This window comes from Daucus carota, chromosome 9, assembly GCF_001625215.2.
Source record: "Daucus carota subsp. sativus chromosome 9, DH1 v3.0, whole genome shotgun sequence".
NCBI lineage: Eukaryota > Viridiplantae > Streptophyta > Magnoliopsida > Apiales > Apiaceae > Daucus > Daucus carota.
The window spans coordinates 1,269,647-1,337,351 of record NC_030389.2 but is presented as its reverse complement, the minus strand read 5'-3'; the positions used below and the strand labels follow the sequence as shown (position 1 = coordinate 1,337,351).

The 67,705-nt window shown below is 37.6% G+C and overlaps 5 protein-coding genes across 5 annotated transcripts in view; 1 reads left to right on the top strand and 4 right to left on the bottom strand.

Annotated features, from left to right (window-relative positions):
- Positions 1–13,237: 13,237 nt before the first annotated feature.
- Positions 13,238–16,323, bottom strand: LOC135149266 (uncharacterized). The gene is made up of 8 exons (XM_064084477.1): positions 15,595–16,323; positions 15,372–15,491; positions 15,112–15,277; positions 14,784–15,028; positions 14,488–14,691; positions 14,300–14,392; positions 14,030–14,194; positions 13,238–13,822 (listed from the first exon to the last, which is right to left on the bottom strand). The coding sequence occupies exons 1-8, from the start codon at positions 16,321–16,323 to the stop codon at positions 13,469–13,471; spliced, it is 2,076 nt and encodes a 691-aa protein (XP_063940547.1). The 3' UTR covers positions 13,238–13,468.
- A 10,574-nt stretch (positions 16,324–26,897) lies between these two features.
- Positions 26,898–29,110, top strand: LOC108202267 (uncharacterized). The gene is made up of 3 exons (XM_017370659.2): positions 26,898–27,449; positions 27,956–28,155; positions 28,561–29,110. Exons 1-3 carry the CDS (start codon positions 27,254–27,256, stop codon positions 29,014–29,016), a joined length of 852 nt encoding a protein of 283 aa, XP_017226148.1. The 5' UTR covers positions 26,898–27,253; the 3' UTR covers positions 29,017–29,110.
- Positions 29,111–31,656: 2,546 nt separating this feature from the next.
- On the bottom strand, positions 31,657–38,152 carry LOC108201002 (histone-lysine N-methyltransferase ATX2-like). The gene is made up of 15 exons (XM_017369291.2): positions 38,019–38,152; positions 37,480–37,617; positions 37,076–37,123; positions 36,582–36,699; positions 36,418–36,483; positions 36,276–36,337; positions 35,935–35,991; positions 35,744–35,812; positions 35,355–35,547; positions 34,175–34,405; positions 33,358–33,419; positions 33,203–33,280; positions 32,656–32,751; positions 32,338–32,441; positions 31,657–32,271 (listed from the first exon to the last, which is right to left on the bottom strand). The coding sequence occupies exons 1-15, from the start codon at positions 38,058–38,060 to the stop codon at positions 32,157–32,159; spliced, it is 1,479 nt and encodes a 492-aa protein (XP_017224780.2). The 5' UTR covers positions 38,061–38,152; the 3' UTR covers positions 31,657–32,156.
- Positions 38,153–38,858: 706 nt separating this feature from the next.
- Positions 38,859–46,337, bottom strand: LOC108201001 (protein CHROMATIN REMODELING 25-like). The gene is made up of 21 exons (XM_017369290.2): positions 46,054–46,337; positions 45,000–45,377; positions 44,395–44,481; positions 44,052–44,292; positions 43,849–43,974; positions 43,696–43,752; positions 43,504–43,590; positions 43,109–43,204; positions 42,980–43,030; positions 42,221–42,295; positions 42,021–42,107; positions 41,817–41,908; positions 41,586–41,718; positions 40,975–41,094; positions 40,790–40,903; positions 40,588–40,671; positions 40,412–40,486; positions 40,270–40,328; positions 39,811–40,006; positions 39,614–39,712; positions 38,859–39,385 (listed from the first exon to the last, which is right to left on the bottom strand). Exons 1-21 carry the CDS (start codon positions 46,299–46,301, stop codon positions 39,023–39,025), a joined length of 2,868 nt encoding a protein of 955 aa, XP_017224779.1. The 5' UTR covers positions 46,302–46,337; the 3' UTR covers positions 38,859–39,022.
- Positions 46,338–63,320: 16,983 nt separating this feature from the next.
- LOC135149265 (uncharacterized) overlaps positions 63,321–67,705 on the bottom strand; it is a 6,495-nt gene continuing 2,110 nt past the window's right edge. The window contains exon 1 of the mRNA XM_064084476.1: positions 63,321–67,705. This exon is cut by the window's right edge and continues 2,110 nt beyond it. Coding sequence (XP_063940546.1) covers positions 63,321–67,705 — 4,385 coding nt within the window.

Here is a 67,705-nt window from a genome sequence, read left to right as displayed (position 1 = left end):
AATTTTGATCGGTCGGTACACAGGTTTTTATACGGACTTTTATAATTAGCAGACTACAAACAAAATTAGTGGGCTACAAAATAAAATATAAACAAATCAAAACATAAAACAAATATAAGATCAAAACTTAGAACAAATATAAGACCTATTTGACTAGACCAAAAACTAAAGTCAGACCTTAAAAAATATATACGCATATATGTATACTATAATATATCTATCTATCTATATCATTAAAACCGAAACATTAAAAATTTGGTCGGTCGGTACTTGAGCCAAAATACATGCTATCCGTATAATCAATTATTCTAGGCCTATCTATATAACCAATTATTCTTTTTAATTTATTTTCAAAAAAAAAAAAAAAATTATTCTTTTTAATTTGGGCCAAAGTACAAGCCTATCTATATAACCAATTAATCCTTTTAAAACCGAGGCTTATCTATATAACCAACTATTCTGAGCCTATCTATATAACTATTTTTTTTTTTAATTTGGGCAAAAGTACGGGCCTATCGATATAACCAATTAATCATTTTAAAGTCGAAACATTAAAGTTTGGTAGGTCGTTACTTGGGCCAAAATATGGACCTATCTATATAACCAATTATTCTGGACCTATCTATATAAGCAAATATTCTTTTTAATTTAGACCAAATTACGGGCCTATCTATATAACCAGTTAATCCTTTTAATTGAAATATATTACCTTTTTTATATTTCTGACTAAAAAACTCAATCTTCTAAAATAACATTGAAAAACATGGTAATTACATTTTTAACTAAAATATATTATCTTTTTATTATTTTCTAACTAAAAAGTGAATTGTAACATATTTATAAGTAAAGATGTGTGCCAAAAGTCTAAACGTCAAATAATAAAAAATAGAGGAAGTATTATTATATTGGTCGGGTGGTCGGTACTTGGGCCCAAGTATGGGCTATATATATATATAACTAATTATTCTTTTTAACTAAAATAAATTACCTTCTATATATTTTTTAGCTAAAAAAACTCAATATTCCAAAATAATATCGAGCAATATAGTAATTGCCTTTTTAATCCAAACGCATTATATTTTTCAGATTAAATATAATTATTATTAAATAACATGTGATATTATTCAACCAAAATACATTAATAGCATTATTTTTAAATACTCTAATGATCTCACATTAAAAGAAATATTACAAATCTATCATATACTATAGATTATTACACTATTAAAGCCGAAAATAAAAAGTTCAGTTGGTTGGGTCAGTTAGTTGAGTTTGATGAATCGGTTGGTATTCAACCCACGGAGCACTTGAGTTTATAACATGTTATACTATATTTTTTTTATTATCTATTTAACCAAAACATTAAATTTACGTTAGTATGATGGGTCGGTATTTGGTTTCATGCGTCTTTTTAAATTATAATATGTTTTATATCATATTATTAGTTATTAATAACGAAATATTAAAATCTTGATTGGTTTATATCTGAGTTTATAGGCCTCCTTAAATTATAACATGTAAAAAAAAGGCCATTTGACGGACTTAATTATGAAGAATTTATCCAACTGTCAAATAAAATATTTATTTAACCTCATTATTCTATCATGATTTTATTTTTACAATAAAATTAGGTAAATTTATAATATATACGATAAAATAACAAATATGTTAATCGTCCGTGCATTGCACGGGTTATAAGCTAGTGATGACTAAATTGTGCTTTAGCATAATTTAAATTGGTGAAGAGGCGGCAATGGAGAGACAACCAGTTGCAAATACAGGTTTGCAGCGACTGTCAGGACTTCAGAACTTTCAGTCCTAGCATGTTTCCGTGCTACAAAAACTCGGGCAGAGAAACAGAAAATAGCACCCCCCCGAATAAAAATATTGGAGTTTTGTAAAGATTAAAAATATCGTAATTTCAATGGGAGTTAATAGAGTTCAAAAATAAGAATTTTTATTTTCAAAATTCAGTTGTTACGTAAGATAGTTTTTATATTCTTTATTTTAAATCAAAATTTTAAAAATATTATCTATATTCACGGAGTTCAGTAACCTAACGTAACACTCTCCTCTTTTCAGCGTTGCCTCGTACCCGTTTGATAAAATCTTAAAATAAGTGACTTATGACTTAAATTGAATAAGTTCTAATAAGTGATAAATTGGTAAATACTTATAAATAAGTGTTTGGATAAATTTACTTATAGGTCAAAGTTTATTTTACTTAAATGAATTAAAATAAATAATTACCCCCTCCGTCCCCTTTTACATGTCCATTTTGGGGAAAAAAACACATACCAAAGAATAATTGTTTGTATAATTTTTTTAATATCTCTAATTAATACAGTATCTTGAAAATGGTGGAATACTCCTACTTTATGTCTTGAAAACATGAATTCAACCAAGTTTTAAATAAGTCAAGTCTTGAAAATTGAAATGTGGATATATTTGAAAAACTATCATTAAATTAGTTTTGAAACTATAAATGGACATGTAAATAGGGAAAAAAAAATATTTTGAAAATAAACATGTAAAAGGAGACGGAGGTCTTAATGTATGAATTTAGATTAGAAAAGCATTTCAAAACTTATGTTTAAAATCGAAATTTAAAAAAAACTAAAAACTAAAAATAAGTGGAAAAATGTACGTGTTAACTTATAAATTGAAAATTCAATTCATAAGTTGGATCGCCAAACACTTGTCAATAAGGGATTTATAAGTCAGAAGCAGCTTATCAATTAGCAGCCAAACAGACCCTTATTCAATTTATGCTATTAAAACTAGATTGAGAAAAGGATATAGTACCTATAAGTTGGCAGTTAGTCCTGTCAAGATTGGACAAGACCCGATAACCTAATACGAACACAACACGAATTTTACAGGTTGGGGTTGTTCGGGTCGGGTGTCAAAAACAGGTCGGACACGAAATTGACCCGTATAAAATAGACGGGTTATGGGTCCACTCATTTAATCCGAACCCGACCCGCGTAACCTGTAAAATTATATTTTTTACAAAAAATATTTATCAATATATATATAATATACTAATATGATTGATCATTTTACTAAAAAATTATTATTATATATATATATATATAATTCAAATTAATTAGTATGCCTTAATTAATTTTCTTACACAAAATTAATAGTTTTAAACTTAAAAATAGATTTTGTTCATTATACTACACAAACTAAAAAAATAATGAAGTGTAATGATTTGATAAATATAATAGATTTTGTTCATTATACTACACAAACTAATAATGAAGTTCATAATTCATACATGCTATTTAATTGGGTGGTTCATAATCACTATTTGGTTCTATTAATTAGTATTCACTATAATATAAATTTCTTGTTCTACGAACATACTTCATCCGTTCCGCTCTACATGTTTGTTTTTGGACAAAATACATATTAAGAAAAAAAATTTGTTGGATAACTATTTCAACAAAAATATCCTCATTCGGTGTATCGAAAAATGACAATAGTGTATAACTTTAAAAGGTCAAATCATAGAAATACTAAATACAAGTATAATTTCAAAAAATTATTCTTAATTTTGCATCGAAAGAAGAGAAAGATGAATAATTTGAATTAGTGTTTTTCAAAAAGAAACGTTTATAATAGGATATAACAATACTCATCTATTTTAAGTTTTCAAAAAAAATACTCATATATTTTAACAAATTTTTCGAACCCGCACTTCATCCACCTTTTTGTTACTTGGAAGTTGGACAATACTCGTCCGTCCCACAATACATGTCACTTTAACCTTTTCACGTAATTTGAGGTGCAAATAAAATATATGTCTATATATTATTTTTAAATTTTTTTTTCTGAATAAAAATATGGATGTTATACTTTTATTCAGAAAAAAAATTGAAAAATAATGTATAGAATTATGTTTTATCTGCACATCAAATTACGTGCAAAAAGTCAAAGTGGCATGTATTTTGGGACGGTGAGAGTAGTACATATTATATGGGCAGAAATACGAGAAACAAAAGACTTGGAGAAGACAGATTATCTCAATTTTACCAGTATAAAATGAAAAGAGGAGTCAAGGTAGGAATTAACGACTGAAAAAGTAAGTATAAAGTTGTCAGAGTTGATCAGTTCCCCCTCTTCGAAGGACTAATAATTTTCACTTCCTCTAATTTCTATCAGCAGAGTAAACATCTTCAATCAAAAATGTTGGCGTTACGCTAATGGCCCACAGGCCACGGACAGACACAGTTCATGTATCGATTTTAATGATCCATTTATAGGTAAAAATCGAATGGAATAAAAAAAATTACTCCCTCCGTCCCAACAGATTCTTTACAGTTTCCTTTTAGGATGTCCCATCCAATTCTTTACATTCCAAAACTTACCAAAAATAGTCAATGGGTCCCACCACTTCCCAACTTTTCTTTCCTTTTCACACTACTTTTTCTTCCTTTTCACACTACTTTTACTCCACTATCTCTCTTTTATAATTTAAAAATTAATGGGTCCCACCACTTCATCCACTTTTGTTTCTCCTTTCCACTACTTTATACATATTTCTTAACCTCCGTGCCCAAACCAAACGTAAAGAAATGACCGGGACGGAGGGAGTACTAATTAGAGGCGGACTTGACTGATGAAAACTGCCAAATAATGAATCATGTCCAAAATATAGAAGTTGTGTTTGGAGGGACAAGGTTTAACGTCCGAGGCTCCGTTGCATTATTCTAACTGCTCTGAATAAAATCTTTTCAAAACTAATTATCTTTTTGTTGGAGCCAAGATTCTGCCGGATGCCGAAGCCTGAAAGTGACCTGAAAAGGAGAAGAATGCGAGGGATTGTTCCCCCGATTCACCTCCGGCGTGAGAATAAATTAGTGGTTCAAGAAAGGGTTTAGCGAACTGCAAGCGTAAGTGAATGTGTATATGTATGAATGTGAATCATTTACCTTTGTTTTACTAGTTATTTATATAGGGGGGGTTGAGAATCCCTGTGTGTAACTGTTTCGCCCGATACGGAAGGAAGTAATGGACTCTTAAGTGCAGCGCGATCCTAGCTCCTAAACGTTACAATGATAACGTCTAAGTGATTCAAATGATGGGCTGGATCTCTTTTTGGGCCTCTCGGAGTTGGGCCTAAGGGCCTACCCTCTAACACTTTTTTTATTTTTTCAAAATTAACCACTCTAATTTATTCACCCTCGGACGGATACAGCTGCAAAAAATTTTGTTTTGACCGCCACAACCCCGGGCGGACACATCAATTTTTTAATTAAAGAAAAGCAGGTTTGCAGGCATAAAAATATATATGAATAATTCAATTGATGTGTCCGACCAAACACAGGGCAGACACATTTGTAATACATGCACACAAGAACAGTTGCTGCAAATTGCCAGGATGTGACCATACGTATCCAATGCTACACACCTTTCAAAAAATTTTTTTATTACATATTGATAATATTAAATACTCAATTATTACTTAAAAATAAGATTTATTTTTCCATAAATAAAATATTTTAAATGAAATGTATACAAAATAACATACTGAAATATTAGTTTTTCATATCCAAATTTCCGCTTAATATTATAAAATATGATAATAATAATAGCTTATCGAAACAAAACAAATTGAAAAAAAAACTATTATGTCCGTCCCTAGTCCCTACAAGGGTCGTACAGAAGTGCCAAATATATGGCCATTCTGTCCGCCCCTACAAGAGTCGGACAATTGTTTTTGAAAAGGGCTGTCCCCCCGGGGTTGTGGCGGCCTGGGCAAAAAAAGTATTCCAAAACTTGTTTTATATGAATTTCTATATTTGTGAAAAGGTTTTAGTGATATTAGATTGCTGTATTCAGGGGGAGTATTATTGCTTTTCCTAAATATAGTGTAATCATCAAAAAGGGGGAGATTGATACTCTCAAAGTTTTGATAATCACACTGCCAGCAAGCTAATAGCATAAAACTGGTGCTTGTTAGCGAGCTATCAAAGGATTATATACATGTGCTAACAGTTTGCAAGTTTTCAGTATTTTATCTGTCTGTCAGCAAGCTTACAGGAAATACTCCAGTTCTATCAGCAAGCTCACAGCGTGAACAGAAAAGCTATCGGATAAAAATTGAAGACTAAAATTGTGGAGATTTGTTAGGAATCGGTTTGTAAGGATTTTAATATTTGTATATGGCTTATATAAATATTTGAGCTCCATTTTAAACAAAAACGATTTCCTAAAAGATAGGAGTTTTTCTCTCAAGTCGTTCGTATCTTTAACTACTCCTATTTGATTTCAAAAAGGTTGTTTTAATATAAATGTTTATTGAGATACCTTCACAACGTTTTTCATGCTTTACTCAATAAAATATACGTTGTTCAAACGATCATCTTTCAAGCAAATAAAACGTGAGATTTGTTGAATCAAGAACGTTGGAGATTAGTTGAATTATGACCGTTTGGAATAATGGTGTAAATACTTGAGTGTGGTTGCTGTTTTCAAAAACAAGAATACACACCTCAAGTTTCTGAAATACAACATATTTTCATTGCAAAATTCGTTTTGAGCTCTAGTACTTATATTTGATTATATATTTATATTGAGTTCATAGTTTCGGTTGTATTACACACTTACATTGTATTGTTCAAGGTGTAAAGTTTTGTTACTGCGTATCCAGCTAGAGAAGAGTATACTTGGGAACTATAGGTCTTGGAGATCTTTTGGTTTGTGGTTCAGGGGTTTCAGCAAGCTGATAACAGGAACAAGGGTTGAACGGAGTTATATTATTGAATCTTGTAATTGTTAACATTTTAGTGATTAATAATATAATCTTTTACCAGTTGGTAGGGGACCAGGACGTAGACCAATAGGGTTAAGGGTCGAATCTGGCTAAAATTCTCTGTGTTGCTAGCTTACTGTTTATATCTGTTTTGCATTGCATCTGCACTGTTAGCTAGCTGACTGTTTACTCTGAAATTAACAGTAAGCTGTCTGTGACAGTTTAACTATTCGGTAACAATTAAAAATCGGGTATATTAGCCATAACACCTATTCACCCTTCTCTAGGTGTATAATTTCATTTTCTCTCATGTTCGGCACGTATTATAAAATTATATAAAATGTAATTTCATAATTTATTCTAAATTTTTTAATAACAAATAATTATTATTTTTTATTTAAAAAACTAAAATAATATAAAAAAATTAATTTTCATAAAAATTTAAAATACATGACGATCCCTCGTCTCTCCATGTAAAGAATGTGATAGGATCGGGAAAATATAGAGATGGTTACGTGTTTTCAGTATTATCACAAATCAAGCGAGTCATCTATACTATACTATTAAAGCCGAAACATTAAAAGTTTGGTCGGTCGGTACGCGGGCTTTTATACAGACTTTTATTTAGCGGACTTTAAACAAAGTTAGTGGGTTTCCAACAAAATATAAACAAATCAAAATATAAAACAAATATACGATCGAAATATAAAACAAATATAAAACCTATTTGATTATACCAAAACTAAACTCAAACCTTAAAAATTACTATACTATTAAAGCTGAAACATTAAAATTTTGATCGGTCGGTACACAGGTTTTTATACGGACTTTTATAATTATTAGCAGACTACAAACAAAATTAGTGGGCTACAAAATAAAATATAAACAAATCAAAACATAAAACAAATATAAGATCAAAACTTAGAACAAATATAAGACCTATTTGACTAGACCAAAAACTAAAGTCAGACCTTAAAAAATATATACGCATATATGTATACTATAATATATCTATCTATCTATATCATTAAAACCGAAACATTAAAAATTTGGTCGGTCGGTACTTGAGCCAAAATACATGCTATCCGTATAATCAATTATTCTAGGCCTATCTATATAACCAATTATTCTTTTTAATTTATTTTCAAAAAAAAAAAAAATTATTCTTTTTAATTTGGGCCAAAGTACAAGCCTATCTATATAACCAATTAATCCTTTTAAAACCGAGGCTTATCTATATAACCAACTATTCTGAGCCTATCTATATAACTATTTTTTTTTTAATTTGGGCAAAAGTACGGGCCTATCGATATAACCAATTAATCATTTTAAAGTCGAAACATTAAAGTTTGGTAGGTCGTTACTTGGGCCAAAATATGGACCTATCTATATAACCAATTATTCTGGACCTATCTATATAAGCAAATATTCTTTTTAATTTAGACCAAATTACGGGCCTATCTATATAACCAGTTAATCCTTTTAATTGAAATATATTACCTTTTTTATATTTCTGACTAAAAAACTCAATCTTCTAAAATAACATTGAAAAACATGGTAATTACATTTTTAACTAAAATATATTATCTTTTTATTATTTTCTAACTAAAAAGTGAATTGTAACATATTTATAAGTAAAGATGTGTGCCAAAAGTCTAAACGTCAAATAATAAAAAATAGAGGAAGTATTATTATATTGGTCGGGTGGTCGGTACTTGGGCCCAAGTATGGGCTATATATATATATATAACTAATTATTCTTTTTAACTAAAATAAATTACCTTCTATATATTTTTTAGCTAAAAAAACTCAATATTCCAAAATAATATCGAGCAATATAGTAATTGCCTTTTTAATCCAAACGCATTATATTTTTCAGATTAAATATAATTATTATTAAATAACATGTGATATTATTCAACCAAAATACATTAATAGCATTATTTTTAAATACTCTAATGATCTCACATTAAAAGAAATATTACAAATCTATCATATACTATATATTATTACACTATTAAAGCCGAAAATAAAAAGTTCAGTTGGTTGGTTGGTCAGTTAGTTGAGTTTGATGAATCGGTTGGTATTCAACCCACGGAGCACTTGAGTTTATAACATGTTATACTATATTTTTTTTATTATCTATTTAACCAAAACATTAAATTTACGTTAGTATGATGGGTCGGTATTTGGTTTCATGCGTCTTTTTAAATTATAATATGTTTTATATCATATTATTAGTTATTAATAACGAAATATTAAAATCTTGATTGGTTTATATCTGAGTTTATAGGCCTCCTTAAATTATAACATGTAAAAAAAAGGCCATTTGACGGACTTAATTATGAAGAATTTATCCAACTGTCAAATAAAATATTTATTTAACCTCATTATTCTATCATGATTTTATTTTTACAATAAAATTAGGTAAATTTATAATATATACGATAAAATAACAAATATGTTAATCGTCCGTGCATTGCACGGGTTATAAGCTAGTGATGACTAAATTGTGCTTTAGCATAATTTAAATTGGTGAAGAGGCGGCAATGGAGAGACAACCAGTTGCAAATACAGGTTTGCAGCGACTGTCAGGACTTCAGAACTTTCAGTCCTAGCATGTTTCCGTGCTACAAAAACTCGGGCAGAGAAACAGAAAATAGCACCCCCCCGAATAAAAATATTGGAGTTTTGTAAAGATTAAAAATATCGTAATTTCAATGGGAGTTAATAGAGTTCAAAAATAAGAATTTTTATTTTCAAAATTCAGTTGTTACGTAAGATAGTTTTTATATTCTTTATTTTAAATCAAAATTTTAAAAATATTATCTATATTCACGGAGTTCAGTAACCTAACGTAACACTCTCCTCTTTTCAGCGTTGCCTCGTACCCGTTTGATAAAATCTTAAAATAAGTGACTTATGACTTAAATTGAATAAGTTCTAATAAGTGATAAATTGGTAAATACTTATAAATAAGTGTTTGGATAAATTTACTTATAGGTCAAAGTTTATTTTACTTAAATGAATTAAAATAAATAATTACCCCCTCCGTCCCCTTTTACATGTCCATTTTGGGGAAAAAAACACATACCAAAGAATAATTGTTTGTATAATTTTTTTAATATCTCTAATTAATACAGTATCTTGAAAATGGTGGAATACTCCTACTTTATGTCTTGAAAACATGAATTCAACCAAGTTTTAAATAAGTCAAGTCTTGAAAATTGAAATGTGGATATATTTGAAAAACTATCATTAAATTAGTTTTGAAACTATAAATGGACATGTAAATAGGGAAAAAAAAATATTTTGAAAATAAACATGTAAAAGGAGACGGAGGTCTTAATGTATGAATTTAGATTAGAAAAGCATTTCAAAACTTATGTTTAAAATCGAAATTTAAAAAAAACTAAAAAATAAAAATAAGTGGAAAAATGTACGTGTTAACTTATAAATTGAAAATTCAATTCATAAGTTGGATCGCCAAACACTTGTCAATAAGGGATTTATAAGTCAGAAGCAGCTTATCAATTAGCAGCCAAACAGACCCTTATTCAATTTATGCTATTAAAACTAGATTGAGAAAAGGATATAGTACCTATAAGTTGGCAGTTAGTCCTGTCAAGATTGGACAAGACCCGATAACCTAATACGAACACAACACGAATTTTACAGGTTGGGGTTGTTCGGGTCGGGTGTCAAAAACAGGTCGGACACGAAATTGACCCGTATAAAATAGACGGGTTATGGGTCCACTCATTTAATCCGAACCCGACCCGCGTAACCTGTAAAATTATATTTTTTACAAAAAATATTTATCAATATATATATAATATACTAATATGATTGATCATTTTACTAAAAAATTATTATTATTATATATATATATAATTCAAATTAATTAGTATGCCTTAATTAATTTTCTTACACAAAATTAATAGTTTTAAACTTAAAAATAGATTTTGTTCATTATACTACACAAACTAAAAAAATAATGAAGTGTAATGATTTGATAAATATAATAGATTTTGTTCATTATACTACACAAACTAATAATGAAGTTCATAATTCATACATGCTATTTAATTGGGTGGTTCATAATCACTATTTGGTTCTATTAATTAGTATTCACTATAATATAAATTTCTTGTTCTACGAACATACTTCATCCGTTCCGCTCTACATGTTTGTTTTTGGACAAAATACATATTAAGAAAAAAAATTTGTTGGATAACTATTTCAACAAAAATATCCTCATTCGGTGTATCGAAAAATGACAATAGTGTATAACTTTAAAAGGTCAAATCATAGAAATACTAAATACAAGTATAATTTCAAAAAATTATTCTTAATTTTGCATCGAAAGAAGAGAAAGATGAATAATTTGAATTAGTGTTTTTCAAAAAGAAACGTTTATAATAGGATATAACAATACTCATCTATTTTAAGTTTTCAAAAAAAATACTCATATATTTTAACAAATTTTTCGAACCCGCACTTCATCCACCTTTTTGTTACTTGGAAGTTGGACAATACTCGTCCGTCCCACAATACATGTCACTTTAACCTTTTCACGTAATTTGAGGTGCAAATAAAATATATGTCTATATATTATTTTTAAATTTTTTTTTCTGAATAAAAATATGGATGTTATACTTTTATTCAGAAAAAAAATTGAAAAATAATGTATAGAATTATGTTTTATCTGCACATCAAATTACGTGCAAAAAGTCAAAGTGGCATGTATTTTGGGACGGTGAGAGTAGTACATATTATATGGGCAGAAATACGAGAAACAAAAGACTTGGAGAAGACAGATTATCTCAATTTTACCAGTATAAAATGAAAAGAGGAGTCAAGGTAGGAATTAACGACTGAAAAAGTAAGTATAAAGTTGTCAGAGTTGATCAGTTCCCCCTCTTCGAAGGACTAATAATTTTCACTTCCTCTAATTTCTATCAGCAGAGTAAACATCTTCAATCAAAAATGTTGGCGTTACGCTAATGGCCCACAGGCCACGGACAGACACAGTTCATGTATCGATTTTAATGATCCATTTATAGGTAAAAATCGAATGGAATAAAAAAAATTACTCCCTCCGTCCCAACAGATTCTTTACAGTTTCCTTTTTAGGATGTCCCATCCAATTCTTTACATTCCAAAACTTACCAAAAATAGTCAATGGGTCCCACCACTTCCCAACTTTTCTTTCCTTTTCACACTACTTTTTCTTCCTTTTCACACTACTTTTACTCCACTATCTCTCTTTTATAATTTAAAAATTAATGGGTCCCACCACTTCATCCACTTTTGTTTCTCCTTTCCACTACTTTATACATATTTCTTAACCTCCGTGCCCAAACCAAACGTAAAGAAATGACCGGGACGGAGGGAGTACTAATTAGAGGCGGACTTGACTGATGAAAACTGCCAAATAATGAATCATGTCCAAAATATAGAAGTTGTGTTTGGAGGGACAAGGTTTAACGTCCGAGGCTCCGTTGCATTATTCTAACTGCTCTGAATAAAATCTTTTCAAAACTAATTATCTTTTTGTTGGAGCCAAGATTCTGCCGGATGCCGAAGCCTGAAAGTGACCTGAAAAGGAGAAGAATGCGAGGGATTGTTCCCCCGATTCACCTCCGGCGTGAGAATAAATTAGTGGTTCAAGAAAGGGTTTAGCGAACTGCAAGCGTAAGTGAATGTGTATATGTATGAATGTGAATCATTTACCCTTGTTTTACTAGCTATTTATATAGGGGGGGGGGTTGAGAATCCCTGTGTGTAACTGTTTCGCCCGATACGGAAGGAAGTAATGGACTCTTAAGTGCAGCGCGATCCTAGTTCCTAAACGTTACAATGATAACGTCTAAGTGATTCAAATGATGGGCTGGATCTCTTTTTGGGCCTCTCGGAGTTGGGCCTAAGGGCCTGCCCTCTAACACTTTTTTTATTTTTTCAAAATTAACCACTCTACACTACACCATAAGTGGCCTATTGTAACAGCCAAAAAAGTGTGAATAAAGGCCAGAAAGTGTTGCTGAAAGTGCAAAAAAGGGCTATGGTAACACTTTTTCACAAAATAGGATCGTAACTAAAATCGGTGCTACCATAGGGGTCTAAGGTAACACATTGTCATTTTTTGGTTACACCACAAAAAGTGTAACCATACACCTCTATGCCTACACTTTTATTTGTTTTGGTAACACTAAATGAAATGTAACTATAGGTCTATGGTAACACCATTTGTGCTACTGTAACATTAAACTTTGAAAAACTAAGTTATCAATGGCAACACCTTGTTGGTTATGGTTACATTTTTATATAAAACTTTCCACCTTTACCTACATTTTTTATATCATTACCAACATTTTTTGATATTTAGCAACAGTGAAATATGATCCATTTATAACAATAGCTACACTTTACAAGACTCTTTGCCAACACTTTATAGAAAAAAAAAAAGGCAATATAACATTTGAAAATAGCACTTCCCCATTTCAAATTTACCAACCAATATCCAACAACAAAGATAATTCCAATAAGTACCAAAACAAAGGTCCAAGCCTAGCTATACCAACCATCAACCACACCAAAACAAGTACTGGCGCTTAAAACTAAATACATCATAAACATGATTTAATTACTAGAGTTAACCGAGTTAATTTTAACCAAAAGAGAGTAGAATTGCGACAAGCAAAACTACTCATGATCAGTCCCAACAGACTCAGCTTCTACTTCTGCTTCTGTCGACTTGTCGGAGTCATCGAGGTTGATCTTCAAACCCGGATTCTGCTCTGCCAATTTTTTCACCATGTCTTGAAACTTCTGTTCAAGTTTTTCATCCAGCTCTTTCTCAATATCAGCCCGGATTTTGGCATATTCATGTCCTGGAACCGATAATGTACGTGTTGTTCCTAAAGCAGCCTTTTGTTTCTTTTCCTCTTTCTTGCGAATAAGCCTTCCAATCAGGTAAGACGGTTTGTGTTCTTTGTCATGAACCAACTTATTAGCAGCCTCAGCACCATCGGTCTTTAGAGTTTGTTCGACATTTTTCTAGGAAGAAAGCAAAATCAGAGGACATAACATTTGCAAATAAGTCAAAAAAAATACACCATATGTGGGAAAAATTAGAGCACATAACATATGCAAATAAAGGAAAGAGCATATGCAAATAAGTCAAAAAACTAATGAACTTGAACTATGGACTAATGGACTGACTTTGAAATGAAAGTGAACTTGAATTCCAGAAAGAGAACTTACAAATCTTTTGTCAAGCGCTTCAGCTTCTTCCTTTGTTGCCTTGTACTCGCGGGCCTTATCTCGTTTACGTGTCTTCAAATAGACATCAGCATCAGAAATTTTTAAAAGCTCTTCCGCTTCATCATCCTCGATACCAATGGGCAATTTATCAAGTCTTTCGAGTTGCTGAATTCCATTAAATAAAAACATAAGTCAGTGTAGTCATAATTCTAAACAATTATTCAGGATGATTAGAATTAAACCATGTTAATTAGTGATTATATTTTTTACCATGTTGTATATAACTTGCGCGAAAGTCCTGGGCCCAGTGGTATGTGGCTCTTTCACTTTTTGACGTGCAATGATATTCTTTCTTGCTGTGTCCTATTGGAACAAACACGATCAAATATTAATATATTAATTAGTGACAATGGGCACATAATAAGGGAATATAGAATTAAGTAATTAACACTTTGTACCTTAATTTTTTCGTCACTCCAATAAGCTAAGAGAATCTTCCAGTCTTCAAGAGAAACGTCCCTCGGCCTATTCTCCAACCTCTCCTCATCCGTTGCATACTTGGTGTAATAATTTCGCTTAATTCGGCTTTTGTGGCTCCTAAACTGATCACTCATGGTTGTAAAAACCCATGATTTAGCCTCTTCCGGAATAATATACTTGTCCTGCAAAAAGTCATTTAAACTACATAAATAAAGAAAAACACAGAAAATAGGAGCACCAAATAAAAAAAACAATGAAATTAAAACTAATTAACCTTGACATACTCCCACAGCAGGTCCTTTTCGGGAACTGCATGCCAACTAGCACAAGTAAGAGGCACAAATTGCCTAAGAGTTGTCCCCAAAAAGTTGCTCAATTCAGCAATTGAATTGTTCCCTCCACACGACACAGGTTGAAATTTATCATTGAGGGTGACAATTTTTTTTTCATTGCTGTTATGAACATGGTTCATTTTGGTCTTGCCCCTCTTTCTTTTCGAAGCTTCACCAGGGGTATCTCCTAATACTTGTCATTATCAATTAGTCATGATACAGTTAACATGATTGAAATGAGCCAACTGTAATAATTGAAAAAAAAATTACCTGATTCAGCCATCATTTGCTGCGTTCCAGACTCTCCCTCCGGGATCTCCTTCTCAATTTGTGATTTCTCACGTTCTCTTAATTGATTATAAGCAAGCATGGAACCAGGACCAGATTTTAAAGCTTGTAGCTTTTCTTTTGCAGTAAGCACAGGTGCATCATTTTTCTATAAAAATGAAATTAAAAAAAGTTACAACTTTCTCAAATTATAATCTATATAATAGTAACTTTTTATTTGATGTTTTAATTTAAAAGTATACCTCTGTGGGAAGCGGCTCCGAAGCTGCTTCCTTATTCACCAATTTAGCAGCTTGGCCACGAGTTCTTGGGCCCCCTGTACTGCTCTGAACTACTTTCTGCCTCTTGGTCCTTTTAATTTTCTACAAGTATTAAAACTGTTACTATAAGTGCCTTAAAACTAATTAAAACTAATTTTTTTGGTAATTAGCACAAGCATTAAAACTAATTAAAACTAATTAGCACAAGTATACCGGACTGTGATAGTATATTAAAACTATGCCTTATAACTATGCCTTTCCACCTTGAAACACCAGAGGTCTTGCAAGAATCTTTATTTTTATTCTCCCCCCAATACAAGATGCAGTCATTCGGACATGCATGTATTTTCTTGTAGTCAAGACCTAGATCCTTTATCATATTTTTAGCTGAATTAAAAGAGGCAGGCACATTAATATTGGGAACAGCCTCTTTTAACAACTGTAGAATCTCTCCGAATGCAGACTCAGTTACTCCGTTTAGACACTTCCAATGGTACAGCCTAACTAAAAAACTTAATCGCGAGAAATTCTTGCAACCAGGGTAGAGGGGCTGTTTTCCATCATCAACAAGTCGATAAAATTTTCTAGCATTGGCATTTGGTTCCATATTGCCGTGTGTCATATTTAACATCTCGTCAAGATTATCTCCGAATCCGGTATTTGGTTCAAAATCCTTATTATCTATTTTGTCTGCCAATAACGTAACATCATAAATCCACTTAACGAACGACAAAGATGGTCCACTGCAGATCAGATGACTCTCAACATCGTCGGCAGACCACCACAAGCGATTTTCACACTTACGACAAGGACACTTTATTTCTGTTCCAGTAGCGAAATTGGCCATCGCTTTCTTCACAAACAATTTGACTCCATCGATGTAATCGTTGGTATACTTGGGAAGATTCAACCAAGAATGACCTTTTTCTGTCATAACTACCAACTGTAAACATGTATACAATTAGTCACAGTAGCCTACGTGTTTGGTTTACGTGTTTACCAATTAGTTTTGGCTGTTAACGAAGCCCTGTTTTATGTATTTTTAACTCTATTAGCAGGCCTAATTATTTAGTCATATATTTACTCCTTAGCAGGCCTAATTAACATATAATTAGCAGGCCTAATTAACATATATTTACTCCTTAGTAACCTATTCAAATACCACATCACATAATCCAGATAAATCATATCATGATATTATCAAGATTAATCACAGTTGAGGCAGTATATAAAATTCGGTGACTAGAATTAAACTAGTACAAGATCCTCAAGCTTCTCCACCACACTTAATCCAATGAATTAACATATTCAGATATGTCCTAAAGAATGCAGTATATACATATTCTTGTTGTGCGAAGGAAACATAATCTGAATTACATCAATGACAGACTTCTGCCATTCAGATTTGTCCTAAAGAATGGAAAGTTACCCTTTATCAAGTCCAGAAAAACATGTTCAATGCATTAATTTCTCCTAACGAGAATAAAGTTCCAAATCAGATTTCTCCGGTACATTCCCACAAATGAAACTAAAAGACCAAAGAGTAGCAGACCAGTTATCAGGGGAAAAAATATAATAATAAATAAAATCCACCATATATTTAAAGAAAAAATGACCTGAATCCAATAATTTAGAAGTATAATTCAAATAGTAACCACAATACAGAACACATATACACAGATTCTATAATTCAAATAGTAACCACAATACAGAACACAGGCCCAAAGACCAGATTCGATACGCATCAACATACCACATTGTGCTCCTTAATACACATTTCACATATGCATATCACCAAGTTGGTATACACAATACTCTATATTGTTCTGATAATCAAAACATTTAGTTTTGTAGCAACATTTTCCCACTGAGTTTGATTACATGCCACCCAAACTATCCAACAATCACTACTCACAAAACCATCTTAAACTTATGTTTGACCAAAATCTCAACAGGACATAAATTATATAAATACAACCCTGAGCTTGTTTCTTTTCTCCCAACACTATTTAATTTCCTTTTTTATTGTTATGAATCTATAAACATACAAAGAAAACATAAAAAACAGAACATAAATATGGGAGCTTAAAAAATATAAAAAATTAAAAAATTAAAAAAACAAAGAGAAACCCCAGAGAATATCTTACAAACACAAAGAGAAAACAGAATATACATATCATAATATAAAAAATTGAACATTAAAATCAGAATATATAAACATAAAGAGAAAACCTAGAGAAAATCTTACAAATCAGAACATGCAAATAAAAAACACAGAGGAAACATAAAAAAACACATTGAAGAGCTAATGAAGAGAGAGAATCATACCTGTAGAAGACCCGATTGAAAATCCTAATTTAAGTCCAATTGAAAACCCGAACCTAAGACTCGACTGAAGACCAAATTGCTACTCGATTGAGAGTAAAGATCCAGCTGAGAGTGTAGACCCGATTGCAAACCCGATTCCAGACCCGATTGCAGACCCTACTCGGCGAGTGACTGGTGAGTGAGTGTGGAGTGAGTGGGTGGGTGAGCGAGTGGGGAGCTGAGAGTAGAGAACTAGCGAGTGGGTGGGATTGATTTTCCGAGAGGTGAGAGGTGCGGGGGTTGAGTGTTCAAGAGGGTGGGAGGTGTTTTGTTTTAGTTTTAGGACAAGGCAACTGTGGTGTTTTGTTTTAGGACAAGGCAATTTCCCCCCTTTCTGTTTTTTATTAATTTCAAGCTCTCCCGCCCATGTTTCATTTCAGCCGCCCAAAACAATTTAGGAATTAGTTACACATATTTTAAAACCAATGGTAACACCAAATAAAATGTTACCGTAGATGTCTCATTACATCTACGATTACACTAGAGTTTACCTATGGTTACACTAAAAAACGGTGTAGGCATATGTAGATAAAATTCATTTTAAGGCACTTATGGTAACATTTTATCTTGTAACACCAAAATTATTTGTTACAATAGGCCACTTATGGTGTAGTGCTAATTTATTCACCCTCGGACGGATACAGCTGCAAAAAATTTTGTTTTGACCGCCACAACCCCGGGCGGACACATCAATTTTTTAATTAAAGAAAAGCAGGTTTGCAGGCATAAAAATATATATGAATAATTCAATTGATGTGTCCGACCAAACACAGGGCAGACACATTTGTAATACATGCACACAAGAACAGTTGCTGCAAATTGCCAGGATGTGACCATACGTATCCAATGCTACACACCTTTCAAAAATTTTTTTTATTACATATTGATCATATTAAATACTCAATTATTACTTAAAAATAAGATTTATTTTTCCATAAATAAAATATTTTAGATGAAATGTATACAAAATAACATACTGAAATATTAGTTTTTCATATCCAAATTTCCGCTTAATATTATAAAATATGATAATAATAATAGCTTATCGAAACAAAACAAATTGAAAAAAAAACTATTATGTCCGTCCCTAGTCCCTACAAGGGTCGTACAGAAGTGCCAAATATATGGCCATTCTGTCCGCCCCTACAAGAGTCGGACAATTGTTTTTGAAAAGGGCTGTCCCCCCGGGGTTGTGGCGGCCTGGGCAAAAAAAGTATTCCAAAACTTGTTTTATATGAATTTCTATATTTGTGAAAAGGTTTTAGTGATATTAGATTGCGGTATTCAGGGGGAGTATTATTGCTTTTCCTAAATATAGTGTAATCATCAAAAAAGGGGGGATTGATACTCTCAAAATTTTGATAATCACACTGCCAGCAAGCTAATAGCATAAAACTGATGCTTGTTAGCGAGCTATCAAAGGATTATATACATGTGCTAACAGTTTGCAAGTTTTCAGTATTTTATCTGTCTGTCAGCAAGCTTACAGGAAATACTCCAGTTCTATCAGCAAGCTCACAGCGTGAACAGAAAAGCTATCGGATAAAAATTGAAGACTAAAATTGTGGAGATTTGTTAGGAATCGGTTTGTAAGGATTTTAATATTTGTATATGGCTTATATAAATATTTGAGCTCCATTTTAAACAAAAACGATTTCCTAAAAGATAGGAGTTTTTCTCTCAAGTCGTTCGTATCTTTAACTACTCCTATTTGATTTCAAAAAGGTTGTTTTAATATAAATGTTTATTGAGATACCTTCACAACGTTTTTCATGCTTTACTCAATAAAATATACGTTGTTCAAACGATCATCTTTCAAGCAAATAAAACGTGAGATTTGTTGAATCAAGAACGTTGGAGATTAGTTGAATTATGACCGTTTGGAATAATGGTGTAAATACTTGAGTGTGGTTGCTGTTTTCAAAAATAAGAATACACACCTCAAGCTTCTGAAATACAACATATTTTCATTGCAAAATTCGTTTTGAGCTCTAGTACTTATATTTGATTATATATTTATATTGAGTTCATAGTTTCGGTTGTATTACACACTTACATTGTATTGTTCAAGGTGTAAAGTTTTGTTACTGCGTATCCAGCTAGAGAAGAGTATACTTGGGAACTATAGGTCTTGGAGATCTTTTGGTTTGTGGTTCAGGGGTTTCAGCTAGCTGATAACAGGAACAAGGGTTGAACGGAGTTATATTATTGAATCTTGTAATTGTTAACATTTTAGTGATTAATAATATAATCTTTTACCAGTTGGTAGGGGACCAGGACGTAGACCAATAGGGTTAGGGGTCGAATCTGGCTAAAATTCTCTGTGTTGCTAGCTTACTGTTTATATCTGTTTTGCATTGCATCTGCACTGTTAGCTAGCTGACTGTTTACTCTGAAATTAACAGTAAGCTGTCTGTGACAGTTTAACTATTCGGTAACAATTAAAAATCGGGTATATTAGCCATAACACCTATTCACCCTTCTCTAGGTGTATAATTTCATTTTCTCTCATGTTCGGCACGTATTATAAAATTATATAAAATGTAATTTCATAATTTATTCTAAATTTTTTAATAACAAATAATTATTATTTTTTATTTAAAAAACTAAAATAATATAAAAAAATTAATTTTCATATAAATTTAAAATACATGACGATCCCTCGTCTCTCCATGTAAAGAATGTGATAGGATCGGGAAAATATAGAGATGGTTACGTGTTTTCAGTATTATCACAAATCAAGCGAGTCATGATGACTAAATTGTGCTTTAGCAGAATTTAAATTGGTGAAGAGGCGGCAATGGAGAGACAACCAGTTGCAAATACAGGTTTGCAGCGACTGTCAGGACTTCAGAACTTTCAGTCCTAGCATGTTTCCGTGCTGCAAAAACTCGGGCAGAGAAACAGAAAATAGCCCCCCCCCCCCCCCCCCCCAAAAATAAAAATATTAGAGTTTTGTAAAGATTAAAAATATCGTAATTTCAATGGGAGTTAATAGAGTTCAAAAATAAGAATTTTTATTTTCAAAATTCAGTTGTTACGTAAGATAGTTTTTATATTCTTTATTTTAAATCAAAATTTTAAAAATATTATCTATATTCACGGAGTTCAGTAACCTAACGTAACACTCTCCTCTTTTCAGCGTTGCCTCGTACCGGTTTGATAAAATCTTAAAATAAGTGACTTATGACTTAAATTGAATAAGTTCTAATAAGTGATAAATTGGTAAATACTTATAAATAAGTGCTTGGATAAATTTACTTATAGGTCAAAGTTTATTTTACTTAAATGAATTAAAATAAATAATTACCCCCTCCGTCCCCTTTTACATGTCCATTTTGGGGAAAAAAACACATACCAAAGAATAATTGTTTGTATAATTTTTTTTAATATCTCTAATTAATACAGTATCTTGAAAATGGTGGAATACTCCTACTTTATGTCTTGAAAACATGAATTCAACCAAGTTTTAAATAAGTCAAGTCTTGAAAATTGAAATGTGGATATATTTGAAAAACTATCATTAAATTAGTTTTGAAACTATAAATGGACATATAAATAGGGAAAAAAAATATTTTGAAAATAAACATGTAAAAGGAGACGGAGGTCTTAATGTATGAATTTTAGATTAGAAAAGCATTTCAAAACTTATGTTTAAAATCGAAATTTAAAAAAAACTAAAAAATAAAAATAAGTGGAAAAATGTACGTGTTAACTTATAAATTGAAAATTCAATTCATAAGTTGGATCGCCAAACACTTGTCAATAAGGGATTTATAAGTCAGAAGCAGCTTATCAATTAGCAGCCAAACAGACCCTTATTCAATTTATGCTATTAAAACTAGATTGAGAAAAGGATATAGTACCTATAAGTTGGCAGTTAGTCCTGTCAAGATTGGACAAGACCCGATAACCTAATACGAACACAACACGAATTTTACAGGTTGGGGTTGTTCGGGTCGGGTGTCAAAAACAGGTCGGACACGAAATTGACCCGTATAAAATAGACGGGTTATGGGTCCACTCATTTAATCCGAACCCGACCCGCGTAACCTGTAAAATTATATTTTTTACAAAAAATATTTATCAATATATATAATATACTAATATGATTGATCATTTTACTAAAAAATTATTATTATATATATATATAATTCAAATTAATTAGTATGCCTTAATTAATTTTCTTACACAAAATTAATAGTTTTAAACTTAAAAATAGATTTTGTTCATTATACTACACAAACTAAAAAAATAATGAAGTGTAATGATTTGATAAATATAATAGATTTTGTTCATTATACTACACAAACTAATAATGAAGTTCATAATTCATACATGCTATTTAATTGGGTGGTTCATAATCACTATTTGGTTCTATTAATTAGTATTCACTATAATATAAATTTCTTGTTCTACGAACATACTTCATCCGTTCCGCTCTACATGTTTGTTTTTGACAAAATACATATTAAGAAAAAAAATTTGTTGGATAACTATTTCAACAAAAATATCCTCATTCGGTGTATCGAAAAATGACAATAGTGTATAACTTTAAAAGGTCAAATCATAGAAATACTAAATACAAGTATAATTTCAAAAAATTATTCTTAATTTTGCATCGAAAGAAGAGAAAGATGAATAATTTGAATTAGTTTTTTTCAAAAAGAAACGTTTATAATAGGATATAACAATACTCATCTATTTTAAGTTTTCAAAAAAAATACTCATATATTTTAACAAATTTTTCGAACCCGCACTTCATCCACCTTTTTGTTACTTGGAAGTTGGACAATACTCCTCCGTCCCACAATACATGTCACTTTAACTTTTTCACGTAATTTGAGGTGCAAATAAAATATATGTCTATATATTATTTTTAAAATTTTTTTTTCTGAATAAAAATATGGATGTTATACTTTTATTCAGAAAAAAATTGAAAAATAATGTATAGAATTATGTTTTATCTGCACATCAAATTACGTGCAAAAAGTCAAAGCGGCATGTATTTTGGGACGGTGAGAGTAGTACATATTATATGGGCAGAAATACGAGAAACAAAAGACTTGGAGAAGACAGATTATCTCAATTTTACCAGTATAAAATGAAAAGAGGAGTCAAGGTAGGAATTAACGACTGAAAAAGTAAGTATAAAGTTGTCAGAGTTGATCAGTTCCCCCTCTTCGAAGGACTAATAATTTTCACTTCCTCTAATTTCTATCAGCAGAGTAAACATCTTCAATCAAAAATGTTGGCGTTACGCTAATGGCTCACAGGCCACGGACAGACACAGTTCATGTATCGATTTTAATGATCCATTTATAGGTAAAAATCGAATGGAATAAAAAAATTTAATATTTTTTATATTTTAAATCATCAGTAAATCAAATACACTACATCAAAAGTCTCAAATTGATTGATTAGGATTTATATTTTCAGACCAAGTATTGTAAATGCCAACATTGAACATTATTTCTAAATAATAAGTAAATTTTATCAAAACACTGTTATATTTGTTTCAGTATACAAATTTTAGTTGAGATTTTTGGTAATTAATTGGTTCCTGGCTACTACTATTCAGCTTTGCAAAATTATAACGAAATTGCGTTTGTACCCAAATTTTGGGGGCTAGCGCACAAGCTATGAGCTATACGCTCAATTTTATTTTATTTTTTAAAATGCTCAAAGTTTGATTAGGAGAATCAATATCAATATAGTTATATAAAAAAGAAAGTATGAGTCGTTTAGGTGACGCCTCTCAGAGAGGTCTGTTCTATTTTTTCTAATTTTCTGAAATTTTTGGATGAAAAAATATCAAAAATAAGAACTGTCTTTTTTAGTTCGGATATATTGAAAGAAAGTTTCAAAACTACCTTTTTCAAAATATCCAAATCAAATCAGAATTTGAAACTTTCATCGTATTTTTAGAAAAGATGTATATCAAAAATAAAAAGTAATTTTCTCAAATATCAAAAATAAAAACTGTCTTTCTTAATTTTAAATATATTTGAAGAAAATTTTAGAAATACCTTTTTCAAAATATCAAAATCAAATTAGAATTTGAAACTATCATCATATTTTTGGAAAAGGTGTTTATAAAAAGCAGAAAGTATTTTTGATAAGTCGGTCTTTTCTCAAATAACTCCTAAATTGTTGAGGTCAGACATCATAAAATTTAACACACAATTTTTTTATAGCTTATTTGTCTTCTCCATCTAATATAATAATAGGTTACACTATGCTAGATGTTTTGAAAGACGATAGAGATAATTGGCTGATAAAAGTAAGAATTTGTTGGATGTGGGAGTCGACAAATCTTTACACCTGAGAACAATATAGTCTTGACATGATATTGACGGATGAAAAGGTCAATAAATTAACCGTTGGTGATAAATTTTTGTTCCTTATTTTTTATAATATTTGTTTTGTTTATCGGACATGTTTGTTGTTGTTGATTTTTTTATGGTTTATTTTGTATACGGGAAAAAATTATTCATGCAACACTTCCACAATATCTGTTTACTCGATTTAAGCATCTTTTAAATGAAAGCTGTTTATATAATATTAAAAAAAATAAATGTTGTTGCAAAGGGTTGTTGCAACTAGTTAAATCATAAAGTGGAACCTAGCTCAAGAAAATTTCCAAATAAAGAGATCATGCCTATAAAAATGGTTTTGAGGGACGATGTGTTCAAAATAAAAAAGGAACATTTCGTCGAAAAGAAACTACTAATTATAGGCGGACTTGACTGATGAAAACTGCCAAATAATGAATCATGTCCAAAATATAGAAGTTGTGTTTGGAGGGACGAGGCTTAACGTCCGAGGCTTAGGGATGGAGTTTTACCCGACCCAGGGACGAGGCTTAACGTCCGAGGCTTAGGGATGGAGTTTTACCCGACCCGATGGATACCCGTCCGTTCCGATCCGATTAGGTCTATCCGAACCCGATTTTTTTGGATTTGGATCCGGACCTGGATCTTATTTTTAGATCCGAAAGAGTTTGGATCTGGATCTCAGGTATTCCGAACCGAGACCCGACCCGAAACCCGAAACCCGATTTAAACCCGATCAGATCCGAAACCCGATAAAAACCGATACAAAATAATATATATATATATATATTATGTGATTAATGTAAAGTATATATATTGAAATATTATGAATTATTAGGTATGAATATTAACATTTTACTTAATTTTATATGCCCAATACAGAATTTATATTCATTTCATCAATATTTTTCTCAGTTATTGTGCATTAAAAAATCTAAATATAATAAAAATATAAATATAAATGATAAGTTGAATGATTGTATACAGTTAAGTTAACATGTTTCACGTGTTTATTGTATTAGACGAAACTTGTAAAACCTTTTTTTATGTTCCTAAATTTTAAAAAAATCAATCATCATATTTTTTTATAGATATATAATTTTTAATTTTTATTTAATTTTATTTTTTAAATACCCGAATTAGACCCGAATCCGAACCGAAACCCGAAAAAACCCGATGGATCGGATCTGGATCTTCATTTTTCCAGACCCGGACTCGAACCTGAACCGACCCGAAATATAATGGATCGGGTCTGGATCTCAAGAAACCCGACCCATTGCCATCCCTACCGAGGCTCCGTTGCATTATTCTAACTGCTCTGAACAAAATCTTTTCAAAACTAATTATCTTTTCTTTATTTTTTCAAAACTAACCACTCTAATTTATTCACCCTCGGACGGATACAGTTGCAAAAAATTTTGTTTTGGCCGCCACAACCCTGGGCGGACACATCAGTTTTTTAATTAAAGAAAAGCAGGTTTGCAGGCAGAAAAATATATATGAATAATTCAATTGATGTGTCCGACCAAACACACATTTGTAATACATGCACAGAAGAACAGTTGCTGCAAATTGCCAGGATGTGACCATACGTATCCAATGCTACACACCTTTCAAAGAATTTTTTTATTACATATTGATCATATTAAATACTCAATTATTACTTAAAAATAAGATCTATTTTTCCATAAATAAAATATTTTAAATGAAATGTATACAAAATAACATACTGAAATATTAGTTTTTCATATCCAAATTTCCGCTTAATATTATAAAATATGATAATAATAATAGCTTATCGAAACAAAACAAATTGAAAAAAAAAACTATTATCCGTCCCTCGTCCCTACAAGGGTCGTACAGAAGTGCCAAATATATGGCCATTCTGTCCGCCCCTACAAGAGTCGGACAATTGTTTTTGAAAAGGGCTGTCCCCCGGGGTTGTGGCGGCCTGGGCAAAAAGAGTATTCCAATGTGTCCATTCGAGGGTGAATGAATTAGAGTGATTAGTTTTGAAAAAGATGAAAAACAGATGATTAGTTTTGGAAACTTTTTGTTGAGGGTGGTTAGAAATGCAACGGAGCCAACGTCCGAAGTAAAGTTTCAAAAATGAATAATATATCATTTAGGGATCATTTGGTTGAACTTAAAATAAGTATTTCTTGCTTAAAATAAAAAAAAGTGAAGTAGAAGTTAGAAATTAGTTAAGAATTATAAATGATTAAAATGTTTGGCAAAAAAGTAGAAGTCATGAAACAATAGTTAGAAATTTTAACTTTTTTTATACGTGTTTTTCAACTTTTTACACAAACAGTACGAATAAATGCTTGTAATATAAAACTCGAGAAGTGGGGTTTAAAGCCCCTACGCAAACACCCACTTAATCACATATTCAAAAGCCCGTGGCCATGTTGATTGAAATTATTTATATAATAAAATATACTAATAGGTTTTTTTTCATTCCATGAGTTTGATACTTGTATTAGTATTTTTAGCATTCCAGTTCCTAGTGGAATACAAGGGCACAACTTACATTGTCACAACTCACATGTGTTAGGGTTCTGAATTTTTATGGTATTTAACCAGAATAAAAGTCAAGAAAAAAATAGGAGCCTTGTTACAAAAGTAAATAATTTGTATATAATTTATTTTCAATATCATACATATTTTAAAATAAATATAAAATGTATTTTTGTAATTTATTTCTAAACTTGTACTTTAAAAATTAGCCATGCCCCGATACATACAACTAGGGAGTATCCACTATCCAGTAAATAGTACCACTAGAAGACAAGAAAATAGAGTAAAGTAGTACTAATACTTTACCAATATAATTAGCAGGAGTTTATAAACAAAGAATTGGTGAGGAAGAGTGCGTCAACTTCATCGTACACTGACAGCTGCCACACTCTTGTCAAATAGTATGCAAATGCAGCTATCTCTGCATTCCTCTTTGTGCACTCTCCCTATGCGACTCTCCCTATGTTCTCTCTCTCTTGTGTGGGTGGCACATGACAATATAAAATATAAAAAGTAAAGTACGTACATATTGATTATATAGGACACACACCTCTTCATCTTCTTCTGTTACCCCGCACCACTCTACCTCTCCATCTTCTTCTGTTACACCGCACCACTCTACAGACATACACACCAGACACCATGAACATACACCTAATGAAGAGGTCCTCAGCCCTAAAGAAACATTTTTCCACCCAAGCCAGTTTACACCCTCCCCGTCACAGTGCATTGCACAAAATTCCACCCCTCCTCACCACTCCACTTACACCTCCAGATATGATCACTTCCCTTCCCTTCGTCTCTTATCTCGATCATCTTGACGCCCAAGTACCTGAGAGTAAGTTTTTTTGTCTATGTCTTTTTTATATGTTTGCTTTAAAAAAGGGAAGCTGTTTAGGTTAAAATTATACCTACTTTCAGCTTTGCTTGTCCTGTTTCCGCAAAATGGTTGATGGTATCTCAGAAGGGCTCATGACAGTGGATGAAATACTCCAGCTGATGGGGTTCATTTCTTAATTGTTTTTGGTAATGTCTCAGCATTCATGGGTTTCTAGATTAGCATCTTAGTTTCTGCTAGTGGGTTTCATCCCCTGACCAGCGTCTGGTCCTCTTTGTGTAGATGTAAGATGCAAGTATTGCTGACATTTTGTCTTTTAATATATACAGACAGAATATGTAATAAGAGTGCAATAATTTTAGATAAACAAAATTAGATTACAAAGTAATTTTAGCAAATACATAAGTCGCTCATCGTGAACAAACTCTCTAGGTCCTATTTGTTCTTCCATTCAGTAATCATCAATCATTTAGCATTGGGGTTTAATTTGTAATTTTTATGTGCAGAGCCTGTTCTTGATCTCAGGCTGGCTACTTGTGCTGTTCAAAGCTTGCAGCCTAGTCATACTACAATTCCTAACCTCCGTATTAATAGCCTCAGGCCGTCCAAGATTGAAGTGCTCAACAATGTTTCGTATGTTACTCATCTTAACAACACGCTACCTTCATCCACCCACCTTGCAAGATTAGAAAACGAAGCTAATCAGGTACATTTTATTCTTTCTATATATATATAAATTAGATTCTGTTTAACAATAATTCATTTTGTTTGTATTATTAGATTTTCTATCCTTGTGGAACTTTGTTGGAAAACAAATATAGTCTTGCATTCTAAACTCTTAACCCTAGTAAAACTCTTAAGCTTTCAACTATAAAATTTTATGTATATGCTTGGCATCATATCCGTTGTGACTTTATCTTTTAAACAAAGACTTACAGCTTGGATTCAAAGTATTAATTACGATAACTTAATTTCATTACTTTTATTGAATTTGTTTGATCTATTAATCAATTTATCATGATTAAGTTTATACTAGTTGCTTATCTGTTCTAATTGTAATATTAGCATCCATTAAATTTATTAAGTTAACAATGATTATTTTGTAAATTAGATCGCATTACGTCAAATGAACTTCCATAATATAAATCAAAGATCTTTATCCACCTTTTGGTATGAAGACAAGTGCTTCAAAAAGGACAAAGGCCACATCTCTCGTGAGATGGTGAAACACTCCCAATACTCAAAGAATGTGGAAGTTCATCAGTACGTTCCGTTATTAAATTCTCTTGGTTCTACTCTATTCAGTGAGGGTCCTGATGACATCCGCCGATATCTCAAAGATCTTGGCTTCATCACTGGACGTTTCTATGATGCACAGGATTTTGCAAATAAGCTTAAGTGTTTTTTCCACAACCATGACGTTTATCTTACATTCAAAGAGCACCCTTTGGATAGGTACATTTATTTGGATCACATTGCTATTCTGCTCACCACTTATGGTAAGCTGATCGACCATCCCATGGCCCCTCTCATTCCCTCCGGGAAATTTATGCTCCGACACATTTAGCTCATAATTTGTGTTGTATTCTATTATGTTTCTGCTATTTTAATATTTTGGAAGCCTTATTGTTAAACTTGGTACCTTATTTGCTAATGTTAAATCAGTGTCTCGTATAATTCCCTGGTTACAATGTTTAGACTATCATCTTTCGTCTACTAGTATAAATTAATTTAATGTAGTATGTACTATATTAAGATTATGTTTTATTTGTTCTATAATTAGTTTTCGTTTTAAAAAAGTAACTAATAAAATTACACTGCTCTACTATTGTCGTTGAACTACAAATTATAAATGGAGTGACTTACTATCCAAGCGAAATTACAAATCGAAGTAACCTATCATGTGTTTAATCTCAGCGGTAGCAATCAATTGTTTTTTTAAGGCTCATATCTTCGTTGTTACGTTAAAATCATATCGGACATATTAATGTGTTGATATATCTGCTCTTATATATAGGGTAAGTTAAATTTATAGTTCTAATCATGTCCTGTTAAGGTATTAGTAGAATGGCTCAAATTGTAGTCAACTGGTCATGACATACTAATTTTTAGTATGTGAACCTGAGGAGAGGTCTTAAGTATTTTTAAATCTTATAAGCTTATAAATAAGTTATTCAGCAACTGGTATTTCTTTCCTTTCTCAATTTTATTATTTAGCTTGTTTAGGTATTGTAAGGACAAGCCAGTACAATCAAATATAGTGAATTGAATATATAGTAAAGGGTCTGTGATGTCATCAGCTCGAACAGCACAAGGTAGTAATGATCAAAAGCTTAATTTCAAACTTCTAGCCTAAGTCAATAATGTTTGAAAGCGGACCATATGTTTGTGCTGTAATAAACTCAACTCCTTGGTCATTGCAGTCCATAAAACGACTGTTTTCGTACCTTCCTGCAAAAGGATAGAAGTTTGGTAAGGCTTTTTCCACTGAAGTTTTTATAATGTCACACATTTAAGTGGCTGTGAAGTTTTGATCGGCTTGATAGTAAAGGATGATAGGAACATTGATAACTGGAGCAAGCTCATTAGTGAAAGATTTTTGTAGTTGTCCACACTGGGAGGAGTCGGAATCGAGGGCTTCACGAGCTCTCTTGTTAGAATCTGAACCTTCACTCTCTGTTGTTATGTATTAAAAGATTATTATGCCTTGATAATGGCTCGATGATTGTGAGTTTAGTATATATAGACACACAAAGTAACTGTTTGGATCACGGGTTTTCAAACCGATTAACGAGAACAGAAACAAAAATATTTGGGAATTGATAAATAAGCTCTAAATTTTACTATTTAAGCTCCAAATCTATTTTTTCTTGCACTACCACCTACAATATGATGGAAACATGTATAGAAAGCATGGGTAAATATCCGACATCCGTCCGAAATATCCGCAACCGTATCCGGAAAAAAGCGGATATTATCCGTATCCGAATCCGACAGTTGCAGATAAGGATACGGATATAGGCATATCCGTATCCGAATTATCCGTTTGACAACCCTATCTACAACAACCAAAATGACTTCTCTACCATTAGACTTAGGTACTCCTGTGATGAAATCCATTGATATATCTACCCAGACTTCCTTCGGTATAGGTAAAGGTTGTAGTTATCCTGGGAATTCAGCAGTGTTATACTTAGCAGCTTGATAGATTTGACAATCTTTTTAAACAACTTGACATCTTTAGATTAGCCCTTTCAATTAATATAGATTTGATCTTTTTTATAGTAGCTTCTCTTCCAGAGTAACCACCCCCAGACCCACTGTAATGCCACTTGAGTATTTTCTTCCTTAGTTGAAAATCAGGACCAATGAGAATCTTGTTCTTTTTAATCAATTTGCCCCTTTAAACAGTAATCCTCCCAAATCCCAATGACCTTGATTTTGTTGTAAGTTGGTCAGCAGAGATGTTAAGTGAACATCAAGAGCATAACTTTCAGCAATCAAGGCTACAATGTCAGATGACACTATAGAAATAGTAGTCAAGTATAATACCTCAGCATGGTCAATCCTTGGTAAAGCATCTGCAACCACATTCTCCTTTCCTTGTTTATATAGAATTTCATAATTAAAGCCTAACAATTTTGACAACCAAAACTGCCGGAAAAAAGTAGAGATTTTCTTTTGTCGTAGTCATTTGGGACTCTTTTGGCTAGTCTTAATAATAAAGTGACTGCCAATAAGGTACTGCTCCCGTTTTTGTTAAAGCAAGTTGATCAAGCCTACCTTGAGTACCTTGAGGTATCGGCAACAAGGGAGGTCTAGTATTAGCTAACATGGGATTTGGTTGCAGAGATTTTGGTGCATTATTCGAACTAGACTTTGTAGTTTTCTGAATCACAGTGATTGCCTCCTCTTGTAACCTTGCATATTCAATAGCTTGGGAAATGGTTTCAGGTTTAGAAGCCCTTACAAATGGCTTAACAGAAGGTTTGGAACCCCAAATGAAACTACAAGAATATAACTATCATGTGTTTAATAATGGCTTGAAGAGTAAATATCTGCAGGAAAGAAGTGCTCTGATACCAAGATACCAATGTTAAGGGTGTAGTGTCACCCTTATGCTTTACTCGAAATACAGAGATATGATATGTTTCGAATATACTAGTGACAAGAGAGAAAGAGATTTAGAGATGAGAGAGAGAGATTTGAGAGATGAGAGATGAAATTAAGTTTATTCATTTCATAACCTTTCACAACAATTCTGTCTATATCTATACACTGATTTCATAACAGAAAAACAGAATTTCCCGCCTAAAAATTGGTTAAAACTATTCCCATAACAAAATTTCCAGAATCACTCTCCAGATTTGCTCTTGCCTTTCCGGTTATGTGTTCCGCTGCAATTTCTGCGAGATACGTGGGAATCAACTGTCCATTAATGCATTTCAGTATAGCTACGCACTGGAGCGGTGTTCTACAAATTTGATTGAATATGTTATCTACGAAACCCAAGTACATACTACTCAAGCATAGCTATGCTCCAGACTTGCTCTTACAGAAGCTTGTTTTATAGCAACTGCTTGCTACTCAACTGACAATCTGATGTACATGAAGTTAGCTAGAAACGACAGGTGTGGACTTCTTCTGAGATCAATCTGCTGTAATCACGAAGTCTATTTACACTTGTTCTCATTCTCTGCTGTCAAATTACTGTGGTATACATGGTTTAGCAACTTGTTCCACTGCCTTAATATCATTAACAATGCCTCGGCATCTTGAGACACCACAAGAACAAGCAAGTTGTTCATCAACTGACGATAATCTACAAAATAATTAGATAAATTGTTAGGCACAGACGAAAGATACAAAGAAGAGCGTAGTGAAAAACCTGTAATTAATTGTGAGCTCCTCCCATTGATTTAAATCTCTTTTGGCATATATGATTACGTGCTGATCACCATTAACGGTAATGATTCTGGAGTAACAGTTTGGCTGCAAGAATTGGAGAAAAGTTATCAGTTTGCGAACCTAGACCTAAGGAGAATCACATGTGTCCAGAGGACGTTTAAGATTTTCTATGCAGTTACTTATATTGAACTCAATTTTTTGATTAACTACTTTAGTCAAAAAAACTCAATTAGATATCTTTTAATCCCCCACTTTCTAGAGAATTTTCACACACAAAGCAGTGGAAATTAAAACATACTTCACATGAGTGATTGATCAAACGTGCTATATTTCCTGCCTTTGTGGCATCAATAACACGATCATCATCAATCTTGAACATGCAAGTGCCAGCACCCTGAAAGTAGAAAGTTCAGTTAAGAAGCTTCAGATATAAAAGTAACCTCTATGTTCCATTTATAAGAAGAAGCCAGTGTTTAACATTTGCATGGACAAACACATGGCTTGTTGCATATACTTTGACAACTCCGACATTCATTCACTTGTGCAAATTTTCACACCAATAAAAATCCTATGTAGACTATGAACCATGACAAAAGGCAGTTTGGCCTTGAGTAAAGCAAAAAACCAGATCAGTGTAAGCTGCTGGTTTATCAGAGACATGAGCTGAGGAATGTAATATTTGTACCAGTAGATGATAGAATGCCATTTTTTACGAGTAGATGATGGAATGCCATTTTACGAGTAGGAATGTCAACAAATTTACGTATAATGTAGATGAAGATGACTTTATGCAGGCATAAGAGCAAGCATGTGTAATTGGTTAAATCAGTTATAATGGAACTCACCACAAGCGAATCATATGTTAAGTGCTCTCTTCTGTCAGCTATATTAACTCTAACAACTTCACCAGTATACTCGATTACCTGCAACAAAATAATTTATATAATCTTAATCTAATAGTTTTAATGAAATGCAGTTAGGTCCTCGCAATTGATGGTACCATGTCTCCAGCTCGGTGCGGCTGCTTAGCAAATATTCCATATCCATGTATTCCAGATTTTCCTGTCCAGAAAAAGAAAATTGATCCTATATAACTGTATACTTGTTTGTCAAATCTGTCGTACATCAAAGAGTACTTTGTAAACCCATTGCTAAGCATAACGCAACTATTCATGATATCACTTGGCAAAATAAAAATAAAAATTATAATGTCACGGTTAAGCATTCTCCCAGAAGAAGTGATTCATAGAACGTAAACAGATCTGACGAGACTCCATAATCAGAAAGAACTAGGTAAATGATATATAAATAAGAACTATACTACACTAATAAATTAGTCAGGATACCATATGAAGAATATAAACTATACTACCCATCACTTATAACTAAGAACAACTATAACTAAGAACAACTAAAAATAAAATCATGAATAAGAACTAGAAAGGCATCCAACAAAAAAAAAAAAAAAACAGATATGAAAATTGGTAAAATATAAACAATATTTACCCTTATTCAAGTTTTTTTAACAAGCAAAGATATTTCTTACACTGAAGGTAGATAATATATACGTTTGGATAAACTTATTTTTCATAAATAAGGGATTATTTCTGGAGAAAAGCACATGTAACTCTACTTTTTTCTGAAATAAGCCCTTATTTTTTTGCTAAATAACGAATATAAAACACCTCCTTAACATTTATATTTAAAAATATTATAAAAATATACATTTAAAAAAAAAATTAAGCCCTTAAATTTTCAAAAAAACCTCTCCCAAGCAGGTATATATATTTCAGATGCTAAGAGATATAACTGCTTACCAAATGTCAATCTCCTTCTGAAAGTTTCCTTCATGTGGCTATATTTCTCAACCATGGAAGAAATATTACTGGAAATATTACACTGAGAAGAAACCACTTTACTTAAAAATTCATGCTGGCGGATACCGCCAACTAAGTATGGCACGTTCTCCAAATATAAGTGCTTCAAAGATGCAGGCTCATGGGATTGAGGTTGTTTTCTGCCTATTCGGCCCAGATAGTTATAAGGCTCTACATAAGTCAAAGAGCTATATTATAATGGGTAGCACTCCATAGCATACCCTCTTATATGGAGTTACATAACACACCATTATAAATATACACATAATATATATTCTATTATATCTTTTATGAAATATAATTGCAAATTTTGATTATTAAACCGAAAACGAAGTTATACAATTTTTTTTATTCCAAAGATCATCTAAAATTATGCAATATCTCAATATGATTCTATAACAGAATAATAATCATACAGAATTATTCTGTTGTAGAATCAGTTTCGAAAATATACTTTTTTTAATCAAATTTTAAGTGTTAAATTACTTAAAATAGATTTATTTTATAGTATTCTATATTAGAATCACGTTTTATATGTATTCTATAACAGAATTTATAATAAAATTGATGATTTATAGTGGCGCACTATGTAACTCCATATAAGGAGTCCCTCTCTTGAATGTTGGCCATATTATAATAACGAAAATCACAATCATTAATTACTACATTAAGCATACAGGATGAAATACATGGCCGTAACCTAAGTCCCAATTGAAAGTAAAAGTGTGGAATATAACAACTATTAAAGAACATAATTATGATAAAACAATTTACTACCTCCGTTTCACATAACATGTCCTGTTTTGACTTTTTTCCAGGTCAAATTAACTATATTTTGACTAAAATTTATATATATTATGTAATTGAAAATTTTAAAAGAAATATATATGTAATTCACTTTTGAATGTATTTTTCATATTCTCATAATTATATAAAAGTAATTTGTGAAATTCAGTCAAAGTTGGGTGAATCTGACCAAAAACAAAGTCAAAATCAAACATGTAATTTGAAACAGAGGGAGTAACTCTTTGTAACATGTAGAATAAACCATTAATTTTTTTAAAAAAAAATCTAGTAATAACCGCTGACGTTCATAAAAAGTTCCAGCTGAAACACAAACCAGTTCTAGCACAGCCAGATGGATTGGGTGAAGGAATATAGTCCGGTCGTTGACAGGTTTCCATGCTCTCTTGAACCACAATACACTTATCAGATGGTCGCCTATGCCTCTTGCAATAGGATCGCAAGCGAATGCACTGGTCTTTCCCATCCTCCTTCTCAGAACAGAGACGTAATCCGTCTTCTTCATAGAACTAAGTTGATATAAAACAGTAATATACAAAAATAAGATTTCATCGGTTGATTCGGAACAAACAAAACTACAATGATACAAGGAAACATAACATTCATCCGTGGACGAAACAAATCACAGTGAATATGATTCACGATCTGTTGCATCCAAGCACTTTGATTCCAAGTTTATCAAGATATCAAAACGAAGACAATCACCTCAAGGAAATATCCAGCAGCCCGTGCACAAAGGGGATGATATGCTACATAACAGCTGCTGTTCGAACACTGTAATTAAGAATAGCAAATTAGTATGCATCATGGGAATTCACAATAGCAAAATGGAATTATATATCATAAGCAACATTAGGTGTAGTATTAGGTGTAGTATTGTAGTACTTATAACTTGCCTGAATACAAGCTCCATGAGAAACCCCACAAATGCTACATAATAGCTTCCAGCAAATCTACATGAACGCGGGATGGATTCTCAAGATTAATGCTTAGATATGTGAACAATAAAATACATGACACAGAGCATTTTTAAACTAATCCTCATCATGTTTTAAACTAATCCTCGTCATGTATCTTGTTTAAGGGACCTCGATTTTTAAAGGAGCGGTTCCTAAAAATGCTTATGAAAATTTAGAGAAAATATAGACATGGATGTGCAAAGAGGAGAACGGAAGGTCTAATTAATAATAATCAACTATAGTTTTAGAACTATATGAATTAATACATAGATATCTACCTTGTTGATTCTGTTCAAACCATCAATGGGTTCCATTTTCCTGACATCTAGTAAGCATGTTTCTGCAGAATGCTGAATTGTCAACAGAAGTGCAAAAACGATTGCTGTACTGTATACAAACCTAAAACACTAAAGAGAAAACCTGGTATGCTAATGGCACATGCAAGATGAGCCCAGCGCCCATCTGTTGTAGGCTTCATAGCTCCTCCTTTAAAATAAGTCGATTAATAAATTCAGACAGACATGCTCTTACCTAAACTGCAACATATTGTAACAAAAATTTTCAAACCTTTCGAATGTTAATACCTGCAAGTGGACAAAGGCAGCAGGGTGGAGGAGACTCAGGAGCCCCGACACGACAAAGGTTGCAATACCAAAGTGTCCCATCAGCAGGTTCCAGCTCCCCATAGCAACTAGTATGAACCTAATCATGTAATAGTACTAATGAAACCAATTGGAATAACGACAAAACATTATACAGATACTAATCAAAGCTGATTATATTAAGACAATTAACTCTGGAATAAAGCAGAAAGGAAGACATAATTGCTACGTTACCCGGACTCTTCATTTTGCCTCGAGTACCCGTGTCGGACACTCGACACTCGGACATGGGTATGGACACTCCGACACTTATTTTAGGCCAAAAACATGTAAAATTTTCAAAATATTGCCGAGTCCGACACTCGGACACGTATCCGGTTTGGACACTTTCAGCCGAGTCCGGGTAACATAGCATAATTGTAAACGATATCTCTGGGTTCACAAAAAGAGTCACGCAGTAAATGCAGATCACTTACCATCATCCTGCAATTATCGCACTGCAGAAAAGGACTAATGTCATACTCCTGTAAGGAGAGATATTTATTAAATAAAATAAAGCAAGCAAAAGTTTAAAAAAAAAAAAGGAAGAAAAGATCAAACTAAAATAGAAAAGTAGGCATAGTTGTTAAATGCACAAAGAATGAAATATAATAATACAGAATTGTTTAACATATTTATACACTGTCTGGTCTTTTACATATAAAACAGGAGAACTCAGGGCCTGATCGGGCTTTGGGCTTAATTGCACTTTTCACAACTATGAACATAGCATAATCCAGTGTATGTCTCCGTAAGAAGGCAATGTATCATGTATGAGCATAAATTTTCTATAAATATACTTTCTTACAGTCTCAGTTCTCGGTATATGTACAGGTTATACCTCATCAGTATAGCAGACATTGCATTTGTCAAGGTCTTTCCATGTAATATGAATACGTCTGTAACAAATTGCAGGGTCTCGACACCTTCTGGAAGTCAACTTAGAGGAATCCAAGGGACTTCCGCAAGTTGAAGAAAGCTGTTGATACAATGTACAATCAATTTAACTATGCGAGGCACAAAATATCTGGCAAACATTTAAAATTGCTTTAAAACAATCATCAATTAATTAAGACAATTGAACAGAATTTCCATCATAAATGAACACGGCCGGCTTTATAAATTGAAACTAAAAAATGATAACGATAATATAATTATGAATTCATGTAAAATGAACAACTTCACCCGTCATTTAAGCCCCGCGAGGTATTAGAGGACTGAAAGACACTGTACATTGACATTGCAAAAGAGACCATACAGGCCTGATTAGTCTTCAGCCTCATCACTTAATTTGAGAATTGGCAGTATTTTGTAGATAGTTCAACATATCTAAATTTATTATATGACTAAGATATTATATATAACAAGATCCTGTGATACCCGTATAAGTTCCTTTATTTTATGATGAGAAAATCCAAACATCGCAGGACCAGATCCAACAATTTTGTTATCTTCTCCGAAGGCTTTCAAAGCATCATGACCGTGCAACTTGTTTACTTTTCTATAAAGTTTATCCCAGCAGGAAGATGAAGTTGGTCCCTCGAACTGCCAAAGAAAACAAGCACATAAAACACCATCTTCGTACAGATTTTAAGTGCAATTGGGTTGCATATTATTATATCAGTTAGTACATTTTGAGATGCATTCACATGTATCTTCTTGTTTGTTCTCCACTACTCTCTGTTCAAATTATTTCTTTTATTAAACTTGTATCCCATTGTAGGTTATTTTAGCAAGAATTAATTTGTAAATGAAGGAAGTCCATGGCCTTCAGCTAATACTGTTAGATCATTGGCACTCTCACCCGAAGATTATGCCCGGCTATGACCAAGTCAACACGGATTCGAGCCCCTTCATCTCAGCTCATTAGGTCCTTTATCTTGAAAGGAAACTGCAGAGTTCAATTCATCTTGAGAAGCAGGCTTTGTCAATGGTTGCTTGAGCTAGCTTTGCTCTTATGCAGATATGAGTAGGTATGATAAATGCTGATGGTGGTTCTAGGTTCCTTGTAGTTTCTGCTGGTATTATTGAGACTATGCAATATGCATACAACCAGGCCTCACAACCATTTAGGTATTCAAAAAAAATTAAGTCCGGGCATTAACTATGAGCATTGGCATTTGGCAACCATTACTGCAACTAAGTAAAAAGATGCTCCGCTGTTCCGAAATGGATAGTATGAGATACATGTAAGACTGAAGCTGTATTGCTTTCCAGACCAATCAACAACTGCTTATAAACTTATTAATTACTTGCATAATTCGACTGAGTTTAAAAACAATGCGCTAAACTCAACTAATGGAATCACGTATATGATCAAAATTGATCAGGCTTGTTACAGAGAAGAAAATGGTAAGATAATGCTGTGTACCAACTAAAAAGTTTTACTGAAAATCATCATCATCATCTATATAATCTGGGGAATGCCTTTTTTGAGGTAATTGCGTCCTCAAAGAGAGTTTAGGTTTCAAATTTACATGCTTTGTACCTTCTAAATGTGGGACTGGTTTGATGTACTTTCCTTGTGAAGGTTTTAAGGAAGTGGATAACTTGTTCTTTGTTGTACCACCATTGGAAGATCTCCACGGGCGTGCGTGTGGTTGACGTGATATTGATAGAGATTTTGGAAACAGATTTTCTTTGGACTGGCATTGGTTTTTATTTTCATCCACTCTGCCTGTCCTTGGGACTACTGGTTCAACAGGCACAAGCTTTCCACTAACTTGATTCGTAAAAACGAAAGTGACCTGCAGCGGTATGAAATCATGAGCTCCATATAGGTCATAGCTCCAAGCAGCAGAAAGAAATATACAGGTGGAAAAAAATGTAGAAAAGACAAAAAGAATATTCTATCTTTAAAAAATGTACCAAGTAAAACACATAGCTAGCATTTATTAAACCTTGGTATAAATATGTGAAGAGTATTATGCTTCCTCTATATTAATATCTGAAAAGGTTTAAAGCGGTTAGCAGACCTCATTTCCAGCTGAAGCTTGTAAAATTGCATCCGGAACAGATGTCGGATTAAAGTGATGACCCCAACTACCTAAATCCTCTTCAAGAGGGGTTCCTATCTGTAAACCAAATATATAAATGACTCATTCATGGTAGCAAATCAAAAGAATTCCTTGGCAAAAATTAGTTTCCACTTCCACATATCTACTTTACTAACCTGTCTCTCTGAGCTTTTTAACTTGTGCAAGCACCCAGTAATCCCTGCAAAGCCCCCTATATCCTCCTGATCAGATTGACAATTTTCATTTACTGAACTACCTCCATCCTCTTCTCCATAAGTTTCAGGTCCATCATCCGCTATACCTCCACAACTTCGGCAACGGACACAGTTCATCTTCTCATGAATTTCAGAACTGCATACGAATTTCACTTGAAACAGTTATGACTAAGCAAGATTTTTATAATGGAGTAATACTTATTCACTCTATCATCTTTACTTGCGGTTCTCTTAGATTTCTCATGTTGTACCATTTGCAATAGTTGTTTCCTTGCAATATAAAAGCCAATTATTATGCAACTTTCGTCAATCTAATATCCTTAGACAATACTAATTTTAAATAACAGGATATAGAGACTTATTTTTCTCAAATATCAGTGGGTAGTTCAATTAACTTGCCTAACATTCTCATGAAGTGAGAACAGGTCTCGTAGATCTTCAGTTGAGAGGAAGTTTCCCTGCAAAATAAAGTACTTGGTCTTGGCCTCATTTCCGCAAGCATGTAAATTACAAGATAAGATTAAAATAATGTCACAAATACTTGGTTCTTGATCTCTGCTTGTTCCTTTTGGATAACTTTTTGAAGCCCTTCTTTTGACATTTGACGCTGGTAAACCTGCAGAGGCATAAAGTGAGACATCAAGCTTAGAATAATGAAGTTTCAGTGGGTTTCCTAGGGAAGATATTTGCTAATTGCTATATAAAATTAATCATAACCTTTTCTTCAATGGTTCCTGTGCTCAAAAATCTATAGATGTACACCCTCTTTTTTTGACCATCCCTCCATACTCTTGCTGCAGCCTACACTTGAAGTAAAAGGAGATTATAAAAACAGAAAGAGGGAGAAACTTATACATTATCATATGCAGCTGGTCTTAATAGACGCATGATTGTTCATTAAGTGTTAAGACGTAGTTACTTGTTTGTCATTGGCAGGATTCCAATCGGGATCAAACAAAACCAGTCGGTTTCCACCTATCAAATTGAGCCCACAGCCACCAGCCTTGCTGCTCAACAAAAATGCAAACTCATCCTGCAAATTGTGGAATTACTTTGTATGTACAGTTGTTCCGCATAACTTGAAAATCTTAGAAACATAATTACCTTCGATTTATCATTAAAACTGTTAACCAACTTTTGTCTTTTACTGATCGATGTACTTCCATCAAGCCTTAGAAATGGGTATCTTCTTTCCCGACATAATTGAGCAATAAGGTCCAGGGTCTGGTTATAACTTCAACTAGTCAGTAGATACAAAAATATATACACATATATATATATCAATGCATTTGGCAAGTGATCAGTATTATGTCGCTTATTCACTGTAAGGACTGGTGAACGTAGAACTTAAGCACCGACTTGATATATGGCGCCCATATTTTGGGGCATAACATTGCCTTCGTGTCCTTAATAAATTCTGAGAATATTGGGGGTCACTGGGAGTCAAACTCGAGTCTCCCGCGAGACTAAGCTCTGATACCATGTTGAGTGACCAATTCTCCTAAAACCTCAAGGTGTTAGGAGGAGGGCTTACCAGGATCATATTCTGACAACTAGTTCAACAAGACATACTATATATACCATCTGATCTTTCAAAATGCATTCTGCAGTGCATGATGTTTTAATAAATGTAATGGAATATCAAAATTGGTAAATGGCTCACAGCATAATTACAAGAACAATAATATTAATGCAATTAGAAGGTAAATTCATACTTGTGTATAGTTTGATACTAGGACAATCCGGTCATCCGTTTCCTGACGAAGCTGGGCTAGTAATCGGGCTAACACATGCATTTTACCTGACAGTTCAACCCAGATCCCATCACCCGCACTCCATGTTCCAGATCTAACAGATTAAAATGCAAAATCGAGTAAGAAACAGCAAGTACCGCATCAAACAAGTAAAACAATATTATATATACCACATCAGACAAGTAGTCTTACCTTCCAGAGAACAATTCTGGGGGGAAAAAGCGCATGCAATCCTCAAACCCTGATGTCCCTGGGCTCCCACTTCGAATAGTGTCATATATCAGCTTCAAAATGACCATGAACAAAAGAACTTTACTCTCTAGGCAGTACATGCTAATTTAACATGAAAAGACAGATGAACTTGTAGCTTATTCTAAGCAATGCTGTACAGTGTACCTTGGGATGATTGCAAAGCTTCTTGAGTGCTGTTATGCATGCTAAGATTTTTGCTTGTTTCGGTTCTTCATTAAGCACTTGTTTAACCTTTATTTCAGTAAGAAGGGAACGATAGCATACACCCATGTTAATTAAGCACAGTAAATCACCAGTAAGCTAGACGGTTTAGGAGCATGTTTTAGTTAATAATCGTGGCTTACATTTTTGGAATGGATAAAATGGTTGTACAATTCAACTTGGAGAGGAGTCAACCTGCAGCAGACCACTTCGACTATCTGCATATATGAAGGGATTTTAAGTCAAATCTAAATCACCTTCAACAGTGAAAGACATAGAGCCTAGTGAACCCATAGCTACAATATGAATCCAATATACTTGACACATTTTAATATTGAAACACGATGTTGCGGTACATCATAGCTAATACAATTTCAAAAAGTACTAGTAACATCAGATTTATTTATCTTGGAATACATATGAACTTACAAAATGACTCAAATTTGATATTTAGTCAAAACGAGTAACTAAGGATAATTGTTCGTGAGAGATGAATGAATATTTGCAGGAGTATACATAGTAGCAGAACTAAACTCTTCAACTCATGCTAACCAAAATGTAAAATATCATCATTAGTATTTTTCCAGGGAATAGAAACTACCTTCTGGAGAAGTTTGATGATTTGTAGAAGTACCAGAACATAAACAACTAATATCTTGCCAAAAAATAAGCTTATAGATAGTCTAGAGACTTGAAACATGTTTATAACTATGATGTCTGGTCAAATATTAAGCATTTTTGCAGTGGGGAGTAATATATGGTTAGTAAAACTACACAGAGCAATAGAAATTTTCAATAATTGTCAGAAAGCATCATAGCGTAACAGTCGGCAGCTTAGAAATTTACGGCTACCACTATATACCAGACTACACAATGCAAGAAGAGAATCATGATCTTTTTACCTTTGGTGGTAGGTGGTTCGATAGAAGCGCATTAGTTCTCCTCAATATAAACTGATAACAGATGTAGAATTAATTTCAGTTTTCAGAACTTATTAAAATAAACCCATCTCAACTAATCTATGCATGTACCTGATTGACTTTTGCACTCAATTCTGCAGATCGTTCAATACCCAGCGTCTTATCATCTTCAGTAGCAGAGGGTTCTCTTCCACATATGATAGGTGTCTTCATCAACATAGGTTAACATGCAAATGCACACAAAATCAGGTTAAATATACAACGTTTAAAAGGTAACATAGAAGTGCGAATTTTCAGAACTGAAGGAGCCCCATATCCAACCCTCAGTTAACCCCTATGTTTTCAAATATTTTGATCAAAACAGTCAGCATTTACAGCACCTAATGTCAAGTATTTTTTAAAATGTAACGCTCTTATAATACATGAAAATATTGATCTATAAAGTTTAAGCTAATAACAAAGTAATAAGTTTCTATTCGAGTACTAATAAAAGAAATATGACTCACCTGGTAATACCGTCGAAAGTATGAAGCATCGCCCAATATTCCCGGATTGGTAAAATTAACCATAGCATAAAACTCTTCCAGGTCATTCTAGAGGCATTGAAACAAGTAGTATAGTTTATAAGATTGTGTTACAAAACAAAGACACTGAACTTGATAACAGAAATATCCAGTTTTGCAGACGATATATCTCACTTGCATTGGCGTTCCGGACAATAGAATCCGACGCTTGCACGGCACAGCAGCCAAAGCCTGAAAAAGTAATTTTGCGTACATCACAAACAGTATAGTCATTAATAATTTCATCAGAATAACTAAACTAATATGTCAATATGAAACAACTCTTACTCGATTTGTTAAAGTCTGGCCATTTTTTAACCTATGAGCCTCATCGCATATGAGAAGGTCACAGGATCCACTTCCATCGAATTTTGATGAATGCATTCGAAATGTCTCATAAGAAACAATTAGTACCTATAAAGGCATAAGCTGTATCAGTAACTGATATTTACTTCTTAGGATTAATCATATTGTACTTCTACTGAATTTACCTGTAGATTACTGCGAGGGCTAGTAAAACTATTAATGCTAGAAACTACATCATCTCGGGTGCTTTCACACAAAGCAACAAGCCTGACTCTTTCCCCAACCCACTTCATGATTTCAGCCTCCCAGTTACTAACAAGACTGGTGGGAGTAACAATTACTGCCTTTTTAACCATTGGCTTCTTATCAAATCCTTGACGAAGAAGAGTATATAGCAGAGTAATAGATTGCAATGTCTTCCCTAAACTGCAGAGCAATAGTTGAAAAAGACCAGCAACTTTAACCAGAAAGTAATTACATCAAGCCAGATGCTTTTGCCAGCAATTCGAAAAGATACCAAGTACTTACCCCATATCATCAGCCAGAATACATCCATGTATATTAGCTGCACTGTATAAGCCTGAAACACATTCGAACATAAACTGGACCCCTTCTCTGAAAATATAATCAATTGTAGCATCTTAGCATGCAATTAAACATGAATATTGAACTATCATGTGAATGACTAGAACAAATTTAATGGTCTAAACTTCAATATGGAATAATATTTACTTGAAAAGAACAAGATGGAGATTCCAGTACTGCTTAATACTGAATGTAAAATAAAAATAAAAATAGGGTCTAGTAACTATCAACCCTTTCCAGTCATTCTAGTAATCAACAATGCATAACTTCCCACAGTTTTCAAACTTGAACTCTATATCAATGTTATTTCTGCAACTTTCATAATCACCATATAAAAAAATAAACACATACTAGATGACATACGCCATACTAAATGATGTACCCATGGAATAATTATCTTACAGCCATAGTTAGCATGCTTTACATAGACTGATTTAGAGCTTGGAGCTATAAAGTGAACCATATCAGCATTACAACTACTTCTAAGTTTGATTCATTTTTTCTTTTTGGTCTAGGTATCTTCCTGAATTATCTACCGCATGATTTACCTTTGATGAGGTCGAAGAAATTTAACAAGCAAGGAATCCACCGTTATCTTTGAATCATTGTCTCCGCCTTCACACTCTTCAGGCTGCCACAGTACCAAAGGTTCAATCCCTGGTGGCAGGCTCGTATCCTCTTCTGGAGCTACCTTTTCAGCGGCAACAGGAATATCTACCCTATTTGTAATGGAAACTAAAACTGGCCTCGAGGAACCCCATGGGACAAACCGTTTACGAGCCCAGAGCCGTTGAGCCAGTTTTTCATTATTTTCAGAGTAGCCATTAGAAGATGGTGGTTGAAAGGGCTGCCTTCCAGCTGCTGCTCTGTCTGTCACAGAAAGGACCCGGGGAAGTAGCGACTGCCTTTTCACGACAAGATTCCCTCTGATATCACAAATTCAAGTTCTCAGGTCAGACATTTGTCATTGGCTATTTGCAAATAAAACCATGTACCCATATAACCAATCCTTCCCAATTGACCATTTGCATACACAATGAAGATCTAAACTCGCAAGCAACTGAATTCAAATGATTCCACTCATGCCAAACCCCGTCTTAATACAAAATAAATCACAATGCAGTAAAAAAACCACGCCTACTAGTTAACTAACAACCCAAAATCCACATAAATTCCAGTGACATATTCAAAAAGTTCCCCTTATTAATAAACCCTAAATCATCACAAACATGTAAACTACACAAATACATTTTGAATGACCTATATGAAAACAAAACAACCTCCAATTAACAATCACAAATTACAAATTCAACTAGTCAACTCACAACCCTAAATCATTTACTCATATCTATATTACATCTTCGAAATGTGCCCTCAGCTCATAAAAAACCCCTAAATAGCTAAATCATCTACTTATTCGATATTTCAGTTAAAACTTCGATACGTGCTGCCAGCTCATCAAGCACCCTAATTAAGCTCTAATTATATCTTCGAAACCAAAGAGTCTCTCTCTCTCTCTCCTCTCTCCTCTCTCCCTCCCTATCCCTCTCTCTCTCACTCCCACACACAGAAATAGTAAACTGAGCCATGTAAATATGATACCTGACAAGAGCATCGACATTTTGTGATTTCCGGTCGATTCGCCGAGGTGCTGTACGGACGGTGGGTCGAGCCGCCACGTGTCCATCTTCTTGACTGTTGTTATTGTTGCTATCATCGTCAGAATCAGAATCGAGATCGTCTTGTGGATCTTCAGGTGAACTGACGGCGAAATCATCGCCGGAATCGCCGAGTTCGGACTCGGAGGAAGAAGAAGAGAGTATTTCAACGGCGTCGTTTTGGAAGTCCATTGAGTTTATTGGTTCTCTGCTTATTCGCTCCGTTTTTATATTTAAAAATTTGATTTGATTTGGCGGTGAACGGCGTGGGTCCTTATTCTTTTTTTTTTTTAAGGCAGCGTGGGTCCTTATTCTTGGTGAAAAGAAATAATTACTCTTTGTTTTTTGAACTGAAATAATTATCTCTTGATTTTAAGTTTGTTTTACGAATATATTATCTTTGTTTATAACAATAAATTAGGAAAAAAGTGCGCTTCGAGCGGCTTGATAACTATCATAAAAAATAAATTACAATTTAACAAATTTATATATATAATTATTTTTGGAATTGATTTCAAGTGTTAACGGAGGAATCTGGTGATAACAAGATTCGGGGAGGGTTGCTGGAACTTGTGGTGGACGATGACGGCGGACGACGGAGTATGGGTGGTGATTTTGGTTTTGGCTGAGATCGTTTGGGGGATTAGGGTTTTCTCACAAGATCGAAGGAGTATTCGCTCTTGCAAGGGTTGCGACCTCTCCCCAAACAATGTGCCTACGTACCCTATTTATAGGGATCAAGCCAGACGTAGTTCTTGGGGAACAAGTAACCTAATCAGAATAGGTTTCTTATTCCTTGGTTCCAGCGATGGGCCACCGCCTTAGATCAGACGGATGTGGGCTTCTGGAGCCCAGCCTCCTCCAAGGAGCATGGAACTAGGTGGGCTGACCAACACTAGCCCAGGTGGACCTCCTCGGACTCAGCTGTATGGGCTAGCCCTCCGTCCTCTCTTAGGGCGAGGCTGATGGTGGGCCTGGGCCCAGGATAAAACAATAATAATCAGGCCTGAGAAGCAGGCGTATCTGGTCCTTTCCGCACTGGGCGAGGAAGAAGCGTATTGGGCGAGGACTCAATAGCTGAGGGCGAGGACCCCATCGAAGACCTGGGCCGCCAGATGCTGGGCCGCGTGACTTGACCCACGTTAAGGGCGAGGATCCACATCGGGCGAGATTCCATATCGGGCGAGGACTCGGCTGAAGACCGGGTCTTACCTGACGCTGGGCCTTGTACCTTAGACCATGCTGATGGCGAGGAAGGTAAGCATTGAGCGAGGCTTCATTATAGAGGGCGAGGACTCCTTGAAGACGGGCCGTTGGTCATTGGGCCGCGAGGCCGACACATGCCTAGGACGAGGGTCCACACTGGGCGAGGACCCTTCTGCTGACCCGGGTCCATCTGTTGCTGGTCCTCACTTCCTGGGCCACATAGATGGCGAGGTCCACGTAATGGGCGAGGACGATCCCGGAGATCGGTCCTTTCCTTGAATTAAGGCGAGATTTATGCAATCATCTTCCGAGTTGATATTTGGCCATAACAACTACCCCCCAAGCCCTTGAAGCATAAGTGCGAAAGGGTTTGAAGAAGCTTCAGGCGAGGAAGATGGTTAGTTGGCTGGTTTCCTGTAATAGTACTCTGGCGAGCTCCATCCTTGGGCGAGGACTCCATCAAAGAGCCAAGTCATTTAGATAATCAAGTATCACATTCCGGACATGATTCCAGGAGAGGACTCATTGAAGGCGAGGATGGTATAAGTCTTCACTCCGGTTAGCTAATTGCTAGAATCAGCAACGGGCGAGGACGCCCCTCAAGCGAGGACTCCGTTAAGGGGTCGAGCTGAAGGTGAGGCTTAGCTGAACGAGACGATCAGTTGAGTGAAAAGATGGTCAACAGCTGAGTGAGAGGACGATCGATAGATGAGTGAGAGGACGATCATCAGCTGCGGTAGACGAAACTCATCAGCTGAGTGAGAGGATGATCATCTGCTGAGGGCGAGGACGATCATCAGCTGAGGTAGACGAAGCTCATCGGCTGAGGGAGATGACGATCATCTGCTGAGGGCGAGGATGATCATCAGCCGAGGCAGACGAAGCTCATCAGCTGAGTGAGAGGACGATCATCTGCTGAGGGCGAGGATGATCATCAGCTGAGGTAGACGAAGCTTATCAGCTAAGGGAGAGGACGATCATCTGCTGAGGGCGAGGACGATCATCAGCTCAGGACGAAGCTTATCAGCTGAGGTAGACGACGATCATCAGCTGAGGGAGAGGACGATCATCTGCTGAGGGGGAGGACGATCATCAGCTCAGGACGAGCTTATCAGCTGAGGTAGACGACGATCATCAGCTGAGCGAGAGGACGATCATCTGCTGAGGGCGAGGACGATCATCCGCTGAGTGAGAGGATGACCATCTGCTGAGGGCGAGGACGATCATCCGCTGAGGTAGACGTTATCTTCGAAGGATGACTCAAAATTTGGCTATAACGACTACCCCCCAGTTCCTTGTAACATAAGTGCGAAAGGGTTTAAAGAAGCATCGGGCGAGGAAGATGGTAAGTGCTCGCCTGTTGTTGCCCGTCATATATCAAAATTTTCGTCTTGGCTCAGAGATTCTTGCAAAAATGGTGGAAAAATCACATTGGCTACACAAGAGACGCCAGCAGGATTCAAAAGTCCTACCTCGAAGCGTGAGAAAACTGGCCATTCGGGGCGTGCCACGTGGCTTTGATGTCAGTAATTTTCCGACCTCATCCTTCCTCTATATAAGAGCAGCTCCTTTCATTCCAAAAGTATACACACGAAGTGCTGCTGGATTATTCTCCTGAATTGGTAGCATCAGGCGACGCTTTTCTCAAAGCCTCGCACCTTCTACCGCTTTCAGAAATTGCAGGTACGCATGTTCACTTACTTCCTTTTCAAATCCAATTTTATTTGTCCACGTAGGCACCTAGGGTTTCCCAATTATTAACATAAGCGTTGCTCGCAAGAGTTAGAGTAATTGCAGGCGAAGGCTCTATCAAATCGATAACATGCTTACTTAAGGCGAGGACCTATTACCAGCGTCGTCGCCCTTCGTGACTTTATTTTCTCTTTTCTTCCTTATCTGTAGCCCCATATTGATTCCTTCCCCGCCATCTCTCTTTCAGATGACGAACTCTCAACAATCTCCTCCCAATGCTAATGCTCAGGTCGATTCGTGGTCATCTCTTGACGTCGACCCAAAAGCTGACCACGACTTAGATCAGGTGTGGCTGAGGGCTCATCAGGACGAGGCCGGTCCCTCTTGCCGGCCAGATCCACTCGAAATTCTCAGCATCTCTTCGAGCGATGAAGAAAGTGTGTACAAACCCCAGAGTGATGACGATTCTCCAGATTCCCTTCTCAAAAACCTCGAACGTTCCGGTCATTCTCGCCCCCTCTTGGGAGTTGGCAAGGGGAAGCAGCTTCCAGTGGTTAGAGATGCCTACCCTGATCACTCAAAGGGCGAGGAGGACATAGATGGAGAGGACAATAATGAAACTAAAACCGGGGAATCAGGCCGTAGTAAACACTTATCTGAGGGCGAGGATGATGCAGACACTATATCTGCCTCGCCAATTCATTATGCGATGGAATGCCCCTCTCCGGCTAACAACCCTTTTGTTCCAGAGACCTTCAATCACGACTATGACTTTGATTTTGACGAAGATGTCCCAGAGAAAGAGAGGAATCGACAGCGCCATGTCAATAAGACAGTAACCTGTGCGGGACTCTCTTCGCAAATTTCCTCGGACGAAATAATGTGGATGATTGAGTACTACAATCTCCAAGGCAAGTGGTATAGGCCTTGCCGCTTCATGAGGATGCACAGGTTCAACATTGACGGTCTCCCATGTCCTCGCATGGTGGTAACCAATAAGCTTGTGGAGCTGGGTTTCGGATGGCCTATGCACCCGTGGTTGCTAAAGTTGGTAAACCATTATGACGTCGCCCCAATCCAAGTCGGTCCCAACAGCTGGAGGCTTGCCATAGGTATTTACATATTGTATCGCCGCCTTGGGTTCCCCGAACCCTCAATGCTTGAGATGGATCACTTTCTCTCATTAAGGAAGACAGGCGACGATTATGGCTTTTTCTATCTAACGCTCCACCCTTGCCATCACAAGAAAGGCTTCTCCGTTGGAAATCCTAGCAACATGAAATTCTGGAAGCCAGATTACTTCTACCTCTACGACATTCCTCGCCAAAGGGTGTCTTTTAATCTTAACCCTTGTAAGTATAATCTTCATCGCCTTCTTCTCACCTTCTCGCCTATCATCTGTACCTAACTTTAACTCCTTATCAGATAAACCTCAACAAACCGACCTCGAGGGCGAGCTCTTGACTCGTGCCCAGGCTATTGACAACCTTGATGCCGCCCAGAAGAAGCTCGACGAGATTGTTACTCCAGAATCGCTTCGCGAATATGGCTTTTATCACAAGGGTTTTGGCCAAGTCCCTCTGATAAAATTCGATAAGAGGAATAGGTCGAAGAAAGCTCTAGAGTGCCTTAAAAGGTCATTAGTGTCCTTAACTGGTAAAGGTAGAAGCGTCGCCCTTTGCCTACTTGCGTCTCGCCCTTTATCTTTTTTTCACGCTTTACTTTTTTCCCTTAATACATGTTCCTTGCCAATCATATATTCGTCGCCTAATGTTTGCACTTGGATTCTTTTCAGGAAAGATGGCGGAACTTCCTTTTGGTAACAACCCTTTTGCTGGCAGGCAAGTTCCTGCTTCTCAGCTTCGCCCCACCATCTCCGTGAATGCCACTCCTACTCCTTGCCGGAACCAGACCCCTCCACCGGAGAAAGAATTGAAAGCGAGGAACAAGCGAAAATGGGGAAACGAAGAGGAAGTTGCAGCCTCAAAAAGGAAACTAAGAAAGGGCGAGGAGTCAACCCCCTCTGCTGTGTCTGTCGCCTTCAGTGTTTTGGCCGAAGTCAACTATGATGCTGAGGACGTCAAAGTCTGGTCATCAAAGAAAGCTGATGAAGCTGAGCATGGCTTCAAGTTCGGATTGGGCGAGGCGTTTTTTCAGGGCCTCAACGTCCTTGCCGCCAAAAATGCTCACATAGCAGAGCTGGAAGAGGCGAAGACGAACCTAAAGAGCGAGGCTACAGCGTCCGCGGATCGACGGAAAGACCTCCATGAGAAATACAAAGACGATATCAAGACAAGGGATACCCAGATCAAGAGTGTTCAGGATACCCTTAATGAACTCACTGAGTCCTCAACTTCGGCTGCCAACCTCGCCAACTCTACCATCGCAGGTCTCCAGTCTGAGCTTGAGGGCGAGAAAGCCTCCAAATCCAAAGAGCTGAGCGATGCATACCGCCTTGGGTTCTCGGAATATCTTACCAATTTCTTGGCTGCGGACCCTGACTACGACTGGACGACGTTCTTCGCCCCTTCTACTCCTGCTTTCATGGTGGGCTTCAAAGAGGCTAATGCTACCGCCATTAAGAAGGCGAGGAAGGATCTTGAGGCGAAGATCCTTTCAGAGAAGGAAGCGTTGGCCAAGAAAGGTGGCGAGACCACACATGGCGAGGCAGAGGACAAGGGCGACGGTGAGGCCACCACCACTGAGCCGCAGAAAGAATGAACTTGTTACGTTGAACAGCCCTAAATACATTTGGAGTGCGAGCCCTCCGTAATTGGCTTCGCAGTTGTATTTGAATTAAACTTACTGTTGTTGTCCGCTTCGTATTGCTAATATATCTTGCTCCATCGTCTTCTCCATGTCTTAATAACTTTTATATCTGCTTGCACCTCGAGGGTTCATCCTTCCCTTGACCACTCATCTTTAAGATAGCTGCACAGGGCGAGGATCCATCCTCGGGCGAGGCTCTCAGCCTCTTATTTTTATTCTTCCTTGTTCTCATATGCAGTCGCCGTCCTCATGCATTCGAACATTGCTTCGCTAGTATTCAGGGCGAGGACTCTTCAACGGGCGAGGACTGTGCCTCTGGTCCTTGCGTCTTATTCTTGCTTACTTACTTCGTCTTCTCCTTTGTCCTCGCCTTTTAGCAAGAGGCGAGGTTCTTCTTCGTTTCAAGTTCCTCCGAGCTATTCAACGGTCGGCTTTCCTCGAAGAGTCACGACCTTTCGTTGAAAACGAGTTTGAAGGGTTGTGTGTTTTCTATAGAGTTTTTTGCGTAGTGCATTTGTCATTCTTCATTATCATCTTTTCTTCACATAGTCGTCACCCATGTCAGCCGAAGATCTCTTCGCCGAGTTCAATAGGGCTGTTGAATCCGACTATCCATCGTTGATGCCAGATGCTGACGCCGTCCCTTCTCCTCCTCTTCGTCCAAACTTGGCCGAACTTCAGGTGCTCATCTCTAAATTCCAGGCGAGGATCAGGATCCCGGAGAGGCGTAATGATCGCCTTGAACTAAAAGTAGACGAGCTTCAGGAGGCTGTTCACAAGCTGAAAAACGTCATCTGGGACAGTAGGGACATCATCCACTTAAATCCTAGGCATCCAAGAAGGTGGGTCGTCGCCCTCCACCTTACTTGGGGACGAACAACCTCCGGGGAAATCATCTACTTAAATCCTAGGCATCCAAGAAGGTGGGTCGTAGCCCTCCACATTACTTGGGGACGAACAACCTCCGGGACAGTAGGGAAATCATCTACTTAAATCCCAGGCATCTAGGACAGTAGGGACGTCATCCACTTAGATCCCAGGCATCCAAGTAAGTGGGTCGTCGCCCTCCACCGCACTTGGGGACGAACAACCTCTGGAACAGTAGGGAAATCATCCACTTAGATTCCAGGCATCCAAGTAGGTGGGTCGTCGCCCTCCACCACACTTGGGGAACATAAACCTCTGGGACAGTAGGGACATCATCCACTTAGATCCCAGGCATCCAAGTAGGTGGGTCGTCGCCCTCCACCGCACTTGGGGACGAACAACCTCCGGGACAGTAGGGAAATCATCTACTTAAATCCCAGGCATCTAGGACAGTAGGGACATCATCCACTTAGATCCTAGGCATCCAAGTAGGTGGGTCGTTGTCCTCCACCACACTTAGGGAAAAACAACCTCTGGAACAGTAGGGAAATCATCCACTTAGATTCCAGGCATCCAAGTATGTGGGTCTTCGCCCTCCACCACACTTGGGGAACATAAACCTCTGGGACAGTAGGGACATCATCCACTTAGATCCCAGGCATCCAAGTAGGTGGGTCGTCGCCCTCCACCACACTTGGGGACGAACAACCTCTGGGACAGTAGGGAAATCATCCACTTAGATCCCAGGCATCCAAGTATGTGGGTCGTCGCCCTCCACCATACTTGGGGAACTTCAACCTCTGGGACAGTAGGGACATCATCCACTTAGATCCCAGGCATCCAAGTAAGTGGGTCGTCGCCCTCCACCGCACTTGGGGACGAACAACCTCCGGGACAGTAGGGAAATCATCTACTTAAATCCCAGGCAACTAGGACAGTAGGGACATCATCCACTTAGATCCTAGGCATCCAAGTAGGTGGGTCGTTGCCCTCCACCACACTTAGGGAAAAACAACCTCTGGAACAGTAGGGAAATCATCCACTTAGATTCCAGGCATCCAAGTAGGTGGGTCGTCGCCCTCCACCACACTTGGGGAACATAAACCTCTGGGACAGTAGGGACATCATCCACTTAGATCCCAGGCATCCAAGTAGGTGGGTTGTTGCCCTCCACCACACTTGGGGAAAAACAACCTCTGGAACAGTAGGGAAATCATCCACTTAAATTCCAGGCATCCAAGTAGGTGGGTCGTCGCCCTCCACCACACTTGGGGAACATAAACCTCTGGGACAGTAGGGACATCATCCACTTAGATCCCAGGCATCCAAGTAGGTGGGTCGTCGCCCTCCACCACACTTGGGGACGAACAACCTCTGGGACAGTAGGGAAATCATCCACTTAGATCCCAGGCATCCAAGTATGTGGGTCGTCGCCCTCCACCATACTTGGGGAACTTCAACCTCTGGGACAGTAGGGATATCATCCACTTAGATCCCAGGCATCCAAGTAAGTGGGTCGTCGCCCTCCACCGCACTTGGGGACGAACAACCTCCGGGACAGTAGGGAAATCATCCACTTAGATCCCAGGCATCTAGGACAGTGGGGACATCATCCACTTAAATCCTAGGCATCCAAGTATGTGGGTCGTCGCCCTCCATCATACTTGGGGACGTCAACCTCTGGGACAGTAGGGAAATCATCCACTTAGATCCCAGGCATCCAAGTATGTGGGTCGTCGCCCTCCACCATACTTGGGGAACTTCAATGAAAAGTAAAAATAAAACATTTAAAAGTAAAACTCCAACCCCTGGGGGTTTTCCAAAGCTGCACCCCTGAGGGTCTTCCTGATGGTTTACCGGAAGTACGGGCCATCAGGGCATAGGAATTCTTTCGAACCATCTTATGAAGATGGTTGTCCAGGCATCCCGAGGGTGTCAAACATGTGTCTCGATTACACATGAAGACGGATTCCAAAGCAGCAGGGAGGTTGTCCCTGGTCTTGACGCTCCAAACAAGACACAAATATATAGATTCGAAAAGAGATATACAAAAGGTTCTAAATTTGTTGTTAATAGCATGCTTACATGATAGCGTGGTCGGAGGGAACGTACCATTGCTACCCCCGAGTCTTGGGAGTGATCTTGTCGATTCCAGGACTGTTACGCAAATATCAAAACAGAAAATATAACCACAAATTTAGAGAAGGAGAATATGAACTTTCCTGATAATAATGCTGATGTCCAGCGCTCCATGTCCTCTGAATATCCTTTCCTTCAAGATGTTCTGGATAGCTGGTTCCGGACGTCAAGGGAGGCGACGGTAGCTGATTGGTAGCCGGAGTCTCCGAGGTCTTCCTTCCCTTTCTTAGATTGACAGCGTCGTGCTTCGTCTCATGTGACATCCTTCCTCCAATAGATGTCAAAAAGCCCCTCCTTCTAGCGCCAATTGTTAACGGAGGAATCTGGTGATAACAAGATTCGGGGAGGGTTGCTGGAACTTGTGGTGGACGATGACGGCGGACGACGGAGTATGGGTGGTGATTTTGGTTGAGATCGTTTGGGGGATTAGGGTTTTCTCACAAGATCGAAGGAGTATTCGCTCTTGCAAGGGTTGCGACCTCTCCCCAAACAATGTGCCTACGTACCCTATTTATAGGGATCAAGCCAGACGTAGTTCTTGGGGAACAAGTAACCTAATCAGAATAGGTTTCTTATTCCTTGGTTCCAGCGATGGGCCACCGCCTTAGATCAGACGGATGTGGGCTTCTGGAGCCCAGCCTCCTCCAAGGAGCATGGAACTAGGTGGGCTGACCAACACTAGCCCAGGTGGACCTCCTCGGACTCAGCTGTATGGGCTAGCCCTCCGTCCTCTCTTAGGGCGAGGCTGATGGTGGGCCTGGGCCCAGGATAAAACAATAATAATCAGGCCTGAGAAGCAGGCGTATCTGGTCCTTTCCGCACTGGGCGAGGAAGAAGCGTATTGGGCGAGGACTCAATAGCTGAGGGCGAGGACCCCATCGAAGACCTGGGCCGCCAGATGCTGGGCCGCGTGACTTGACCCACGTTAAGGGCGAGGATCCACATCGGGCGAGATTCCATATCGGGCGAGGACTCGGCTGAAGACCGGGTCTTACCTGACGCTGGGCCTTGTACCTTAGACCATGCTGATGGCGAGGAAGGTAAGCATTGAGCGAGGCTTCATTATAGAGGGCGAGGACTCCTTGAAGACGGGCCGTTGGTCATTGGGCCGCGAGGCCGACACATGCCTAGGACGAGGGTCCACACTGGGCGAGGACCCTTCTGCTGACCCGGGTCCATCTGTTGTTGGTCCTCACTTCCTGGGCCACATAGATGGCGAGGTCCACGTAATGGGCGAGGACGATCCCGGAGATCGGTCCTTTCCTTGAATTAAGGCGAGATTTATGCAATCATCTTCCGAGTTGATATTTGGCCATAACATCAAGTAATGATTAATTTATAGTTCTTTGCAAATTGAGTACACACATTCGAGAAAAGCACACTTGAATTCTCATATATTTTCTCCCAAAAAACAATACATAACCAGCAAATCTATAAAGATATGAGAAAAGTTGGAAAACATTGCAATAACATAATAGAGTAAAAACTCTATAAATTAATAATGTCGGGACTTGGGACCGGCGAAATTCATTGATTTAGAGAGTTATTAATTTATCGATAAATCAATAATTGGGTTCGATAATTATTCTGAGAAGGATTTGTATGGTATTTTGGACGATTCACAAGGCTCGCATCAAATTTGGGAAGGTGGTGAATATCGCATAAAAGCTCACCTTTCACAACAAACAATTGTTCATGTTTTAGAGGTATTTCTTACTCCAATATCAGATGTAACTGATAGATCTGAACACTGGGCTACAGATGGTTCTTATGTGAAGGTCAATTGTGATGCTGCTAGTTTTATAATTGATGTTGATTGGATTGTTTGAGATTTCGTTACAAGACTTCCTAGATCTAAGAATTTGGATATTCAATATGTAAAACAATCTGAAAACAAAATGATTATTTGTTTAGCTCATTTTTTGTTTCACAATCAGGTTGTAGTTGTCAGTTTGGGGTCTTGTCCCGGCTGGATTTTAGTATTTTAATATAACTTTGCATTCACGTCAAAAAAAAAATAATTTAAAGAGTTTTTAACCGATTATACTGTACATACCAAACAAAAAAGCATATTATATATAAATTAATATACCAAACAAAAAAGCAAATTAGTCTATGCCTCTTAAAATTACATTGCAGCGAACTTTAAGACTCAATGTAAATTAGTAACTACCGTGTGCATATGTATTGGAAATCAATAACGACTTTTAAAGTACTATACAAGAAATGTAAACAAGAGGAATAAATGTGTTGAATGTATTCTAAACAAGTCTGGCATATATAAATTACATGAATATGTTAGAGTATTCAAACCATATCTCACAGGATGGCTTCCCATCTAAAAGGTGTGGCGAAATCTAAAAGGAAAACAGAAAACTATTGAATCATATTTCAATAGGGAGTAATATTAATTTTTCAGTTTCTATGAATTATTAATTTATGATTTTCTTGGGACTGAAAATTATAAGGGGATCTCCCAAAATATTATTATCTTATTATTTTATCGAGTTTTTCAATTTTTTACATTGGCCCAAGTCGGGATCAGGCAAATTAATTATTTTAGTGAGTTTATTAATTTATTGAGTATTAATTTAAAGAGTTTTTACTCTAGTTGCATTTTCTTCCAAAAGTTGTGATGATCATTAATATCAAATAGAAAATAATAAAGGAAGCAAATATTTATTATGATGGGTACACACCCTTAGGTTTTCAGTCTGGTACAGCAAACTTGAAGGAATTAAGTGAGTTAATAAATATCAAGAAGACTTCCGTTGTTGGTGGTGTTTCCTCTGATCAGAAAGCTAGTGCAGATGTTGTGGACATTGAAAATCAGTCAAATGACTGTCCTGACAAGATTGTTACAGCTGCAGATCTCAAGGAATCTGCTAATAAAGATGAAGTGGAGTCTTAAATTTTATTTCCTTTAGAATGATTAAGGGGTATAAATTTAAGAAAAATTTTGGTTTGTTTTTATGGTTAGATTTGATCCTGTTGGTTTTTGAATTTGTTTGGGTTTTCAATTGGTGTGTTTGGATTTGGTTGGCCTAGTTTATGTGGTTGGTTGTTTATCGTTGGTTCAATGTGTTGATAGAGGAATTTGGTGAATCAACAAACGTGAGGTTCGTTGCCGGAATAAGGTGTTTCACGGTGATTATATGACGGAAATCCGCCGTGGGCGGTGGTTTTAAGTGTTTGAGGGTGGCTGAGATCAAGGGAATATATTTCTGCTCTCGTTCTCACAACTCTCGATATCTCCCCCTGATGTGCCTACGTACCCCTTTATATAGGGGATCAAGCCATACGTAGTTCTATGGAACCAGGAGTCCTAGTTTGATCAGGACTAGGCCTCTTGGCGATAAGGTCGGAGATAGGCCGAAGGCCCATCCTGGAGAGTCCTACTCCTCTTAGAATTAGTCTTGAGTATGACTATCTCAGACTCCTAATCCAAACAGACCACGGATTCAACGATATCTCCACTACGAGAGATAGCATCTACCATGACTCTTACGGAGAAGTCATCTGGGAGAGCCATGACTGATCCCTCGAGGTGCGGGGACATGTCCTCACCTCCCGGTGAGGTCTTCATCCTCAAGTAAGGTAGACAAGGAACCAACTTACACGATCGTCTCAATCCCCCAATGAGGGCTAACTCACCAGAATACAGGATTCAGACATATGATCGGCCTTCACATTACCCCGGAGGGCCTTCAAGAACCATGATCACCTCAAGCCCCCACACGAGGGTTAACTCGGCAGATAGCAGGATTGAGGATTGTAGATCATGCCCGGATGAGCCCGGGAACTATCAGATGAGCCTGATAACTACCAAATGAGCTTGGTAACTGGTCTTCATATCCCTCGGGAGGGTCGTCACGGAGACTCACTCATCCTCTCTCTCTCTCATGTATTTCATAATTATGTCACCTCCTAAGTCAAAGGGCGCGTCCTTCGCGGGGAGACGCGTCCTTCCTCTTCCTTGTCTTCATGTTCTTCTTACTGGACAAGAGACCGCACCTCCCGGACCATGTCCGAGGAGGGCGCGTCCTCCCCTTTACATTGTGTACAAAAACGCCTATAACAAGTACTCCCCAGGTTTTATAGGTATTGGGGATGCCTATGAAACCTCTACCTTTTCTCTCATCTTACCTTGCGTAAAAATATGGCGCGCCTTCCCCGCCGGGCGCGTCTTCACGAGTCTGTTCACCTTCATTGGAATTCGAAACGTCTAGACCGTTACAACCCTTCAAAAAATAAAAATCAAAAATAAAAAAGGGACAGCTGTCCTCCGTACACTTTCACCTATAAATACCCCTTCCCATCCTTACTTCATCTTTTTCATCTCTCTTCGGCATTTCTCTCTCACCACCGGCGACCGAAGTTTCCCGAGCACAGAACAACACTTTCCGGCCCCCATTTGCAGAGTTCATCCACCCATTCCTTTCACCATCTTCAAAGGTACATTCTTCGTCCATTTTTGTCAAGTTTTGTTCGGTAAATCAGTAGATCTGAGCATGTGTCCTTTCAGTTACTCGCATGTTCTTCGTGTTCTTCACTTGTATATATGTACGCATATCTGTATATACTAGGTTTTAATTCATTAGATCCACCTTAATTAGTTAACAAACGTGTTTGTACAAAGTAAATTCGCACCTAGGCTCAAGGCGCGCCCTTCCCTTTTGGACGCGCCCCTTGTAGCTAAACAAGGTCGATGCTTCATAAACAAGGACACCTCTGTGTGGCACTCATCTTCGAGGATTTTTCCAACTAACGGGAGGACGCGTCTTTCTCACAACGCGTCTCCCTCGTTATCCTAAAACCGCAACTCTTCTTCTTTCTTATACCTCTCTCTAGTCCATTTTCTCAAACTTAATGCCGAGAGGGCGCGCCCTGATTCCTCTCTTCTTTTCTTTCAGCTGGCAGGCGAGGGCGCGTCTCCTCCTTTCCATCCATTCAGAAATTTTCTAGAAAGACGCGGTATCTCCATTTCTCCTCCAGAAGTGTTTCCTCCAACTCCACCGCGCCCTTCATATATTCTTTCCGAAGACGAAAAGGAAAGAATCCTTCTCAACTTGGCACGAGACATGGAATCTTCACACTCTTCAACCCCTCATACACCCGTTCCACCACCAGTTGAGGAGGCCATCAGCACTCCCACCATGACCGGCCGCCCCATGGATTATGATTCAGACTTTGAAAACTGGCTGGAGGATTCCGAGGGCGCGCCCGCCCCTACCCGCAAGGGTAAGGGTAAAATGTATCAGATCATTTCATCCTCGGAGCGTGGCACCTCTTCTTCTTCGTCTAGCGACAAGGATGATTTGAACTACGAGCTTTCAGACAAGGGGGAAGAAGGCGCGTCCTCCCACCAAGCCAGTGAGGACACAGCTGATGAAGAGTCCTCCCAGGGCGCGTCCCGCAGCAGAGCACCCAGAATCCCTCCATCTCCACCACCTTCCCCTGAACCCTATTCTCACCCAAAAATAGAGGAATGGGAAGAGGACGTGAATTGGTCTGATTATGAAGATATGGAACTCTCTTCTAAGATGGTTGAAGAGATAAAGAAAAGCAAAGGAAAACTGAGCTGTGTAGATCAACCCTCAACTCTTTCTTGGGAAGAGTTAGAATGGACGATGGCCTACTACGAGCAGCAAGGGACAGCCGTGGTGCCTCTCGAGGATATGAGGGCCCATCGTTTTGACATAGGAAACTACAGGATTCCCCGCCTTGTTCTGACTCCCCGGCACGTCAGTTTGGGGGTGGGCGCGCCTCTTCATGAGTACTTCGAGGCCATCTGCGAATGGTACGATGTCGCGCCCATCCAGCTGTCCCCAAACTCTTATAAGCTGGCAGCCGGATTATTTATTCTTTACAAGGACGAGGGGTACGGCGCGCCCTCCATGGAAGAGTTAAGCTATTTCTTCCGGCTGACAAGGAGTTCCATGGGTTACTTCTTCCTCGTAGTCAGAAAACAGCACAACAACAAAGGTTTCAGCGAGGGGCGCGCCTCCCATATCAAGAAGTGGAAAGAGCCTTTCTTTTACGTTTACGACGTTAAAAGGATTAGGACACAATTCAATGTGTCTCCAGGTTAGCACATCTTCCTAAAGGACGCGCCCTTTCAGTTGTTGCTTTTAACTGACTTAATTTCTTATCTTGTCTAGTTGAGCGTGGGATGCCCTCCCTAGGGGATGAAGCTTTAGAAAGGGCGCAGCACATCCTGAACCTTCCTCACGAGAGGAAGAATATGACACTCCTTGTTACCACCCCAAACCTTGTTAGGGCCGGATTCCTTTCCCCCAATATAGGCACCAAAGTGGGGTTCAAAGTGTTCAGAGATGGTCGTCCCCTTACAGACAGAAAACATAGATTTTCTAGGGAGCACCTCAGGGAGCCAAGCCCTGACAATTTATCCGACAAAGGTAGGGCGCGCCCTCCCTTTGATGATTTTGAGGACGCATCCTATGCTTACATGATTTAACATTTTTTCCTCTAGCGCATACCTTACTCTTTCTTTATACATGCTTTAACTTACTTACCATTCTATCACCTGTACGCGACTAATGTGTTTTTCACTGTCATTGTGCAGATATGTCGTCCATCCCAACATTCCTGCAGAGGACAGTTCTCAACCAAGGAGAGGGCGCGTCCTCCAAGCCTTCTGGCTCCAAGCGGGGCGCGTCTGAGCTCAACCCTCAGAAACAAGGGGACAAACCTGACCCTGCTTTGGAAAGCTCACGAGGGCCTAAGAAGTTGAGGGCAGCCAAAAAACAGGGCGCATCTCAATCTATCAGCCTCTCCACCCGTGCTCTGGGCGAGATAGGCGCGTCCATAGCTTCCGACGAAGAATTAAAAGCATGGCGCGCCAAGTCTGACGCTGAGAAGGATGAATGGATCCTTAAAGCAAGCTGTGAAATGTTGGTCCATAATATGGACCGAGAAAATGCTAAGACCGCTCAAGGGACGCGCCTCACGAATTTGGAAAAAGAAATCTCCACGCTGAAGAAAGAGGCGAAGAAAAATGAAAAAGCGTTACAGGCGGCCGAAAGTGCCAGGAAGACAGCTGAAGAGGATCTCTCAACTGAGAAGGCGCGCCTTGAAAAAGAGATCACGGATCTTAGGAAGGAGAACTCCAAGCTTGAGTCTGCCAACAAGGGTTTGGCAGAAGAGATGTCAAAGGTGGAGGGCGCGTCCTTCTTCGAAGGAGTGTGCAGTTATGTCGCCACCTTTCTCTCTGGGGAGCCCGACTACAACTGGCTTCCTAAATTCGGAAAGACAGCAGCCAACTTCATGGCTGAGTTCCCTTCCCAACACCCAGAGCTTTTGGCAGCTAAAAAAGCCGAACTGGCAGCCACCCTGGCCCGCGAAGCCAAGGAGGAGGCGGCGCGCCAAGAGGGTGAGAAACAGGCCGAAGAGCACGCAGAGGACGCGTCCCTTTCTTAGTTGGAAGTTATTTAATTTCTTTAAACTTGAATTCTATCAAACAATGGTTGTTTCCCATATTCCGAGGTGCGGGTCCTCTGTAAAACCCTGCAGCTTGTAATATATTTCATCGGATTTTATTGGGGTGCGCCCTCTTTGTTTAATTTGCACTTTATTTAAATCATGCATTGTTCTGTCATTACCAATTATCATTTCTTTTTGCTTACGATCATAGTATAAACTACAAGTAAGGGGAGGGCGAGCCCTGTTGCGTGTGATTGCTAACATGCACGAGGATCTTATACCCTTTTTGTTTTGTCGAAGATAAATGGCAGATTTAAATTGTGGATAACATACAAGGGGGGTGAGTTAGGGACCAATCCTCAGAGGGCGCGCCCTCTCCCAAGGGATATCCCTTGACTATTATTTAGGGAAGCGCATCCTTCTTAATCTTTCTTTGCTCTAAACCATGTCCACCCTACTCCCCAAGTCTGAACAGTAAGGGCGCGGCCTCCACATATTCAGGAGGACGCGCCTAGTGTAATGTTAAGGATGTTTTCATCACTCAAGATTATTAAGCCATCATTCTCCGAACAACCCCTATTAAATAGACAGGGGGGGGGGGCGCGTCTCCACAGAATCTGGTGGGCGCGCCTCGTCGTTTTTTACTGTATTTGCATGTGTTTAAGTTAAACATCCTTAAAAATTGTCAATATGTTTTGCCTCGTTTGTGAGGGGAGGGCGCGACTGCTGCCTCTCGTACAAGTGTTAAAACATCTTGCTTGTATCTTTCTATAGGCACATATTGCACATGTTGGATATGCTTCTTTGCGGGAAAAGAGCGGCTCTAGGCCTTTATTAAGAAAGACTGAATTATATCATGGCCTCTGGCCCATAGTAGATCTGATAACTAAATCGAATTATGTCACGGCCTCTGGCCCATAGTAAATCTGATAACTAATGCGCTCGAGTACGAAACCGCACCCGTCCCAGGGAGCTGTTAACTCCAAGGGGATATAAAGAGACTAGCAAGGGCCTTAGTCTAAAGAAGAGCATATGTACACTACTCCCCTAGACTAGGTATGATGATTATTCATTGCTAGTCTACGTAGCCTATAGCTACTGGTAATACTTCTTTAGATGTTCCGCGTTCCAAGGTCTTGGAACGGGTTTTCCATCTAAGTCTTCTAATCTGTAGGTACCCTTCCATAATATGACTTTGACTTTGTAGGGTCCTTCCCAGTTGGCTCCAAAGACTCCATGCTGGGGATTTCTATTATTGAGCACAACCTTCCTGAGGACGAGGTCTCCAACTTGGAAGGGGTGAGCCTTCACTTTGCTGTTATAATATCTAGCCGTCCTACGTTGGTAAGCGGCTAAGCGCAGCTGTGATGTAGCTCGGATTTCCTCAATCATGTCTAAGTATAGTCTTTGACTCACATCATTGTCAATTTGGTCGAAGTAGTCTCTCCTGAGCGATCCTGCTCCAATCTCTATTGGGACCATGGCCTCACACCCATAAGATAGGACGAAGGGCGACTCCCCAGTCGTTGTCCTGGGAGTTGTATTGTAGGACCATAGGACCATGGGGAGTTCTTCTGGCCAATTCCCTTTGCTATCTTCCAACTTTGCCTTCAGAGTGTGCTTGATGATTTTGTTGACCGCCTCTGTCTGCCCGTTGCTTTGGGGATGATACACTGCTGCGAAATCCTTCTTGATTCCAAGATTTTCACATAGGCCTCTTAGTTCCTTGCTGTCGAACTGCTTTCCGTTATCCGAGATTAGCTTGTAAGGGACTCCGAACCTGCAAACAATAGAGTTAAAAACAAAATCCGTTATTTTCTTGGCTGTGATGGTGGCTAAGGGTGCGGCCTCTGCCCATTTGGTGAAGTAGTCTACGGCCACTACTGCATATTTCACTCCTCCCTTGGCTTTGGGGAGTTCTCCGATCAAATCTATCCCCCACATAGCGAAGGGCCAAGGACTAGTCATGCTGGTGAGAGACGTGGCCGGGCTGTTGGTGAAATTGGCGAATCGCTGGCATTTATCACATGCTCTGGCGAAGTTAAAAGCATCGCTCCTCAAAGTTGGCCAGTAATACCCTTGTCTCAAGATTTTCATGGCTAGGGAGTTACCTCCCGAATGATTCCCACATATGCCTTCGTGGACCTCCCTCATCACGTAAGCGCACTCCTCCCCATCTATGCATTTGAGAAGGGGCTGATTGAAGCCTCTTTTGTACAACTTCCCATCATATTCCACATATCTGGCAGCCTTGTATTTTAACTTTCGGGCTTCAGCTTTATCTTCGGGCAGCGTACCCTCCTTGATGTATTTCCAGATTGGGGTCATCCACGTTAACTTTCCACCTTTGTCTTGTATTTCTGTTACCTCAAGCTCGGGGATGCTAGGTACCTCCTGTATCTCTAGGCGGATAACTCCCAATAGGGCCGGATCTTTCTGAGATGCTAACTTTGCGAGAGCGTCGGCATCCCCGTTGAATTCTCTGGGCACCCTGTTTACTTGCACTTCTTCGAACTGATCCAGTAATCCCTGAACACACCTAAGATATATCGCCGTCTTAGGTCCCTTTGCTTGGTATCCTCCTTTGATGTGCTCGACCACCAGCATGGAGTCGACCTTTATAACAAGCTTTCTCACCTTCATTTCAAGGGCAAGCCTGAGCCCTCCGATCAGGGCCTCATACTCTGCATCATTGTTCGAGAGCTGGAAGGTAAAGTGAGTTGCGTTCAAGAGTCTATGTCCTTCCGGACTTACGAGCACTATCCCAGCTCCCGCTCCTTCATTATTTACTGCTCCATCTGTATGCAATATCCACCAGAGTTCGGGTATGCTTTCCTTGGGGAATGCCTGCTGCGGTGGTAGGTCGGGATCATATTTGATCAGGAGACCAGACTCCTCTCCATCTTCAGGGAATTCCAATATGAAATCTGCTAGGGCCTGTCCTTTGATGGCGGTTCTCGGTTTGTAATCTAGGTCAAACTGCCCCAACTCGACTGCCCACTTCATCATTCTGCCGGTTACCTCTGGTTTATGCATAATTTGTCGGAGAGGGTACGCCGTCCTAACTTCCACCTTATGAGCCTGGAAGTATGGCCGCAGTTTCCTAGTTGCATGTACCAAGGCATATACCAGCTTTTCCATACTTGTGTAGCGAGTCTCGGCATCTAGCAACCTCTTGCTTACGTAGTAGATTGGGGACTGTCCCTCCTCATCTTCTTTCACCAATACAGCACTTATGGAGTAATCTGAAACGGCTAAGTAGAGGACAAGCGTCTCCCCTTCCTGAGGTTTGGCCAAGAGGGGTGGTTCGCCCAAGTGCTTTTTGATTTTTATAAAGGCATCCTCACATTCCTCCGTCCACTCGAAATCTTTAGATGCGCCCTTTATGGCCTTAAAAAACTCCTTGCATTTTTCTGACGATTTTGACACGAACCTGTTCAAGGCGGCTATCCTTCCTGTCAGACTTTGCACTTGCTTAATATTGGCTGGAGACTTCATGTCCAGTAGTGCTTTGATCTTTGCTGGGTTGGCCTCTATGCCTCTGTGGTTAACCATAAATCCCAGGAATTTCCCTGACTCCACTCCGAACACACATTTCTGCGGGTTGAGCTTCATCCTGTATTTCCTTAAGATCTCGAACATTTCCGACAAGTGGGCAACATGGTCCGTTTCCTTCTTGGATTTGACCAGCATGTCATCCACGTATACCTCCATCGTCTTCCCAATCTGATCCTTAAACATCATATTCACCAATCGCTGATAAGTCGCCCCTGCGTTAATAAGCCCAAATGGCATACCAATGTAGCAATATAGACCCCTGTCCGTAATGAAGGAAGTGTGCTCTTGGTCAGGCTCATACATGGGGATCTGATTGTATCCCGAGTAGGCATCCATAAAGCTGAGGAGGGCGTGTCCTGCCGTTGAATCTACTAGTTGGTCAATGCGAGGGAGCGGGAAACTGTCTTTAGGACACGCCTTGTTGAGATCTGTGAAATCTATGCACGTGCGCCACTTCCCGTTGGGTTTCTTAACAAGTACGGGGTTTGCTAGCCATTTCGGGTAGAACGATTCCTTTACCAATCCTGCTTTCAAGAGGCGATCGACTTCCTCCTGCAGGGCCTCGGCTCTTTCACCGCTGATGGGTCTTCTCTTTTGTCTAGCACCTTTTTTAGAGGGGTCGACATTCAGGTGATGGCACATAACTGCCGGGTCTATCCCCACCATGTCTTCGTGACTCCAAGCAAATACGTCAAGGCTATTTGTAAGGAATTCTATCAGCTTGCCCCTTATCTCTGGACCTAGTTTGGATCCTATCTTCAGGATCTTGCCATCACTCCCCGGTGTAACTTGCACATCGATCGTATCCTCAGCTGGCCCTGTGTTCTGCACTTGCATGGGTAATCTCGGGTCTAAGTCGAAGTCGAACTGGTGCGGGGTTTCCCTTGGTTCTGAAGACGTATCATCAGAAGCTTTTTTGGGAGGAAAGGGCTCCTCTAATTCCATGACGATCTCCTCTTGATCCATCTTTCTGACTTTCCTCGGAGGCGCCTCTTCCACTTCGATAACCAATTCTTCACATTCTTCGGACGTTGATTCATCGACAAGAGTGGGCTCGCCCTTTTGAGGGACGCGTCCCCTGAGTAGTGGGGGGCTGGGCGCGTATTCGCTGTCGCTTTCCGGATACTGAACGAGGTAGAGAGTATGGACCGAATGAAGTTCTTCGTGGGGCGGCACTCCCCTTCTGTCTCGAAAATTCTTGAGTGACCGGCCATAGCAATCACGAGACTCATATTGGGATCCCTTCACACAACCAACTCCTCCAGGGGTGGGGAACTTCAAAGTAAGATGGTAAATGGAGGTGATTATCCTCATGTCCTTCAAGAGGGGGCGTCCCATAAGTGCATTATGCGCCGAGGGATGGTCGATGACCACAAACTCGGAAATTTGAGTGGCCGCTCGTGGAGCCTCTCCTAAAGTGACTGGCAAGCGTATGGTTCCTTTGGCTTTGATGGCCTCTCCTCCGAAGCCGTATATGTAGAGATTCTCTACGGTCATGTCTTTGTCTGGTAATCCCATCTTCTTGTAGGTGTCATAGTAGAGAATGTTGACCGAACTACCATTGTCAACAAATACTCGATGAACATTTAAGGTGGCGATGCGGATGGCGACCACCAAAGCATCATTATGGGGATGGTGTACCCACCTCGCATCGTCCTCCGTAAAGGTGATGTCCATGGTTTCTCCCTTAAATACTCGTGGGGCTCTGGCCGACAGATGGTTCACGTTGGTAAGAGGGTAGTCCTTCGCTTCCTTAGCATATTTCTCCATTGCCTTTCGACTGCCTCCCCCTATGTAAGGTCCCCCAAATATGCTCCTGATGCTGCCTTCCCTCACAAACTGAGTATCGTTCTGCTTTTCTTCAGCTCTGTCATTCTGTGAAGCACCGAGGCCGCGCCTTTCCGGAGGATGATCTGTCCTGT

What these genes read in the sequence shown, in the direction of transcription:
- LOC135149266 (XM_064084477.1), bottom strand. Translation starts at nt 16,323, where the DNA reads ATGACAGAAAAAGGTCATTCTTGGTTGAATCTTCCCAAGTATACCAAC. An exon ending in TATCACAGTCCGGTATACTT is followed by an intron (nt 15,492 to 15,594) that starts GTGCTAATTAGT and finishes TAATACTTGTAG; the next exon opens with AAAATTAAAAGGACCAAGAG. An exon ending in TGCTGTGGGAGTATGTCAAG is followed by an intron (nt 14,692 to 14,783) that starts GTTAATTAGTTT and finishes GACTTTTTGCAG; the next exon opens with GACAAGTATATTATTCCGGA.
- LOC108202267 (XM_017370659.2), top strand. Translation starts at nt 27,254, where the DNA reads ATGAACATACACCTAATGAAGAGGTCCTCAGCCCTAAAGAAACATTTT. An exon ending in TGACGCCCAAGTACCTGAGA is followed by an intron (nt 27,450 to 27,955) that starts GTAAGTTTTTTT and finishes TTTTATGTGCAG; the next exon opens with AGCCTGTTCTTGATCTCAGG. An exon ending in TAGAAAACGAAGCTAATCAG is followed by an intron (nt 28,156 to 28,560) that starts GTACATTTTATT and finishes TTTGTAAATTAG; the next exon opens with ATCGCATTACGTCAAATGAA.
- LOC108201002 (XM_017369291.2), bottom strand. Translation starts at nt 38,060, where the DNA reads ATGTTTGGATTTTCTCATCATAAAATAAAGGAACTTATACGG. An exon ending in GTTTGAACAGAATCAACAAG is followed by an intron (nt 35,992 to 36,275) that starts GTAGATATCTAT and finishes GCGTTCATGTAG; the next exon opens with ATTTGCTGGAAGCTATTATG. An exon ending in GAGCTCACAATTAATTACAG is followed by an intron (nt 32,272 to 32,337) that starts GTTTTTCACTAC and finishes ATTATTTTGTAG; the next exon opens with ATTATCGTCAGTTGATGAAC.
- LOC108201001 (XM_017369290.2), bottom strand. Translation starts at nt 46,301, where the DNA reads ATGGACTTCCAAAACGACGCCGTTGAAATACTCTCTTCTTCTTCCTCC. An exon ending in ATCCTGCCAATGACAAACAA is followed by an intron (nt 40,672 to 40,789) that starts GTAACTACGTCT and finishes CTTCAAGTGTAG; the next exon opens with GCTGCAGCAAGAGTATGGAG. An exon ending in AAGCTTCAGCTGGAAATGAG is followed by an intron (nt 39,386 to 39,613) that starts GTCTGCTAACCG and finishes ATACCGCTGCAG; the next exon opens with GTCACTTTCGTTTTTACGAA.